Genomic DNA, 70,812 nt, shown 5'->3' with positions numbered 1-70,812 from the left:
CATGTACTTACTACAGACATCAGTTTAGCTTTTATAGGACATTCTCATTACACATGACCTTGTAAAATTGCAAGTGACATGCAAGATTTACAGGGCACTAAGAGTTAGAATTAGCATTATGTGCATAGCAACTAGTGTAATTTTCAGTTCACATGTCACCCTTATGTCACTTGTAAAATGTTTCTTTTATAGTTATCTTTAGGGCACAGGAACAAAGTCCATGTTTATACGCTCTACTACATGTACCAAGGTAGGTTCTGACAATACAGTAGGACTCAACCTGGCTATGGTGGATTTGATGAACAGACATTTACCATGTTAGACCAAGAGAGACCAAAAAAGTAAAGAAAGAGGGCTAAAAAAAGAGACGAGTGGAATAGGGGCAAACCTTCAGCCGTGTTAAGGCAACTTTAGCTTCAGCCAGGGCTTTTACTGAGAACGGCAGGAGACCCATAGACATCCGCATTGAGTTAAACACAGCAATGATGGTGTATGCCTACAGAGTCAAAAACAGAGGTCTATATGTAGTACAATATATATAGTAGTGTGCAAGATCTATCTATCTATCTATCTATCTATCTATCTATCTATCTATCTATCTATCTATCTATCTATCTATCTATCTATCTATCTATCTATCTATCTATCTATCTATCTATCTATCTATCTATCTATCTATCTATCTATAAAGTAAATGTCAAAGAAAGGTTTACAATAAACAAAGCAATGGATTACCTGGGCCCATACAACAACACAGAAAACATGTGCTAAGCAATCTTCCCTGTACTCAGTTTTTGCCACATTGCAATGCTGCTACAGCTCTGACTATGTTTGTGTTTGATGTTTAGGAGCAGTCTGAAAGTGTGGCAACCCACTACTCCTAATGAAAAAGTATTGCATCACACAAGCGCTATTCCAGGACTGGTCATGCATTGTTTAGGAAGGCTTTCATAAGTCATGATGCAGAAAACAGCACAGAACTACACCCACTCACCACAGACGGCTCCAGAGGGAGTCGGAGGGCAGTATGGGCGATGAAGGTGAAGATGGTGGCCAGAGTGGGAACTATCGCCGTCAAAGACGAGTTCACACTCTGAACATATCCTGCTTTCTCCAAAAGTGACTTCTCACTTTTCCTAATGTCTAAAAAGAGAGATGGGGGGGGTGGGGGTATAATTTCTTTGTTTGTACCGTGTGCATTCATAGTTCATATGCATCTGATTTTATCCTACACAGAAAGTGCTGGAAGGGAGATTTCCAGATTAAATCTATTTCATGATCCACAACTGCATGTGCTGGGCTGGGAGCTCATTCTGGAACAGCACTCATACTGTCAGATGCTTCAGAAATATTAATAGATTCAGATGTTGCACTATGTAAAGACAAAGGTGGTCTGTGTGAACACAAGCACATGACATGAGATCTTATGAGATCTTACTCCATTAATGCAAAGTGTGAGATGTGTAAGATGCAGTCTGACAGTTTACACTACAGACAAATGTTTAACTGCATCCTTCAGTAATGGCAAAGAGGAATAGTGACATTGTCTTTAACTCTGCATATCCTACACATATGGGTATAAATATATATTCACAATTTGACTAATCTAATTCATGGCACATACAAGTCATTCATTTGATGTGCTGAGAACAGTTGTTCCAGATACAACTGCACTCTATTAGTTATTAGTTAATATAAATTAAGCAATCATTACTCACTGAATATAAAGTGTAAATAATTAAGCTGTGTAAATTAGCATTGTTGATTAACATGTCTATAACATAAATGGATACCTGTAATTTTCTTCTCAAAAGACTCCTCCCATGCGTACATCTTAATGAGTTTGATGCAGGTCAGAACCTCGTTCATGGTACGAACACGCTTGTCTGTCACTGAGACAGCACGCCTACGCAGTATGTTGATTAACCTGGCAATGAAGAACTACAGCAACACACACACCCGCACACACACACGCACACACACACAAATAAGTTTCCAGCAAAAAAGGGAAGAAAAAAACCCACTTTCAAAATCTTCATATTGTAACAATCATGAAAAATACAAGTGAAAATATTATACACATATACTAATAGTTTGAGTGCACCCCTATATTGTTCCATCAGCAGATGATACACGAGAGCTTACCAGCTCACCTGTACGGGTATAAAGACCAGGTAGGTGAGGACTCCTAGGAGTGCTGTGTAGCCCAGGATGTAGCAGGCGTAAGTAATACACACGATCAGGAGCACAGGAATACAGAGCAGAAACGTACCAAAGATCACCGCCTCAAACATGCGGTAGCTGTCACTCGTTAACACGTTGATCATCTGACGAAGAGAAGGATGCAAAAGATGGAATTAAACATAGTAACATGTAGTGACATTTAAGTGTCATAAAGTAACATATATTGACATATAAGTGTCAACAATCGACTAAACTGCAACTTTGTCATTTGAGTTCTGTTGGATTCATGTTCTACAGCACTAAACAGAGAGTTCATGCTTCTACTACTTTGTTTTAAAATGCTTTATTAAGGTTTTGTGGAGGCAATGTGATTACTATACTATTACAAATAAGAGCCAAAAGAACAACAAAAATAATCCCAAATAATAATCCTTTCTTTCAAAGAGGCTAAAGAGCAGAACTAGAAAGGTCTGACATAACACCTCCACATAAGCCAATCATTTAGTCAATCAAGCAATTGATTATGGGCTACCTCTCCCACGGTGACGCTGCCGAACGTGCGAAGGGATATGATCTTGTGGAAGGCGAGCATGCTGAATGCCGATTTCAATCGGATAGCTGTGCGCATGTTCATGGCCCACATGAGTGAGGCGAAGAAGGCCTTGGAGAACTCCGAGACGAACAGCGCCGCACACAGTCCCACGCCGTGCACGAGTGTGGATGCCTCGGGCTGATCCGCGTATTTCAGGATCTCATACATCACGATGGACTGGAGGAAACAAAGATGGAGGTTGCAGAGACAGGCGTTGGGAAGACACGAGCAGTTTGCAAGTTTGCTGTTAGGCGTAGCACAGATGTTTGGTTTTCACTCTGAGCGGGAAGCCCTGGTCTTAAATTGTGGTTGCAAGAAGCACTGCACAGAGGAAACGGGGCATACCGGCCCAATGAACACGCCGAATGTGAACAGGACGGAGACAAAGAAAGACACAATCATGCGCGTCCTCTGGAAACGCATCACAACTGAGACAAGAGAGGCTTTCTCTGTGCCAACACGTTCCACCTCCTCATCCCACAGCCTCTGCAACCTACACACACACACACACACCACACACACACACACACACACACACACACACACACACACACACACACACACCACACACGTACGCACGCATTACACACACACACACACACACCACACACACACACACACACACACCACACACACACACACACACACACACACACACACACACACACACACACCACACACGTACGCACGCATTACACACACACACACACACACACACACACACACACACACACACACACATACACGCACACACACACACACACCACACACACCACACACACACACACACACACCACACACACACACACACACACACACACACACACACACACACACACCACACACGTACGCACGCATTACACACACACACACACACACCACACATGTACGCATGCATTACACACACACACACACACACACACACACACACACATACATGCGCACACACACACACACACACACACACACACACACACACACACACACATACACACACACACACACCACACACGTACGCACGCATTACACACACACACACACACACACACCACACACGTACGCATGCATTACACACACACACACACACACACACACACCACACACGTACGCATGCATTACACACACACACACACACACACACACACACACTTTTAATCATACAGAACAATTATACATGCCAATATATACTAGATTAATATAATAATACAGTTATGTAAAGTGGTTTAAATGAAAAGACAACCTGTACTTTTTTATATTTTATATTGTTCACCTAATTTAGTAGGACAGTTTTTACCTAACTGTACAAGTTACACAAATCACCTTCTTAGCGCTACCATAACTTTGCCTAATCATTCTGTTTTGTGCCATGCCTTTCTACCCTATTCCTCCAAGTGAGACCATTCTAGCCTCCACGTGGCATTTCACGCAATCTACCTCTCCCCATTCATGTGAGCTCCATCGCGGGGAGACAGGCTGAGAGAATTTCTGTCCAGATTGTTCCTGAACAGTTTCCACATCATGGGGGTCATCCATGTGAACGTGGCGAAGGAGAAGAACCCTGCGTCGTCAATGGGGCTGGACCTGCAAAGGGGATGTAGGTAATACAACGACGAGGCTTAGGTCCAGACAAACACTAGCCAATGGGCCAAATTCATAGTTCATGTTGCCAGATTTCTCCATTCATAAGTGCGGATTGCCTTATTGTTTGTGTGATATATGGTGCTATTGCATGTTGTCCTCATTTGCATAGGTGATTAGCAATTCATAATAGAACACTGATTTAGCTTTAACATGAATGCATCATTTACATGTCTATTTTGATTTGTTTTCACAATGAGCACCGGCAAATTTTTGCTGTTGACACCTGTTCTCTATTTACCACCACGGTGACTTTATAAACAGGAACTAAACATTGTGGCATACAATTTGCTTGGCATAGTGTGGCTACCTTCATTTATTGTGGCCCAGTCACGCTTACATTCCTTACAGCCCAAAACACAGTAAACTGCTTTATGAGGACGAATTTGAAGAAAATGACTTGACTCCTTGGGGTAGTTTTACTTTATTTGTGTATGTGGGTCTTTTTTTTATTGCAACCCATAAAGCTTAATTAGAAACAGGTACCATAAAAAAGCAAAGGGAAAGTGTTCTCCAGGTTTTATAGAGCATGAATCAGCAAACCATGGCCTGGTTCAGTTCTCAAGAAGATGGAAGTAATGCTCTGTTCATGGAACCCCTGATGATCTACTCACTCACAAAGTTGGAACATGGCATGATATCTAAGAGTGTGGATATGTTCCTTACCTGGAGCTGAAACGGACAGGAATCAGGGTCTTCATGCTGGTCTTGTACTTGCTCTCATGTTTGAGGGGAGGTTCTGTTTCCCTGTAGTCTGGAACCGCTGAGCCCTCAGGAAAAGAGTTCATGGTCACAGATGACCCCTTCCAGTGACGATAACTCTCCCTCTGTCTCTGTAGAAGGACAACAGAAGGTTAACTGAGTAAGGTAAGAGGAGAGAGGAGTGGAGAAGAGAGGAGAAGAGAACTCTAAGTTATCACTGTCCACTCCAGCTAGCCTACAGGTTTTACCCAAAAAACACGGCCCATCCCCCAACCCCTCCACTCCCTTCAACCAAATTATCTCTTCAGCGACTCCAGCATCATCAGTGACCCTGTCCTTCGTCACCCTGGCAACACAGAGCAAAGTAAGTCCAGTTAGCCTCATTATACTACTGACAACAAGTTACAGAACACTGTCTCGTGAATATCACTACATGGAGATAATATGGTCCAAATGTTCCAGTTCAGTGGTATTGTTTATGAAATAATAGAAACAAACTGAAAAACCTTCCTGCAGCTGAATACAGATTAAAAAAAACAAACATTATTGTATTGGAAAATAAAGAACAAAGATGTAGGCTTGCTTATCGTCTCTAGGGCTCTCAAATCAAATGAACTGGTTCGCAACCTAGGGATTCTAATGGACTCTGATCTCAGTTTTAGCAGTCATGTCAAAGCAATTGCTTAGTTGGCATTGGTATCATCTCAAAAATATTACCAAAGAGACTTCTTGTCAAAATAGGACTTTAAGACTCATGCATGCTTTTTATTTTCAGCAAGACTGATCTACTTACCTTCCTTATCTTCCTAAAGAGACAGTCAGACAAATTCAGCTTGTTCAAAACACAGATAACAGAGTTCTTATTAGAGCCAAAAGAATGGAACACATCTGGCTCGCAGTATGTTACAGAATTGAATTTAAGGGACTATTCGTCATTTATAAATCACTAAATGGTTCAGGGCCTATGCATCTATCTGACATCCTCAACGCTGTCCTAACGGCCTCTTATATCACTAGGAGCTCATTAGTTAAACATGCTAGGTCAACATTAAGGTCAGCACTAAGAACGGAGAAGTAGAATTTAGCTTTTATGTAGATGGAATTAACACAGAACCTCAACCTCACAACATCTTCAAATCGAGACTGAAAACATATTTGATCTATTCAGTCTAACTTTGCCGTCTCAAACTCCTATTGAAAGAATGCTCTGTGAAACCAAAATAGAGCTTCTTTGTTTAAAGGTTTGGTGAAAACCTAACACACTCTAGCCCATGCCATTATATATGTTAGCATGAGTACATCGTCCTACTGTCCACTATGTAAACATTCCAAATCCTTTACTCCAAGATAAACACAATCCTTAGATCCCTAGTGAAGACTATCCATGCACACATGTGTACTGGTGAGTTGAATAAGTTAGGGAAGCACTCTAATTGTTGGGTATAGGTAATCTCATTAACCAAAAACCATTTAGGGTCATTTTATGATAGTGATTGTATATATTATTTATTCATTTCCAATAAGATGATTAGCTAGCTAGCTAGTTACATTGTGTGACGCTATGGAAATGATAGTTACATTGTGTCATAACTATGGAAACAATGCAGTCAGTATCTGATCAGCTTTAATGGATACATTCACATTATTATAAATGTTACAACTGAAAGTCTTAAAATATTTTGTAAATCTTTTTAGCATATTTATTAGTAGTTCTACTTTGTAGTACCAAGTGGATGGCTGTGAATGGCTCACTTGGATACTTTCTGAACAGTTGTGTACAGGCTGAGTTGTTTATTGTTGTTGATTTGAATGAGTTGCATTTGCACTGGATTGCCCTACTACTGTCTCTGAAGTACATCATCCCCTCCACACTGCTTATTTCAATGATCAGCTCATTCTAACAATGCGCCTTTAACCTTCAGTGACCGATCATCCTGCACACCAGAATGGACATTATGGACAATGTGAAGGAGTATATTGAATTTTGATAATCACCAGAAGTAATACTTTATTCTTTGAGAGGTATTTTAGATTTCTTTCCCTTCATAACTGTGGGGGCTTTGGGTTGGTATTTTTATTTTTATTTTTTTGTTTGGCACAATAAAACCAATCCAGGTTGTTTTTGTATTATTTGTGATTTTAGATATTCTTGCTACTATTATTTTTCACAAATATAATAGCTATTAGACATCAACAATAAGACTTCATTATTAGACATCACTAATATTTTTACTGTTCTACAAAGACCTATTGATATATTGTATGAATTGTGTTCTAGTAAATTTGATTAAATTTATTAAGCTGATATCAGATCATTACGTTAGATATTAGTTAATTACACTCAAATCAAATACACAGCTATCAAATTTACAAGCAAATTGTCCTGAGTCTTCCTTGGGGTGAAAAGGGTATATTTTGTGTCAGCTAGTCTCTTTAGATTTGTTCTCTATATTTAGCTTTACCCTGTGCTTGTATTAGTTAGGAGAATGCGGTTACCAGTGCTCTCCAGCATAAGATCTGCATCTGATAATTACTGTCACTGAAAGCAAGAGTTAATGTGTTTTTCAGACAAGGAGACTGAATGTTGGACAATTTTTAAATATAATTTTAAATAAATAAACGTAAAAACTGTTTAGTATCCCATGAACAACAGAGCCCACTTTTTTATGCTAAGTCATTGATCAGTTAAACAACATTTAATTCTCTATACTAAAGTGTACTATGGACCCAGTGTAAACAATCTAACTGTGAAAGTTATTTCCAGTTTCATACATAGCCTGTGTAACAGTCCGAACACTGGATTCAACCGTGAGCTTTCTATAAAAATGTGTTGCACAGACTCTGGCCTTAAACAAAATAGCCAAACAGACAAACTGGAAACAGACTATACATTTCATATAAACGGTCATGCACCTTTTAAACCAATAGCTCTCGATCTATAACTCTCTCATGCACAACAATCAGCAACTTTCATGCCTGCAAAACTGCGGCACGGAAATCTGAAAGTCCTGTCGATTCCCTCCGTACTCATGCAGAAGAGCTGGTTTTCCAGCCCCGTACCACTAGCTCGTCTCAGTATTGCAAATGCTGCCCCGCGCTAAGATTTCTTGTGGAAACACAAGACTTGGCAGCCTTGAATCAGAATCCAACCACAGAGATTTTCACCACAGATAAGATTAGTGAGGGGTCCTTCTCACACTGTGATGTCATGTCATATGAGGTGACGCATAAATTGTTGCTGAACAGTTTGTCCAGGCTTGAACAGATAGTCCTCTAATTTTCCTTCGCAGTAAGCTTATAGAAGTTCTATTACCAACACACATAAATGACCGGACAGCAGGCAGGTCTTCTGTCACCCACTTCCAAAATGTCCTAAGACCCCCTCCCACCAAAGTAAGACAAGAGGTCATAGTACAGAGATTCAACATACTTCAGAAAATTCCCAACCTTTAACAGTGATGGACAGTTTAAGGGAAAGACTAAAAAAGGAGCAATAAATGGATGGAGAGGTGGAAAAGGATGCATGAAGAGAGAAGAAAGATGGAAGGAAGACAGGCCCTGGTTCACCTACAAAAGATATTCCTTCCACGTTAGCTTTCTCTGTGGAATGTCGCGACAAGCCCTTCATTTTAATTGGTTTCTGTAGGATAAAAACAGTGTATCACATAAGAAAATAAATATAACATTTATACTTGTTACCAATATTAAACAATGTTTTAGTACAAATTAAAAACAAATTATTAGAAGCTGTAAAAAAATTAATACAGTTTAAATCAGAGAAATAGAATAAGTGTTGGACAATTTAAATAAATGAACTTCCAGCTATGTAAACCTAATATAAGGCTTTGTCAGATCACAATGTGAAACGCTATTGCACATAGAAGCATCTTCTCATCTTCTACATATCCATCAATAGCTTGGGGAAAAAAAACAAAAAAAAACAAACTGACATTATCTAAATGTCTTAATACATTGTACAGGGAGAAATCAGAGAACTACCTGTGGAAGTCTCAAGCAGGGCAGAGAAGGGTTCGGTGCTGTAGCCAGATCGATCCTGAAAGCTTTTATTCTCTTGCAGTGATGTGCTTCACAGTCTCCGTACCTGAATTACATCACAAACTTTACAAGTCTCAAAGGTCAATTAGAGCAGAGGTCTCTCTCAGAGCCCAGTGGCCCTGTCCTTGTGTATATCTATTCTAACTGCCCACCCCATCAGCCCCCATGCCCCTCGCTCAGACACAAGGACAACACTGTTATCTGTCATTTAAAGATATTGATGAGTCCAAAAATGTGTTGAGCCTTGAGAATTTGGTTCTTTTGTGTGTTCTGAGGATTTCTGGAGGGAAATTGGAGCACAGGTGGGGCAGGGGCTTCCTTACTTGGTTTGTTTGCATTGTTTTCACATGCTCATAGTGACAAAAGAATTTCCTGGCCTGGCCTAATCTCACTTGGCAGAGGATTAGTTCAAAATATATTTAAAAGGAAGCTGAGACTGAGTGAAAGGCAAATGTTTGTGGCAGGCTTTTTTAACAGCTAGCATAATGTTGTTATGTAACTATGTAACTATCATAACCATGTGATCAAGTTTTAATGTGGCACATCTTGTGCTGCAAACAGCCAAAAACATTCAATTTTTGAGCCGAACATTCATATAAAAATTCAACTGATATGTGTGTGTTTATTAACTCATGAATAAACTGTAAAGCAACTAATCATATTTTGACACTTGAAAACATTTTTTTCCATTTTTTGGAAAAGGTGATTCATGGGGTTAATATGATCCAGAAATTACATAAATTAAACCTTTATGAGTTAGAAAGATGGGAACATTATTCAAGTTAATCCTAGTAGAACGAGTTAATAATTTACAAATGGCTAACATGGTAGTTTTCTGAGGACACAGTTAAATATTAGCATAGCTAACAGTATCATAGAGGTGTTACCAAAGCAGTACAGGTTAGGGGTCGCAACTGACCTTATAGATAAAACAATGAACAAACATTGTTTCATTAACTGTGAACTTCTTGAATGCAAGACAACCGTATCAAACATTTCACTGATTAGTCACCGATTACACTGATTAGTCATGTTTAGATAACTATAATGTAATAATGCAATAACTATAAATTGATAATGCATTAATTTTTCTACCTAGGTATCTATTGGCTATTGTCTGCATGTAGCTAGCTATCTAAGATTAATCTATTAGCTGGCAGCTACTGTTGGCAATAATAAACTCAACTGTTGAAACATGATGTAGCTAGTAGCCAGTTTAAATAAGTAACATTATTTTTAGCTAACCAAAACATAAGTAGCTAGCTAGTTAGCATGCTATCTATAGTTAAAATGGAGAAATGTAGGAGTAGCTAGATAGTTAGCCAGCAGCGTTAGTTTTTACCTTGTTTAACTTCAAATGATGATCTAGTTCATTTCAGTGGACTTGCCTAGGCACTCAACTAGGCACTCAACTTGATTTTTAAACATTTTAACTAATTATACAACTATTAACTTTCTTTCATAGTGAATTATTAAGCAATCTACAGGATATCTTCTACTGATATGAAAGTTCCTCTATCTATCTATCTATCTATCTATCTATCTATCTATCTATCTATCTATCTATCTATCTATCTATCTATCTATCTATCTATCTATCTATCTATCTATCTATCTATCTATCTATCTATCTATCTATCATAACATTCATAACAAGTCATAACATTCACAACAATGTTTCTATCATATGTGCTAAGTGTGAACCTGCTCCCACTGGCATAGAGAACGGGATGCCAACGGCAGACCTGTCAATTCTGGTGTTGCTTGGCAAATGCCCATCAAGATGCATGGTGCTGAGCTGTGAGCACGGGTCTCACTGGAGGACATTGGTCCCTCATGCCACCCTCATAGAGTCGGTTTCTGACAGTTTGGTCAGAAACATGCACTCCATTAGCCTACTAAAGTTCATTTTGTACTCTGGCATTGCTCCTCCTGTTCCTCCTCATACATAGCAGATACCAGTCCTGTTGCTGGGCTAATGCTTTGTCCAGCTTTCCTTGTGTAATGGCCCATGTCCTGGTATCTCCTCCATGCTCTTGGATGTGCCTCCCCAGAGGAACTGGACTAGCTGTGCAACCTGAATGAGCTGCAGGCACTGCCTGATGTCACCAGAGAAGGACACTAGCAAAACATAAAGGGAGGAATCAGAGAAGAATCAAAGAAGAGAAGAATCAGTCAGGAAGGATAAGATTAGCCATTACCATTTTGTCTTAGCATGGTCATTCTCCATCACCTTTGAGGGTCTATGCCTGTATGCTCTTCATGTATGCTCTGCATGCTAGCATTTTGCGTCCTGCTGAATGTCTCAGGGGCATCTCTGCACAGCCTACATCTGAGGTCCTGCCTAGTGTGGTAGATCCCAGACTCTGTAGATCTCATATTCCTGTGCTGTCATGATTAGTGCCTCTGATGATAGGCTCAGCCTATCATCTGAGCAGCTGTGTCAAAGAGGAAGAGTTGTGGCATCCTGGTTGGGGGGGGGGGCTTGTTTCATTTTTGTCTTCGGTCTATTTAAAAAAAAAAATTTGGTGGCTTAATTATTTTCTTTTTTGTTTTGTGTTTGGCCTTTTAGCTATTTCTGGTTTTATGTTTAACTGTTTATTTTATTTTGGATTCTTCCTATTTAATTCCCTCTATATAGTTCACAAGAATTACAAACTCTGAGACAGGTATGACTGCATGCTCCCCATTGGAATAATGCTCTGCTGAGATGACTGGAGGGTTGGATCAAACCTTCTCCCAGTTCTTTATGTGTGTTAGCTGTTCTGAGGGATTTGGGAAGAGTGGTTGATTTGTTTGTGGGTTTTTTGTTCTGTTTAATGTGTTTTTGTTTTAAGCACTGAGTGCTTTGTATGGGTGAGGCTTGTTTCTGAGTGGCTTCTTCACTAGTTACTGTGGTGATAATACCCTTTCCTCCTCTTTTTGAAGTGGCAGAGACAGTTGAGGTTTATTTTATGTACACTTGTGCATGTTATTGTAGTGACAAAGGCAAGGTTTGTGTCCCCACTGTAAGATTCAGCACCTTTTTGAAGCTGGTACTCTTTCTCGATGTGAATCATCTAGCGTGCCTCTAAAGTCAGCTGTTTCATTATTTTGAGTCTGTGAAATTAGTTTGTATCCTGTTAATTGTTGTTTTTAAAGAAAGTATGGACGCACACTGCCATAACAATCACTTCCTTTTAGTACAAAGTGGTGCTGTACTGTACAAGTTGGCATGAAACACCACACTTTTTGCACATAATTGTGTTGGAATTTTTGAGCGTTTGCTCAAACATGCCGTCATATAGCAACTACGTCATGAGGGTAAACTTTTATGATAACTTGGAATAGGTGCCATCAATGCCAAGCATCCATAGCCATTGCAAGCCTCCAGAGAGCAGTAAATTATTTGTAAAACCATAACATACCATTTTACGTTTAATACATAAACTCGTGAGGTCCTGCAGCTATACTGTATACTTTACATGGCTAATCCAGCCATGCTTCTAGGTGACAAACTGCTTTACTAACATGCAATATGTAACATAGATGGCTAAATAACTATATAACTTAATAACAATAGTAATAACTTAAATGTGAGTGCTAAATTGAATGTAAATGAAATTTTAAAAAGTAGTTTTCACGCACCCAGGCACACACCTGGGTCTTTAAGGTACCATAATTTACACTGCTTTGGGACAAAAATCAAGTTAAGGAAGTGTTCAGGGAACTGCCTGTGGATCAGACATAGATCAGGGAAAGGATATAAAGTGATATCTAAGGCTTTAAGTGGTCCTTTGAATGGAAGAAACCTGGCGCAACCGTAATCCTTCATAGGGCTGGCCGTCTGGCCAAATTCCAATGACGGAGTGAAAGGAAAATACAGAATTTTTCAGAATGTAACGTGGATGTTCTTTATGTTTGGTGGTCTCAGCAGTGGCCTCACATATAAAATCAAGTTTGAGTGCCAGCATGTAGCTGCAGCAGTTAGCAGTGTTAGTTCCACAAGCACACTGTTAGCAGACGTGGAAAAAGCAAAATGAAAAAAAAAAGAAATTAAAAAGCTGATGTAAAGAACGACTTGCTTTCCAAAGGCAAAGTGCTTCTGCGACCAGTGGAGGCAAGCTTAGGCTCGAGGAAACATTTTTTCTGCTGTAACAATCTCCCACCTGATGCATCTAGACAACACCTGAACACATCAGGTTAAACATTATTTAAGTCTTGAATGCTTTTCATGAATAAGTAGCCTATATGCATGTATGTGTATCTGTATGTGTATGTGACAACGATTTGCATTGTTCTGTAATTCTCTTCTTTATGCAAGAGTCGAAGCTTACATATATATTCCCAATGTCCCCCTATGTATTTAATTATAAATTCCTGTTTCTGTGCCAGAGGTTCCATAAGCACAATTCAGACCCTTTTTTTCATAAATGATGCCCCTGGAAGAAATAGAGCTAAATGATATTAGCTCACAGGTGAATATAGATAACTAACGCAACAGAAAACTAAAGGTTGTGAGTTATCATAACCTTTACCCCAGTCAACAGGACAGAACAAATTACAGTATGATATTTGGTGCCTATAATGCCCTAACAACAAGATATTTGTGCCTTTTCCACTGAAAGCCTATTCAGACGCTTGATCTTTATGAAACACTACCACCCAGAGGTGGTTAGAGTAGCCAAAATCTGTACTAAAGTAAAGTAAGAAATATATATTTGTAAGAGTTAGCACCAGCACCAGAGTTAACCACACTACTAATCAGGCTTGATGCCCAACAGCTGGGTTAAACCTTATATAAGCCCAGTGACCCAGACACTCACTGCTGGGTCTTTGCTAAAGTTTTGAGCCAAGCTCCTAGCTGGTAAGTTCAGGTATTGGGGTCTGTGAGCCCTTGTGCTACACCTCATTACTTCACTGCGAGGGTGTCGGTATTTTTACACCTCCTCTCTCCAGTCTTCCTCTCTAGAGTCTGTCTATCTCCCGAGGCTTCCCTTAGCTATTCAAGTTCCTCCACCTTTTTTTCCCCTCCATGTGTTCTGGTTTAGTTTGGGAAGTTTTAGTTTGGTTTTCCCCAGTGCATCAGGGTTGTCATTCTTCCCGTGGTGTCCTTTGTTCTCCATTTTTTCCATGCTCAGTGTGGTGTTTATTTTTCCTTTTGTTTTACCTGAGCCAAGATCTAACTGTTCTGCACACAAGCCTACCATCATTAGAGCGTGGTTACCCAGAGCGTGGCTACCCAGTAGGCTGTTGGTGTCATCACCTAGCTAACCTGGGTTTGGGCCCACCTTACAGAAAGACCCAGCCATGGACCCAGCTCAACAGTTAGATCTGGAACAGGTAAAGGTGGCTCTGACTAATCAGGGGGTGACTGTTGGTTGACATGAACAGGCCCTGCAACAGATCACCTCTCAGTTGCAGGTCCTGACAGACCCCCTGACACGAACATGAGTGCCTCCGGCTGCCCCTAGTTAGGAGGCAGCTGGGGCTGTGGCAGCGGCAGCAGCAGAACCAGCCCAAATCCTGCCTACCTCGCATTCAGAGCCATTGCTCCCTGCCCCTGAGCAGCTATGCTGGTGAGGTGGGAGGTTGTAGGGGGTTTCCCCTTCAATGCCATCTTGGTTCCACACAGGGTGAGCAAAGGTGGCGTATATCTCCTTTCTGACTGGGTGCACTCTGGCATGGGCCACCCTGGTCTGGGTCTGCAGCAGAGTTGAATTGAATTCTGCACCGTGGCCACTGAGAGTGGATGGAAGCCCACAGTGCTGATGGCTGTTTTCCACCAGGGCCTCAGTGAGGAGCTTAAAGATGAATTGGTCCACTGTGATACTCCTGCCTCTCTTGACAACCTGATCGATCTGGTATTGGGTATTGACAATTGCGTGTTGAATCAAGAGAGTTCCACTTTATTGAGGAAAGCAAAGAGTATATATGTGTTCTAAATCTACAGGATGATGGGGGGGCGGGGGGGGGGGGGTGAGGCATGTTCTAAGGGTCTACGTAGAAAGGAAAGAGACAAGGTTAGTAAAGATTAGATGTTCTCTGCATGAACGAGCCATGAGCTGTTCCTGTGCCCACCATGAGCCACTCCTGTGCTTAGAGAGAGACGGAGAGAGAGAAAGGGAGGGATAAAGGAGACAAGAAAAGGGAACAGATGACCTCGGGCGACCAGCTCGCGGTCAAGCTGCCATGCCATGGCTGATAGGCAGAGACCTTGTATTGGGTGCCTGAAGACAAAAAGGCTCCAGTATCTAACACCTCCCCCTTTGATTCCAAAGGAATCACATATCAGTATATAGACCTTTCTCATACGCAGGCACCAAGGCAACATTAGCATGATTAATCACAGAGGTAGAAATGTGAGTTATGAAAGAAGACAACAGTGACAATAAGCAGGGTCCACAAACAAGAATCAACACAATAATCAGGAGTATGGGAAAACATATGTTTATGAGCCAAGAACCCCAAGGGCCAACAAGGTCAGTTAACCAATTAAACCAAGAATCATCGGCAGGTGGAGGCTCAGCAATAGTGGTCTTCATGTGCGAAATGATGTCAGTAATGTTGTTATAGTAACTAGGGATGTCAAAGCAACACGTTTCATTAATGACCTTGCAGACGCCTCCCTCCTTTGCCAAGAGGAGATTTAGAGCTAGGCGGTTCTGCAAGACAGGGGTACGGATCTTATCTACCTCATCATTGAGCAATGCCAAGACGTTTTCAGTCCTATTGGCTAAATTAAGTTTGTGCCATGCCAAACCATTAATTTTATTAAGGGCTGCAGTAGTTCCTCCTCCCAGGAACAAACTCCAACCCACGTTCACTCCAGGGTTAGTCCATGGGTTGGCCAGTACATACCCACCATACCTATTAGGGGTGCCAGTAATTACAGACCTTTTATCCCTGTTAGATGTCGACTGCGAACGTGTATATATGACCAGAGATGGGATAGTTAATGCTGGGGTACAAAATCCATCAAAGGGAACTTGATGACAGGTATGACTAACAATCAAAGTGGGTAGGCTGGAGGATTCCATCCTACTGCATACCCACATGATAGCTGCAGATGCTCCAGGGCCCAGGATCGCAGGGCAAAGAGACGGTGTGCCTGTTATATTATTTATTGTGCATCTGCCCAGTCCCGCGCCTAATGCCCATACCTCATTTTTCCACAGCTTGTGGCCTAAAAATGGACCATCAGGTAAGCCTTCAGAACATAAACAGGTGGTACCTGTCACAGGTAATACTGCTAGGGTCATATTTCTGAATTTGGGGTAATACCATTTACTAATGCCAGTGTCGCTGTCTGTCCTGTGGTCCGGCCATGAGCCACCATCCAAGGCCCATGCGGGGAGATTACCCCTGGCAGCTACTGCCTTAGATACATTTAGCATAAACCCTACTCCCATATTGATTTGACAGTCTGATGTATTATGATTAAGTGCTGTTGCCATAACAACATCTACTGGGACCGGTACCCAGGGTGTATGGAATGCTTGACATTCCAGACAGTCCTTCCCTGGCTCCACCTCTCCTGCTGCTACCAGGGAGACCACACAAGCTAAATTACCATTACACTGTTGTTGATGACTCTGAAAGCCCACTATCCCGCCTTTTGTACCTTTTGAGACTGAAAATAATGCCAATATTATCACACGAATGGGGCCCATTATTCCTATAGTAAGGTTTTGCATGAACTTTTCAGGAAAACAAGGACCAAAGAGTCTGCAAAAGGATGTTAATAGGCAGATAGGATATCTATCAAGTTATAATACCAATGCTAAAGTGTATTGACATACAGGGCCAAGGAGTACTTCCTTGGTGTGTGGTGCAGCCGAGGGCCAGTCCCTCAGCATGAAATCATATAACAAATTTTGTACTATATGTGAATGTGTTTAGGTGCATTTTGCTTGTCGGACGCGTCAGCTACTGGTGATTTCTTCAGCCGGCTGGCGTGTAGCCACTGATCCTGATATTAGCACAACGTTTTGGGTCACTGCGATCACAGTTGTTGGAGGTCCGTACGCAGCTTCACCAACTTTCCGAGGGTTCAATGATTTGACCAAAACAGTGTCACCTGGAATAAATGGATGAGTAGGCTTGTCTGCGGGAAGAGGGAGAGCGCAAGAGACATTACCATGCATGCTGTTAAATTTCTCAATCAACATTTGGTGTTGATTGAGAATCACGTCCATGTCACTTGAATGAGAAACACCTAGGTTACCTCTGACCCATTGGATGGTAAATGGTCTACCAAAAATGACCTCGGATGGTGACAATTTGTTGGTGACACTGGGCGTCATTCTGATCTCACACAACTCCGCTGGCAGTACATCTACCCCCTTCTTTCCTGTTTCCATCATAGCCTTTGTTAACCTTTCTTTCATGGTACGATTCATTCTCTCAACAATGCCAGACAACTGAGGATGATAAGGGATGTGAAACTTCCAGTCAATAGTTAGGTAGGTGCATAGTTTCTGAGTTACCTTGGAAATGAAACAGGATCCCTGATCTGAATCCGTTACCTGAGGCACACTGTACCTCAGTATTATCTCCTTGGCTAGGATTTTAACCACAGTGCGGGCATCTTCCTTAGAACAAGAAAATTCCTCAGTCCACTTGGAAAACCTGTCTACAATCACCAGCAGGTTCAACTGACCACAAGGTGGCATGTGAGTAAAGTCTATCTGTAGACACTGAAAAGGATATTCAGGAGCCGGCAAGGCATCATGTTTGGCTTATGTTTTACCCTGCTTACTTCTAGCACAGGTTAAGCAGCTATCTAGGAGGAGTTTTACAGTTTTACATGTTTCCGGTAAACAAAACTGTTTTTGAATGTTAGCCGTCACCCCCCTTTGTGCGACATGTGAAATCCCAAGAAAATGACGCACAAGAAATGGCAAAAAAGATTTAGGAAGGGCGATACGCCCCTCCGGGTCACAGATCAGACCATCTTAATCAGGCCTACATCCTTGATCAGCCCAGTGAGAGCAGTCCTATCGTGTGCCCTGAGCTTGTAAGAAAAGCAGATCGATATCAGTCGGTACCAAACAATGAGAAAACATGGAGACAGCTTCACATGTCGATGATACAGCGTATGGGCATGAGGGGGCATTAACAGCTGCCCAACATGCAACCTCGTCAGCTAAGGCATTGCCAGATGCCGTGTCAGATCCAGAGGCTGTGTCATGACCCCTGACCTTTACGACAGCCAGCCGAGCTAGTAGTGTACATGCAGACAAATGTGCAGACACTAGTCATGAATTAGCAATGGGCTTACCGTCTGAGGTGCGGAACCCCCTGGAGTGCCAAATCTTACCGAAGTCATGAGCAACTCCAAACGCATAACAGGAATCAGTATAGATGGTTGCAACCTGATCCTGGAATAGATGACAGGCCCTGGTCAACACCATCAGTTCAGCTACTTGAGCAGACCTGTACGGGAGAGAGTAACCTACCAAATGAGGTTGGGCAGAAAGCAGACAGAATAACCACAGGAAAATTTGGAGTCAGATGGTTTAAGACATGAGCCATCTGCAAAAATGTGATAGCCACCTTCAAGCGGTATGCTAGAGAGATCAGAGCGCATGCTCGAGGACTCAAGGATAGCCTCCATGCAGTCGTGGGGCACAGAGTCATCAGAATGATCTAGCGATGTCAAAAGCGATCGCAACAGATTAGCAGGTGAACTCGTCATATGTGATTTAATGGCAGAGGATGGCCTCATAGCCCGAACGCCGCTGTGCCATGTGCTGTGTTTGAATGTTATTCATAATATTAATAACTTGATGTGAAGTGGGATGAGACGGTGCCAATTTCTCTGCATCAGTGACCAGCAGGGCTGAGGCAGCCAGAGCGCATAAGCAGGCTGGCATGCCTTGAACGACTGAATCAAAAGTTTTGGAAAGGTAGGCCACAGAGCGATTACTGCCACCGTGCTCCTGGGCCAGGACGCCCACGGCTGTGGAGCCGTTTTCAGAAACGTAAAGGTGGAAGGGCAGATTATTGTTTGGTAGGCCAAGTGCTGGAGCAGAGCACAAGGCTGATTTCAGAGTCCTAAATGAGTGATACATGGCCTCAGTCCAGACCAACGTATCAGGACAGTCTTTTCCACAACCCTGCCTGTGGACTTTATCATGAAAGGAACAATCAGGCACCCATTGGCAGCAGTAGTTAATCAGACCCAGGAAACTCAGCATGGCTTGTTTTGTGCTGGGCAGAGGGATGTCACGTATGACTGCCCGATGGTCACCTGAGAAGCGGCGTTCACCACCGGACAGCAGGAACCCCAGATACATGACAGCTTGCACCACTGGAGCTTAGATGGTGAAACCTTAAACCCACATAATGCCGGATGTTTCAGTAGTGAGCGGGACCCCATCACACAGTGCTCCTGCATTGTTGATGACAAGAGGATGTCATCTACGTAACTGATAACAACACATTCCTCTGGAGGGACACAGGACACCAACGTGTCTCTTACAACAGCGGAGAACACAGCCAGTGAGTCCAGGAAGCCCAGCGCCACGTGTATTGCCTACCCTGAAATGTAAATGCGAAAAGTGGTCGGCTGTCCGGGTGGTACAGAGAAAAAGGCAGAGCAAAAATCCACAACTGTAAAATAGTGATGGTGTGCAGGAATAGCGGTTAGAATGGAAGACATATCAGGCACCAGCGGGGCTATAGGAGCTACTATGTCAATAATGCGCCTGAGACGTAAATCTCCATCCCTTGCCACCCGGTTTCCACACCGGGTTTACAGGTGTGTTGTAGAGTGAGAAGTGGGAATGATTTGGCCTTGGGCGAGCAGTGAGTCAATGATAGGTGACAGACCTGCTGCTTTTTCAGGAGATAGTGGATACTGTTTACAGTAAACAGAGGTACCGTGCTCGAGTCGAGCCTTATAGGGAGGACAATCTATAAACCCCACATCGTTATTATGGGTGGCCCACAGTGATATAGGGATGTCTTCTAGCTCAGGAAGTATAGAGTGGTCTGCTGGCACTTAAACCTGCAAACTGGTTCGGATCAGTGTCCGTGAGGGTCTCAACCTGTGGGCACCCCTATTGATTAGATGGCGGTGGGAAAGCTGGGGCAACCTGCCAATTACCAGGATATTGAAATCTGTCCTTGGGCTGCTGACTCTTTCCATCATCATTCTTTGACTATGACTTATCCCACCGTTTCTTACGGCATTCATGAGCAAAATGACCCTTTTTTGGAAATAGTGGCACTCCAAGTTCTTCTTAAACTGGGTGCTAGCCACGGCACGGACTGGTTTCTGTATTGTAATGGGAAGGGCACCCGCAGCCTCTAATTCGCGCACCCTAGAAGCAAACTCAGTTACACCGCAGAGTTTTTGCATGTTGAGGATTCATATTTTGCAGACAAGTTGATACGAACAGGTTCCTGTCTGACTCCGAGGTTGATCCAAGGCCTGTCTGCTCAGTCCAGGCCCTAGTAAAACGGGAGACAAACACTGAGCACAGTTCATCAGGGCCATACCTGCAGTTGGTTGCCACATAAATGTTTCTCCGAGAGGCCTGTAGTTTAATTAGGAATTCCCTCTGTTCCTGATAAAAGGTGTCAACGTTAGTGTGCTGTGCCCAGTAATAAACATTGGCTCCATCGCATTTCGAATTTGGGAGGGTGTCGTTACTAAACAACAGTGACTTAATGCCATTAATCAGCTCCTCCTCAATAAACCTGTGCTTTAAACAATGCATCAGAATGGTCCTGAAATCAGGTCCTGTTAATTGAGCATATTTGGTGCATCCCTTTAAAGCATCCACAAATGCATGAACATTAGTTGGATCAGGTAAACTTAAAAAATATTTTTAATATCAGTCATGCTAGGAGGCATAACTTTACACAGTTTCTCAGCCAGCATCATGAATGGAGCAGAAACGTTCAGGGGGGCTGGAGCCATGCCCTGAAGTCTCACCCTGCTGTAGAGAGGCGAGGTTAGGATGGAGGGCGGGTGTGGGCTTACTGTCAGCTCCTCCTCCAGAAGCCCCCCTCTCAGCTTCCTGATTCAGCTCAGACATGTCTGTGGCATTTGGCACAGAAACATCTGCCTGAGCAGGAGCCTGTCTTATCAGTGCATGCTTCACAAGCAGAGGAGGGGATCCTTTCAGCTGTGTGGCAGCAAAAACAGCTATTTCAGACCCAGGCGTCTTATTGGGTTTTATCCCCTGCACCTTGTCCGACACCGGCTTGGCCTTACTCCAGTCCTGCCAAGAATTCTTCATATACTGAAAATCCCAGCTAGGGTCCCCATATCCCTCATAAACAAACATAGCACTGACCGCTATATACTCCCTTTCAAACGAGCCTTTACATGGATAGCGTCTAAACCCAGCACATTCAGTCCAACCAGCCAATCAATGAATGTACGGATCACAATGTGAGCCCAAACCACACCGAAACATCCAATACTTTGGGGTTTCCCCCTTTTTTGGGTTTTACATAACTAACACCGGAACATATGGGTCACCCAGCAAAATAACAACCAGTATACAACTATACAAAGAGCGCTCAAATAGGTACAGAGGAGGGAGGGTTCACCAATAAACAGTAAATTGCATTTCAATAAGTCTCAGGCAGGATAACAAATCTTTACACAGTGTACACAAAATTCAGCTCGTGCCAATAAATGAGTTTTCTTCCACCTTTTCAACAGGCAGGATAACAAATACAAAATTCAGCTCTTGCCAATAGATGAGACTTCTTCCACCTTTTCAACAGGCAGGATAACAAGTACAAAATTCCACATTCAGCTCGTACTAACGGACGAGACATCATCCACCTTATTTGAGACAAAAATACACCTAAACTAAATTTAAACTAAATTTAAGCACAGAGATACTGAGCAGAAAGAAGACACATTAAACACTAGGGTGTCACTTACCTGCGCAGTATCCCACTTCTGACCCAAACTGTTAGAAACTGGTTCAAAGTGATCAGTCGTTCAGGTTCGATCTCCAGAGATTATAGCACAGAGATTATATGTATCCTATATCTACTATCTAAATCTACAGGATGATTGGGGGGGTGAGGCATGTTCTAAGGGTCTACGTATAAAGGAAAGAGACAAGGTTAGTAAAGATTAGATGTTCTCTGCATGAACGAGCCATGAGCTGTTCCTGTTCCCACCATGAGCCACTCCTGTGCTTAGAGAGAGACGGAGAGAGAGAAAGGGAGGGATAAAGGAGACAAGAAGAGGGAACAGATGACCTCGGGCGACCAGCTCGCGGTCAAGCTGCCATGCCATGGCTGATGGGTGGATGAAGATAAATTCAGATAAAACAGAATTTCTACATATTGGCCTGAAGTCCAAAATTTCAAGTTTTAAACGGTTTGGACCTTGGTGCACTTTTTGACTCCTCACTCTCTTTTGAACTCCACATCAAGTCACTGGTCAAAAACACCCTTTTTCACCTCTGTAACATTGCTAGGCTTTGGCCCATGCTCTCCATACAAGACACTGAGACCCTGGTTCATGTCCTCGTCACCACCCATCTGTCATGGAACAATCTTCTCCCACGAGTCACGTGGTTTGGCCCGCCACGTGCAGTGGGAGGGTCTTGTTTGTTTGTTTATTGTATTTGTAACCACACCTGCACAAACCTGCACCTGGTTAGTGTTTTGTCTTTGTGTATTTACACTCCCTTCAGTGTGTGCAGCGCGGTCGGTCGTTGCCTTTATTCATGTCGTTTACGTGCTTGTTCAAGTTCACAGCGTTAATGTTAAACGTATTCGTGTCTGTTTTCACTGTCAGTGCCCGTGTTTGTGTTCATCGTTTACGTTATATATGAGAGCCTTTGTCTTCCGTCGACAGAGTCTGTGCGTCCTGCTCCTCGCCCTTGACTACTGAAAGTCACTCTTCGCTGGCATCCCAAACACAACCATCCGCTCACTTCAATATGTCCAAAACTCAGCGGCAAGAATCCTCCTTCGTATAAGGAAATCGGCCCACATCACCCCTAGTCTACATCAGTTACACTGGCTCACCATCCCTGAACGCATTCAGTTTAAAATAATAACATAAAACATAACTTCTCTTCCTATTCATATTTGTTAATTAATGTGTTGATTGTGTCAATTAATGTCTTTTTTTCTCTCCATATTTGTCATTGTAAAGTGACCTTGAGTCTATGAAAGGTGGCATATAAATTAAACTTTATTATTATTGTTATTATTTTTATTTTATTTTTAAAAATTTTATTATTATAAATGTAATGAAGTCCCACACTGGAAAATGTTCACGCAGGCTGTTCACGCTGGCTGTAGCAGGTTACTGCCCACCACTGCCACCACCAAATGGACATGTTATACCAGCAACGTGTCTGACTTTGGTAAAGGAGGTCGGCGGCTTAAATCCTGATCAGGGTGTGTCCAGTGTGGTCCCTTTGGCAGGCAATAAACCTGAGACCATGCATCAAGCTCAGCATTAGAGCTGGCAGAAAAGGGCTATAGAGATAGATGTGGCAAACCTGAGTCATAGCAACATCAGGAAAAAAGAACAAGAAACCCTTGAGAAATACCCAGTGTTGAAGGCCAGAAAAGGATGGGCCCTTGTTTCCTCTCAAGGTTTCATGCTCTAGAGAGTTTTTCCTTGCCGATGTCACACTTGGCTTGCTCACAGGGGGTCCAAGACATGTGTAAAGCTGCTTGTTTTTTTTTTTGTTTTTTTTACAGCTGTTGTATAAGGGCTATATAAATCAATTTGACTTTGATTTTGACTTTAAATAAAGATATAGAAAAAATGAAGGGTGAAGGCTGTAAACTGTGAACACAGGAACTGTGGTTCCTGTGCTAATTGGATCACTAGGGGCTGTAACCTCCCAAACTGGGAGAGTGGCTCCAACAGATGCCAGGAACACCATCCAGAAGAGTGCAGTCCTGAGAAGAGAAAAAGTGTACAAAGTACAAAGTACACTAGATGTGAGGTCATGCTGTCCTTCTCTTCAAAAAGAACACTAATAGTTGAAATTGTTTTTCTTCTTGCACACCAATTGTTTGTTTAACATAGACAGTTTCATTTCAACACTGCTCACACCACCCACATTATATTACGTATAACACAATATATCAATAGTGTGAGCAGGAATTATTGGGAGGGGGGGCATATACCCTGCCCTCGCCCTCGCCTCCACCCCACTCCATCCACCCAAAAACTACACACATGGACATGTATCTTACCCAGTGACACACTAATGTAAGTATGTCCCTAGTGGGAGTGTCTGGCCTATTGGAAGCCTTCTACTTACTGACATTGTACCATTAAATAGATAAATAATTTAGGTGTTAATTTAACACAGGGGATTTGTATGCAGGGCTGTGGATTGAATATTGACAAGTGTTCAAGGGTTAACTCCTCTTATACAGCACCAGCCGTTCTATCAAGCCGACAGTCTCTCTTCTGTCTTCAGACTCCTTTCACCAGCATGACTGCTCTCTTTTTAACTTCCACTCAGAAGTAAGTTTGTATGAATGTCTACAATACACAATGTTTCTTAGTTCAATTTTTAAATATTAGTTCAGTTTTTAAATACTAGTTGTGCCATTTGGATCAATTTCAAATATTATTTTACTAAAGTGACAGTGAAATGACTTTTGTACATTTACATTTATAGCATTTAACTGGCACTTTTTATCCATAGCGACTTACAATTATAAACAATTTGCTATGCAAATATATTTCTAAAGGTGCTATTGACATTAAATTGTCACCCATCCAATCCACACATGCAAAGAAATCAAACCACAGATGTCCATAAATTAAGTTATGTGTAATAATGAGAAATGACACGCTTGTTGAAATTGATTTAATAATAAATTAAAGCTTGTTGGTGATGACAGCTTCAAGACGCCTCCTGTATGGCATCCAAGGAGTTCAATTTTGGTCTCATCTGACCAGACTCTATTCTCCCAGTATTTCACATGCTTGTCTAAATGTTGTTGAGCAAACTTTAAACACGCTTCAACATGCTTTTTCTTCAGCAATGGAGTCTTGCGTGGTGAGCGTGCATACAGGCCATGGAGGTTGAGTGCATTACTTATTGTTTTCTTTGAAACAATTGTACCTGCTGATTCCAGGTCTTTCTGTAGCTCTCCAGAGGTGGTCCTTTGCTCTTGGACAACTCTTCTGGTAATTCTTTTCACTCCTCTGTCTGAAATCTTGCGGGGAGCCCCTGGTCGTGGCCAGATTATGGTGAAATGATATTCTTTCCTAGAGAAGAGGGGGAGGAAACCGTTGATCCTGAATAAGCTGTTTGGATCAATTTCATATATTATTTTACTAAAGTGACAGTGAAATGAGGTAGTGTGCAGCCTTGTTGCTTCCACAGCTATGTTCGCATATCTCCACGCACACATTGATTCTCTGATGGATGCTCTCCTGAAGAGCTTTGCCTTTTGTACAGTAGCTGCATTCAGGGCTGTCCAGTGCACTGTAATATCTGTGGTGTGCTGATCAGTTTGTTTTCTTGTCCCTTGTAGAAGTATCATGGACCTGAAGGACTACTTTAGAAGGATTGGGTTCAGTGGCCGGTATGAGAAACCTGACCTGGCCACGCTCTCCACCGTACACAAGCTGCATGTGCTGAGCATTCCCTTCGAAAATCTCAGCATCCACTGTGGAGAGAAGATCACTATGGACCTGCAGGTCATCTATGACAAAATTGTTCGCAGCCACCGTGGAGGATGGTGCTGTGAGAACAACTTCCTCTTCTCCTGGGTTCTGAGAGAGATGGGCTACAAATACACTACACTGAGCTCCAAGGTCTTCGATACATTTAACAATGACTTCGACGACATGGATTCACATTTCATCAACATGATCGAGATCGATGGCAAGCTGTACATCGCTGATGTGGGTTTTGGCACATGGGGTCAACTCTGGCACCCAATAGAAATGATCGCAGGCAAGGACCAACCTCAGCCTCCAGGGGTGTTCCGCCTACTTAACGACGATGAGCGGTGGACCCTGGAAAAAACGGGGAGGAAACCGCTGATCCTGAACGAGGCCTTCGCCAACTGCAGCCTTGCCAACCAACACCTGAAGAAGACCGTGTACAGCTTCACTTTAACGCCACGCAGCCATGACTATTTTCTGAAGAAAGCCGAACACCTACAGACCAGTCCTGAGTCTTTGTACACCAAAAAATCCATCTGTTCCTTACAGCTTGCCACAGGCTTCAGAGCTTTGATTGGTTGGACCTACATTGAGGTCAAATTCAACTCTGAAGATGATGTGGACCTCACTGATATAAAGGACATACCAGATAGTGAGGTAGAGATTGTACTAAGGGAAAAGTTTAATGTTACTTTGCTAAATAAACTAACACCTAAAAACAAGAAAATATAGGAAATGATTAGGGCATGTATTGTGTGTTGTGCTTATTTTTTAAAAATCAAATATTCCTAAACATTCTAAAATTACCGATCCACATTTAACTAATTTATATATTGTACTTGATTGCATATTAAGAGGATAATGCACAATTGCATATTATTTTATTTTCTTGGCTATTTGAAGTGTCTTCGTCTAACCATAGCAAAGAGTATGATTTATATTTTACTAAAAAGAGAAAAATAGAGTACTTTGTTAATTTGAATCTTCCTAATCTGTACAAATAAAGCTTCACAATGGTGTTGAAGACCTTGCATGTCAGTTGTTTGCAATTGATTTGATTCTGCCATGACAGAATCATGCCACACAGCTGAACAGCCCTGGTTCAGACTACATTCATTCAATTAACCATAATTTATATATATATATATATATATATATATATATATATATATATATATATATATATATATATATACTCAAACAAATCTCCTGTGTTAAATTAAGGACAACATTAAATGCTTTATTCTCCAGTGTTGACTTGCAGTATGTAATTCTGGCATGGTGTACAAAAGTCATGAAGACAAGTCATCCTGTCCTCTTCAAAAGGACCACTAAAGTTGTTCTTCATTTTGGTATTTCCACATCATTGTAAACTTCCTAACTGACTAATATTTAGAGTGCAGACAAACTGACAGAAAGGGTATGAGGAAATATTTTCTGCCAATAAAATACAAGGTATGTTTAACAAGCACAGTGACCTAGGTTTCATTTCAGCTTGGGGGCGGGGGGCGGGGGGTGGGGGGTGGGCATTTTTGGGAGAAGGAATTTGGGGGGGGGGGCAAACTAGTGAACTAAGGCACACTGCTGTTCCTCACTAGTGATACATATGATCCATTCAGCGTTTTCTACAACGGCTGGTTATGTTTAATTGAATATCCGTGCAGAACTGCGTCAACTCTTCGCTTGGCGCCCATTACTTTCCTAGAATCGCTTCATGTATAAAACATTTGCGCTACACAAGATGTGTTTCTTGCGTGTTTGCGCTGATGCACCAAAGACTTGACTTAATATGGACTGTTAATGTGTGAGGACGGTGATTTGCGCCTTTTTCTATAATTCTCTAATTTACCGCAGGGTGTCGTCAATTCACGCTCTTTAATAAATGTTACGTATGGGACTACGCATGGATCGATTCCACCGTACATATACGCCCAATTTTCCGCCAAGAATTTCTTAATAAGTATTAGTTTATATGCCGGAGGTTCACAATTTTTTTGTTGTTGTTATAAATGAGGCCCAAATAGAGCTAAATGACATTAGCCCACAGGCGAACATAGATTACTAAAGCAGTAGAAAACTAATATTTCTGAGTTACCGTAACATTCAACGCAGGCAACAGTACAGACGTAATTACAATATGATAAACTGGGCCTATAATTCCTTAATAACAAGGCGTCTGTGCGTGTACCACAGCAGAAAGCCTATTCAGATATTTGATCTCTACCAAACACCACCACCCAGAGGTGGGTAGAGTAGCCTAAAACCACTCAAGTAAAAGTACTGTTGCTTTTGTGATATAACCTGGGTATTACGATGGTATTACCACAGGAAGAGGGACAGGTTTTTTTTAATTTACCCCATTATATTCGTCAGCGTTCCTTCCAATATGTGTTAAAATAATGTTTACATTTTGTACATTTTGCCACAACCTGTCAAGTGTGAGAGGGTTGGTGAAATCCTTAAAGATGATCACCAAGTGCCGACACTTTGTTTCAGTAAATTAGACAACTGGAGCGTAACCGACACAATGAACATGCACATTTTCCTGAGCGGGACTCAAATGACATTTATGAAAAGTAGGTTGCAATATATCATTTTCTTTAAGGCTCACCTATCTCCTTATTTGAGTCCCATCTTGATCCTGCCCCTCAGCCTAAGACCCTGACCCCCAAGGTGGAGGCGTCCATGTATTTTTTTTTGGGGGGGGGGGGGGGGGGGTGGCTCTATGTACCCACTTTGGGCCCTCAAGGCCCAGTAGTCCTGCCCCATGGAACATGTGGGGAGGACTAGGGGCCTGAAGGACTACACAGGGGCTTCACTTTCTCAGTGTTCCCCTATGCTACAGGCTCCAAGCCCTGGCAGGGAACACAACAGCCCGTTTCCAGGCCTCGGTACGCTCGGGGACATACACACCGCGTCCAGTGTGCTTGGTGACACACACACATCGCGTCCAGTGTGCTCGAGGACATACACATCGTGTCCAGCGTGCTCGGGGATGCACAGACCGTGTCCGGCGTGCTCGGGGAAGCACAGACCGTGTCCGGCGTACTCGGGGACACTCAGGCCGCGTCTGATGTGCTGCAGGACACACCATCAGCAGCAGCCACACCCCCAGACCTGATGCTGATTGATGCTGTGTCCCTAGACCCATCACCTGCCACAGCTATGCATCCGGACCCCGCGTGGAACATCTTCTGGACCTCCCGTACCCACTGTAGTGGAAGGAAGCATTTCGAGCTCAAACAAGCTGGTAGACTGGGTATGAGGCGATCTGTTAAACCAATGAAATACAAGGTATTTGTTTTACATGTACAGTGACCTAGGCCACGTCCCCTCATTCCCCCCCAAAAACTGGCCTATTGGAAGCCTTCTACTTACTGACGTTGCACCATCAAATAAATAAATATATGAATAAATAAAAAATACATTTATATATATACATATATATATATATATATATATATATATATATATATATATATATATATTGAATGGGTTTAGTTTTATTTGGGTTTAGTTTTATTTGGGGGATTTGCATGCAGGGCTGTGGATTGTACATTAACGATTGCTAAGTGTTCAAGAATTAACTCCTCTAATACCGCACCAGCCATTCAGTCCCATCTGTCATGGAACGCTCCCGCTAGCCACGTGGTTTGGCCAGCCACGTGTAGTGGGAGGAGCTGTTTGTGGCCACACCTGCACTGTGTATGTTTAAATGTATTTAAACCCGTGTCAAAGTGTTGGTCATTGTGGATGTAACGTGTTAATGTAAGATTAATGGTATTTCAGTCATTATTAAACGTGTGCGTGTTCATCGTGTTTGTTTAATGTCAACCATGTTCATATTCTGCGTTTGTAATACGTGTGACTGCCGTTATGGTTTTGCGTAAATAAATGTTCGTCCACGTCACTGAAGTCTGCGCCTCCTGCCCGCCCCCCCGCCCTTCGCCACTCGGGCCACCAAAAGTTACACCGCCCACATTCTTACTTAAACAGCATGACTGCTCTCTCTCTAACTTTCTCTCAAAAGTAAGTTTGTGTGAATGTCTAAAATACGATGTGTTTCTTAGTTCACTACTTATGCTGTTTGGATCAATTTCATATATTATTTTACTAAAGTGACAGTGAAATGAGGTAGTGTGCAGCCTTGTTGCTTCCACAGCTATGTTTGCATATCTCCACGCACACATTGATTCTCTGATGGATGCTCTTCTGAAGAGCTTTGCCTTTTGTACAGTAGCTGCATTCAGGGCTGTCCAATACACTGTAATATCTGTGGTGTGCTGATCAGTTTGTTTTCTTGTCCCTTGTAGAAGTATCATGGATCTGAAGGACTACTTTAGAAGGATTGGGTTCAGTGGCCGGTATGAGAAACCTGACCTGGCCACGCTCTCCACCGTACACAAGCTGCATGTGCTGAGCATTCCCTTTGAAAATCTCAGCATCCACTGTGGAGAGAAGATCACTATGGACCTGCAGGTCATTTATGACAAAATTGTTCGCAGCCACCGTGGAGGATGGTGCTGTGAGAACAACTTCCTCTTCTCCTGGGTTCTGAGAGAGATGGGCTACAAATACACTACACTGAGCTCCAAGGTCTTCGATACATTTAACAATGACTTCGACGACATGGATTCACATTTCATCAACATGATCGAGATCGATGGCAAGCTGTACATCGCTGATGTGGGTTTTGGCACGTGGGGTCAACTCTGGCACCCGATAGAAATGATCGCAGGCAAGGACCAACCTCAGCCTCCAGGGGTGTTCCGCCTACTTAACGACGATGAGCGGTGGACCCTGGAAAAAACGGGGAGGAAACCGCTGATCCTGAACGAGGCCTTCGCCAACTGCAGCCTTGCCAACCAACACCTGAAGAAGACCGTGTACAGCTTCACTTTAACGCCACGCAGCCATGACTATTTTCTGAAGAAAGCCGACCACCTACAGACCAGTCCTGAGTCTTTGTACACCAAAAAATCCATCTGTTCCTTACAGCTTGCCACAGGCTTCAGAGCTTTGATTGGTTGGACCTACATTGAGGTCAAATTCAACTCTGAAGATGATGTGGACATCACTGATATAAAGGACATACCAGATGGTGAGGTAGAGATTGTACTAAGGGAAAAGTTTAATGTTACTTTGCTAAATAAATTAACACCTAAAAACAAGAAAATATAGGAAATGATTAGGGCATGTATTGTGTGTTGTGCTTATTTTTTAAAAATCAAATATTCCTAAACAGTCTAAAATTAACAATCCACATTTAACTAATTTATGTATTGTACTTGATTGCATATTAAGAGGATAATGCACAATTGCATATTATTTTATTTTCTTGGCTATTTGAAGTGTCTTCGTCTAACCATAGCAAAGAGTATGATTTATATTTTACTAAAAAGAGAAAAATAGAGTACTTTGTTAATTTGTTGAATCTTCCTAATCTGTACAAATAAAGGTTCACAATGGTGTTGAAGACCTTGCATGTCAGTTGTTTGTATTTGATTTGATTCTGTCATGACAGAATCATGCCACACAGCTGAACTCTGAGGTTAGCCCTCACTCCTCCTGTGAAGGGTGATGGGGAGAACAAACTGGTTCCTTGGACCGATAGCCCTGGTTCAGACAAGGTGAACATTACATTCATTCAATTAACCATAATATATATATATATATATATATATATATATATATATATATATATATATATATATATATATATATATATATATACTCAATTAAGGACAACATTAAATGCTTTATTCTCCAGTGTTGACTTGCAGTATGTAATTCTGGCATGGTGTACAAAAGTCATGAAGACAAGTCATCCTGTCCTCTTCAAAAGGACCACTAAAGTTGTTCTTCATTTTGGTATTTCCACATCATTTCAAATTTCCTAACTGCCTAATATTTAGAGTGCAGACAAACTGACAGAAGGAGTATAAGGAAATCTTTTGTACCAATAAAATACAAGGTATGTGTTTAACAAGTACAGTGACCTAGGTTTCATTTCAGCTTTGGGGGGCATTACTCACACCACTCAGCCTAACATATATGAGTATTGTGAGCAATGGTTGGAACACTGTTCACATCACACAACACATTATATGAGTTGTGTGAGAAGGAATTTTTTTTGGGGGGGGGGGGCACGTTCCCTTACACCCCCCCCCCCCCAAAAAAAACCCCAAAAACAAACAAACAAAAAAAGCCATACACATATGGACATGCATGTTACCCAGTGACATGCTGTAGCAATATTCATCTGAGAAAAGCAACTCCCAGTTGACTCCAGGGGGATGAATGGGTGTCTGTCCAGGTGTTCTGGTGGACGGAGCACACGGAGATTAAAGAACTGGCCTGTTGGAAGCCTTCTACTTACTGACATTGTACCATCAAATAAATAAATAACTCAATAAATGAAGCCTATAGTACTGAATGTGTTTAGTTTTATTTGGGTCCAGCTCAAATAAGCCTGATAGGATATCATTTAACATGGGGGATTTGTATGCAGGGCTGTGGATTGAATATTAACGACTGCTAGGTGTTCAAAGGTTAACTCCTCTAATACCGCAGCATGTCATGGAGCGCTCCCGCGAGTCACGTGAAACGGCCACCCCCTCCGTAAGCACACGCACCTGCATGGGGTTAATCGTTACGTGTTTTGTCTATTTAAACCCCAGTTAATGTGGTCCTCAGTGTGGGACATTGTAGCGGTAGTAAGCGGTGTAATGTCTTGTAGAATTACTGTTGCTTAGCGTTTAGCATCGTTATTAATGCAATACTGGTCACCGTTAATGTTTTGTGTGAGTGCCATCGTTGTCTTGTGTGTTTTGTCATTAAACGTCTCAACGTCGAGGGGATGTGAGCGTCCTGTTCCTGTCCACACTCTGGCGGACGGATAACGGCCCTTCAGTCCCGCCCACATTTTTACTTCCGTTTTCAGACTCCTTTCAACAGCATGACTGCGCTCTCTCTCTAACTTCCTCTCAAAAGTAAGTTTGTGTGAATGTCTACAATACGATGTGTTTCTTAGTTCCATTTTTAAATACTACTTATGCTGTTTGGATCAATTTCATATATTATTTTACTAAAGTGACAGTGAAATGAGGTAGTGTGCAGCCTTGTTGCTTCCACAGCTATGTTCGCATATCTCCACGCACACATTGATTCTCTGATGGATGCTCTTCTGAAGAGCTTTGCCTTTTGTACAGTAGCTGCATTCAGGGCTGTCCAGTGCACTGTAATATCTGTGGTGTGCTGATCAGTTTATCTTGTCCCTTGTAGAAGTATTATGGATCTAAAGGACTACTTTAGAAGGATTGGGTTCAGTGGCCTGTATGAGAAACCTGACCTGGCCACGCTCTCCACCGTACACAAGCTGCATGTGCTGAGCATTCCCTTCGAAAATCTCAGCATCCACTGTGGAGAGAGGATCACTATGGACCTGCAGGTCATCTATGACAAAATTGTTCGCAGCCACCGTGGAGGATGGTGCAGTGAGAACAACTTCCTCTTCTCCTGGGTTCTGAGAGAGATGGGCTACAAATACACTACACTGAGCTCCAAGGTCTTCAACTTGCTTAAGAATGAATTCAACCCAATAGACTCACATCTCATCAATCTGGTTGAGATTGACGGCAAGCCTTACATTTCTGATGTGAGTTTTGGTGTGTGGGGCCAACTCTGGCACCCAATAGAAATGATCGCAGGCAAAGACCAACCGCAGCCTCCAGGGGTGTTCCGCCTACTGAATGACGGTGAGAGGTGGACCCTGGAGAAGACGGGGAGGAATCCGCTGATCCTGAACGAGGCCTTCACCAACTGCAGCCTTGTCAACAAGTGCCTGACGAAGACCATGTACAGCTTCACGTTAACGCCGCGCAGGCATGACTATTTTCTGGAGACAGTTGAATACCTGCAGACCAATCCTGAGTCTATGTTCACCAAGAAATCCATCTGTTCCTTACAGTGTCCCACAGGCTTCAGAGCTTTGATTGGTTGGACCTACTGTGAGGTCACATTCAAGCCTGAAGATGATGTGGACCTCATTGATATGAAGGACATACCAGATGGTGAGGTGGAGATTGTACTAAGGGAAAAGTTTAATATTACTTTACTAAATAAACTGACACCTAAAAACCAGATAGCTGCCTACAATATATAGGAAATAAGAGTGGGTTACATATGCTGGTGATATGAAGGACATACCAGATGGTGAGATTAAAGGAAAGGTTTAACACTACTTTGGAAATTAATGGGGTTTATATGTGGTGTTGTGCTTATTTTTTTTAATCAGCTATTTCTAGCTAATCTAAACTGGAAGTTTAGTCAATTGTACTTAATTTGTATTAACTGCATAATATGCAACTACATTTTCTTTTCTTTGCGATGCATTTTTCAGTCTAACCATTACAGTTTTGTCAAGTACATAGTCATACATGGTAGAGCTCGTGCTCTGTCTGAGCTGAGGGGATACAGTACATGTATAATATAAATATGTATATACAAAATGTACAGTTACCAGTTGTTTTACTTTTTAACACACAGAAAAAAATGGGCTGCTTTGGTAATTTGTCTATTGAATCTCCATAATCCGTACAAACAAAATGTTACAATGGTGTTGGAAAAAAAACGCATTTTGTATTTGACTTTATGAAACAGGATCGCCCTCTCGTGGTGCCTTTTTAAGGTTGCCTGTATAATGAAAACAGGAAATGCGAACATAAAACTGCTACAAACTGCTGCTATGTTTGTAAATGTAAAGGCGACTTCGACTTTGACGTTTTGGCTCCTGCAATAAACACTAAACTGCTCTGCTTTGGTAGATTGGAAACATTATTATATATTTAGTGTTTAAACTATGTCACCATTATAATGCAGCATAAAATGAAGTTATTGGCGGGAAATTGGGCCTATATGTACGGTGGATTCGATCCATGCATAGTCCCATATGTAACATTTATTAACGAGCGTGAATTGACACCCTGCGGTAAAATAGAGAATTATAGAAAAAGGCGCAAATCACCGTCCTCACACATTAACAGTCCATATTAAGTCAAGTCTTTGGTGCATCAGCGCAAACACGCAAGAAACACATCTTGTGTAGCGCAAATGTTTTATACATGAAGCAATTCTAGGAAAGTAATGGGCGTCAAGCGAAGAGTTGACGCAGTTCTGCACGGATATTCAATTAAACATAACCAGCCGTTGTAGAAAACGCCGACTCTATTATATCTATGACTGGTGAGGAACAGCGGAAACTGGTGACACTGGCATGTTACTGGTCTAAATGGAGGCAAATGTGTTTGCAGGTTGCCTTAATAAATACCAGTTTATATGCCGGAGGTTCACAATTTTATTGTTGTTGTTATAAATGAGGCCCAAATAGAGCTAAATGTTATTAGCCCACAGGGGAACATAGATTACTAAAGCAGTAGAAAACTAACGTTTCTGAGTTATCATAACATTTAACGCAGTCATCAGTACAGAAGTAATTACAATATGATATACTGGGCCTATAATTCCTTAACAACAAGGTGTCTGTGCGTGTACCTCCTCCGGACCGCCCGTACCCACTTTAGTGGAAGGAAGCATTTAGAGCTCAAACAAGCTGGTAGATTGGGTATGAGACGATCTGTTAAACCAATGAAATACTATGTATTTGTTTAACATGTACAGTGACGTAGGTTTCATTTCAGCTTTGGGGGGGGGGGGGGCGGCATTCCTCATACCACGCAGAATAACATATATGAGTAGTGTGTGCAGGAACTTTTGGGCAGGGGGCCACGTCCCCTCATCCCTCCAAAAAACTGGCCTATTGGAAGCCTTCTACTTACTGACATTGCACCATCAAATAAAAAATAAAAAATAAAAAATAATAATAATATATATATATATATATATATATATATATATATATATATATATATATATATATATATATACATATATATATATATACATACAGCCTATAGTATTGAATGTGTTTAGCTTTATTTGGGTCCAGCTGAAATAAGCACGATAGGTGATCATTTAACACTGGGGATTTGTATGCAGGGCTGTGGATTGAACATTAACGACTAACGACTGCTAGGTGTTCAAGGGTTAACCTCTTATACAGCACCAGCCATTCAAACCCGCCCACATTCTTACTTCCGTCTTCAGACCCCTTTCAATAGCATGACTGCTCTCTCTCTAACTTCCTCTCAAAAGTAAGTTTGTGCAAATGTCTAAAATACGATGTGTTTCTTAGTTCCATTTTTAAATACTACTTATGCTGTTTGGATCAATTTCAGATGTAATTTTACTAAAGTGACAGTGAAATGAGGTAGTGTGCAGCCTTGTTGCTTCCACAGCTATGTTCGCATATCTCCACGCACACATTGATTCTCTGATGGATGCTCTTCTGAAGAGCTTTGCCTTTTGTACAGTAGCTGCATTCAGGGCTGTCCAGTGCACTGTAATATCTGTGGTGTGCTGATCAGTTTATCTTGTCCCTTGTAGAAGTATTATGGATCTAAAGGACTACTTTAGAAGGATTGGGTTCAGTGGCCTGTATGAGAAACCTGACCTGGCCACGCTCTCCACCGTACACAAGCTGCATGTGCTGAGCATTCCCTTCGAAAATCTCAGCATCCACTGTGGAGAGAGGATCACTATGGACCTGCAGGTCATCTATGACAAAATTGTTCGCAGCCACCGTGGAGGATGGTGCAGTGAGAACAACTTCCTCTTCTCCTGGGTTCTGAGAGAGATGGGCTACAAATACACTACACTGAGCTCCAAGGTCTTCAACTTGCTTAAGAATGAATTCAACCCAATAGACTCACATCTCATCAATCTGGTTGAGATTGACGGCAAGCCTTACATTTCTGATGTGAGTTTTGGTGTGTGGGGCCAACTCTGGCACCCAATAGAAATGATCGCAGGCAAAGACCAACCGCAGCCTCCAGGGGTGTTCCGCCTACTGAATGACGGTGAGAGGTGGACCCTGGAGAAGACGGGGAGGAATCCGCTGATCCTGAACGAGGCCTTCACCAACTGCAGCCTTGTCAACAAGTGCCTGACGAAGACCATGTACAGCTTCACGTTAACGCCGCGCAGGCATGACTATTTTCTGGAGACAGTTGAATACCTGCAGACCAATCCTGAGTCTATGTTCACCAAGAAATCCATCTGTTCCTTACAGTGTCCCACAGGCTTCAGAGCTTTGATTGGTTGGACCTACTGTGAGGTCACATTCAAGCCTGAAGATGATGTGGACCTCATTGATATGAAGGACATACCAGATGGTGAGGTGGAGATTGTACTAAGGGAAAAGTTTAATATTACTTTACTAAATAAACTGACACCTAAAAACCAGATAGCTGCCTACAATATATAGGAAATAAGAGTGGGTTACATATGCTGGTGATATGAAGGACATACCAGATGGTGAGATTAAAGGAAAGGTTTAACACTACTTTGGAAATTAATGGGGTTTATATGTGGTGTTGTGCTTATTTTTTTTAATCAGCTATTTCTAGCTAATCTAAACTGGAAGTTTAGTCAATTGTACTTAATTTGTATTAACTGCATAATATGCAACTACATTTTCTTTTCTTTGCGATGCATTTTTCAGTCTAACCATTACAGTTTTGTCAAGTACATAGTCATACATGGTAGAGCTCGTGCTCTGTCTGAGCTGAGGGGATACAGTACATGTATAATATAAATATGTATATACAAAATGTACAGTTACCAGTTGTTTTACTTTTTAACACACAGAAAAAAATGGGCTGCTTTGGTAATTTGTCTATTGAATCTCCATAATCCGTACAAACAAAATGTTACAATGGTGTTGGAAAAAAAACGCATTTTGTATTTGACTTTATGAAACAGGATCGCCCTCTCGTGGTGCCTTTTTAAGGTTGCCTGTATAATGAAAACAGGAAATGCGAACATAAAACTGCTACAAACTGCTGCTATGTTTGTAAATGTAAAGGCGACTTCGACTTTGACGTTTTGGCTCCTGCAATAAACACTAAACTGCTCTGCTTTGGTAGATTGGAAACATTATTATATATTTAGTGTTTAAACTATGTCACCATTATAATGCAGCATAAAATGAAGTTATTGGCGGGAAATTGGGCCTATATGTACGGTGGATTCGATCCATGCATAGTCCCATATGTAACATTTATTAACGAGCGTGAATTGACACCCTGCGGTAAAATAGAGAATTATAGAAAAAGGCGCAAATCACCGTCCTCACACATTAACAGTCCATATTAAGTCAAGTCTTTGGTGCATCAGCGCAAACACGCAAGAAACACATCTTGTGTAGCGCAAATGTTTTATACATGAAGCAATTCTAGGAAAGTAATGGGCGTCAAGCGAAGAGTTGACGCAGTTCTGCACGGATATTCAATTAAACATAACCAGCCGTTGTAGAAAACGCCGACTCTATTATATCTATGACTGGTGAGGAACAGCGGAAACTGGTGACACTGGCATGTTACTGGTCTAAATGGAGGCAAATGTGTTTGCAGGTTGCCTTAATAAATACCAGTTTATATGCCGGAGGTTCACAATTTTATTGTTGTTGTTATAAATGAGGCCCAAATAGAGCTAAATGTTATTAGCCCACAGGGGAACATAGATTACTAAAGCAGTAGAAAACTAACGTTTCTGAGTTATCATAACATTTAACGCAGTCATCAGTACAGAAGTAATTACAATATGATATACTGGGCCTATAATTCCTTAACAACAAGGTGTCTGTGCGTGTACCTCCTCCGGACCGCCCGTACCCACTTTAGTGGAAGGAAGCATTTAGAGCTCAAACAAGCTGGTAGATTGGGTATGAGACGATCTGTTAAACCAATGAAATACTATGTATTTGTTAACATGTACAGTGACGTAGGTTCATTTCAGCTTTGGGGGGGGGGGGGGGGGGGGGGCGGCATTCCTCATACCACGCAGAATAACATATATGAGTAGTGTGTGCAGGAACTTTTGGGCAGGGGGCCACGTCCCCTCATCCCTCCAAAAAACTGGCCTATTGGAAGCCTTCTACTTACTGACATTGCACCATCAAATAAAAAATAAAAAATAAAAAATAATAATAATATATATATATATATATATATATATATATATATATATATATATATATATATATACATATATATATATATACATACAGCCTATAGTATTGAATGTGTTTAGCTTTATTTGGGTCCAGCTGAAATAAGCACGATAGGTGATCATTTAACACTGGGGATTTGTATGCAGGGCTGTGGATTGAACATTAACGACTAACGACTGCTAGGTGTTCAAGGGTTAACCTCTTATACAGCACCAGCCATTCAAACCCGCCCACATTCTTACTTCCGTCTTCAGACCCCTTTCAATAGCATGACTGCTCTCTCTCTAACTTCCTCTCAAAAGTAAGTTTGTGCAAATGTCTAAAATACGATGTGTTTCTTAGTTCCATTTTTAAATACTACTTATGCTGTTTGGATCAATTTCAGATGTAATTTTACTAAAGTGACAGTGAAATGAGGTAGTGTGCAGCCTTGTTGCTTCCACAGCTATGTTCGCATATCTCCACGCACACATTGATTCTCTGATGGATGTTCTTCTGAAGAGCTTTGCCTTTTGTACAGTAGCTGCATTTAGGGCTGTCCAGTATACTGTAATATCTGTGGTGTTCTGATCAGTTTGTTTTCTTGTCCCTTGTAGAAGTATCATGGATCTGAAGGACTACTTTAGAAGGATTGGGTTCAGTGGCCGGTATGAGAAACCTGACCTGGCCACGCTCTCCACCGTGCACAAGCTGCATGTGCTGAGCATTCCCTTTGAAAATCTCAGCATCCACTGTGGAGAGAAGATCACTATGGACCTGCAAGTCATATATGACAAAATTGTTCACAGCCACCGTGGAGGATGGTGCTGTGAGAACAACTTCCTCTTCTCCTGGGTTCTGAGAGAGATGGGCTACAAATACACTACACTGAGCTCCAAGGTCTTCAACTTGGTTAAGAACGAATTCAATCCCAAGGACACACATCTCATCAACCTGGTCGAGATTGACGGCAAGCCTTACATTTCTGATGTGAGTTTTGGCGTGTGGGGCCAACTCTGGCACCCAATAGAAATGATCGCAGGCAAGGACCAACCGCAGCCTGCAGGGGTGTTCTGCCTACTGAATGACGGTGAGAGGTGGACCCTGGAGAAGACGGGGAGGAAACCGCTGGTCCTGAACGAGGCTTTTGCCAACTGCAGCCTTGTCAACAAGTGCCTGACGAAGACCATGTACAGCTTCACGTTAACGCCACGCAGGCATGACTATTTTCTGGAGACAGTTGAATACCTGCAGACCAGTCCTGAGTCTTTGTTCACCAAGAAATCCATCTGTTCTTTACAGTGTCCCACAGGCTTCAGAGCTTTGATTGGTTGGACCTACTGTGAGGTCACATTCAAGCCAGAAGATGATGTGGACATCATTGATATGAAGGACATACCAGATGGTGAGGTGGAGATTGTACTAAGGGAAAAGTTTAATATTACTTTACTAAATAATCTGACACCTAAAAACCAGATAGCTGCCTACAATATATAGGAAATAAGAGTGGGTTACATATGCTGGTGATATGAAGGACATACCAGATGGTGAAATTAAAGGAAAGGTTTAACACTACTTTGGTAACTAAACCATCACCCAAACAACCAAATATAGGAAATGAATGGGGTTTATATGTAGTGTTGTGCTTATTTTTTTAATCAGATATTTCTAGCTAATCTAAACTGGACATTTAATTAATTAGTGTATTGTACTTTATTTTGTATTAACTGCATAATATGCAATTACATTTTGTTTTCTTTTCTTGGCGATGAGGTTTTCAGTCTAACCATTACAAAGTTACAAAGTTTTATTTGTCACGTACATAGTCATACATGGTAGAGCTTGTGACTGCTCTGTCTGAGCTGAGGGGATACAGTATATGCATAATATAATATGAGTATGTGTGTATATATATATATATATATATATACAGACACACACACACAAAATGTACAATTATCAGTTGTTTTACACACTGTTATACACACAGTTGTTTTACACACAGTGTTACAGGACATACAGGACATTACACACAGTGTTTTACTTTTTATTAACACAGAGGAAAAATAGGCTGCTTTGTTAATTTGTCTATTGAATCTCCATAATCCGTACAAACTAAACGTTACAATGATGTTGAAAAAATTTCGTTTATTTGTATTTGATTTTATGAAACACGATCGCCCTCTCGTGGTGCCTTTTTAAGGTTGCCTGTATAATAAAAACAAGAAATGCGAACATAACAAAACTGCTACAAACTGCTGCTATGTTTGTAAATGTAAAGAAGACTTTGACGTTTTTTGTTCCTGCAATAAACACTAAACTGCTCTGCTTTGGTAGTTTGAAAGCATCATTACATATAATTAGTTTAAACTATGTCACCATTATAATGCAGCATAAGATTAAGGCAACCTGCAAACACATTTGCCTCCATTTAGCCCAGTAACATGCCAGTGTCACAAGTTTCTGCTGTTCCTCACCAGTCATACATATTATAATAGAGTCAGCGTTTTCTACAACGGCTGGTTATGTTTAATTGAATATCCGCTTAGCACCCATTACTTTCCTAGAATCGCTTCATGTATAAAACATTGCGCTACAGAGGATGCCGTGGTTTCTCGCATGTTTGTGCAGATGCACTGTGCACTCGCGGCCCTTTAAAACGTGACGCAATTCACTTTGGGCCAATGAAAACAGCTTCCGCGCCGCCACGTGACCTGCAAGGCCTTGGCGGCGGAAACAGAAGCTCTTGGAGAAACGCGATGAACTCTCTAGAACAAGCGGAAGGTATTTGTTTGTTTATTACCGCTCGTACTGAGATGCGTATTTTAAAATAGCACCGTGCATTTCTGCTGTCACCGTTTGTTCAAAGTAGCAAACCACATTTTGCGATGACACTTGACACCTAGCCAGGAGAATTCTCACAGCAGCTGGCCTGGCTCACAGTTACAGCGCTTTAGCTGGTGATGTCCCTCTGCGTCTAAAATGGAGCTGCGTGGGGTCGGCGAGCGCGTTTCTGCTTTCTGCTTGTAAAACGCCGTGCATTTTCCTGTTGTCATTCGCTGTCTTGCGTTAAGAATAGCAACTAACGTTAACGCTGCCTGTTTATCACACAGTGGGTTGTCCTTGCTTCGCGTACAACGGTGTAACAACAGTCACACCGGATAAAAAAATCACAAGTGTATGAAGTAGTCCGAGGACTCAGAAAACTATAACATGGAGGCATACAATGATGTATTCACGTACGGGTTTATCAGACAGCTGTGCTTGGAAAACATGTCTAATGGGGATCATATAACGTGCCACTGATTTCTATGATTCGGTCCAAGACTTCCTTTAAACGAGGTTGAGTCATGATTGCTTACAAAAGTCTAATCATGTCGTACAGTCCCTTGTAAGGTATTTAGCCCCCTTAAAACTCATCAGACTTTTTTCCCACTGTCAAAATTTATTATTTGTTGGCAGCTCTTAATAAATAAACAAATAGGTTGGATAAATACCCAATCCTTTCAGTGTAGTATTTGGTTGAGTTAAATAATGCTTGTGCACTGCAACTTCCAAATAGTGCCACAGATGATCTATTAGAGTTAGACTTTGACTTGGCCAATGTGGAACATTCACCTTTGTTGTTCATCTGCTTCTATGTTACTTTGGTCTCGTGCTTGGGATACTGATAAGCTTTAGTATTTTAGTAGACTGAAGCATGTAATCTACCTGTATCTCTGCATATTTTGCAAGATGTGTAACCTGTGGTCTCAAAGGTCACAAAAATTATTATTTGCATTTTAGGCAGCATATCTAACCAGATGTTTCAATACCAGTATGGACAAGTTTATGCTATTATATACACTCATTTAGACAGTCTAACCTAACACATTATATGAGTAGTGTGTGCAGGAATTGTTGGTTAGGACACCGTTCGCACCACCCATCTTAACACAATATATGAGTAGTGAGAGAGAATTTTCCGGCAGGGGGCCACGTCCCCTCATCCCCCCAATAACTGGACTATTCGAAGCCTTCTGCTTACTGACATTGCTATTATATTTGCCCATTTATACAGTCTCATTAACATAATGTCTGATGTTTTAAAAAATCCATCACATATGAGAAACAAGATGCGACATTTCTACTCTCTAAATTTATCATGCAAAAAGGTCTTTGAGCAACATTGCTCTCTTATTCTGTAGATCTGAAGGCTTTTGAAAGGAGATTGACTGAGTATGTGTCCTGTCTGCAGCCAGCCACTGGCCGGTGGCGAAGTAAGTCATATTCTAGATTCTTTTTTTTTTTTCCAGTCAGTAACTAGAGAGCAATTTTGGATTCAAAGTTGTCTTTTAAATCTTGATGTTGCTTACCACCGTTAATGTCAGTGTGGTGAGTGTTGATTATTGGTGGAATGACAGATATGCATCTAATTTAGTCTATCTTACCTGGAAGAATGCAGATGGAGTCTACTAACCTCACACTGTGCTCATTGTCGTTTTGTTCTAAACAGTGATTTTGATTGTGGTGTCAGTATGTACAGCAACCGGAGCATGGAACTGGTTAATAGACCCAGATACACAGAAGGTGAGAGACAAGTTGCTTCATGATGTTGAGATATCGTATGTGTGCTCTCTTCCCTGATCCTGGCAGAGATGAGCATTTTATATCTTCTACACAGGTGTCCTTCTTCTCATCTTTATGGAATCATCCGTTTTTCACCATCAGCTGCGTCACTCTCATTGGCCTGTTCTTTGCTGGAATACACAAGCGCGTTGTTGCGCCATCAATGTATCCTTATTCATGTGACATAAGCTAGTAATATTTCATGTAACCATTTGAGCTAGTTTTTGGTCTAAAAAGACCTAGAAGATAGCCACAATATTATGATGTTTAGCTTTATTTTTACATAGTAACCATCATGCATTCATAAGATTGCCAAAGGGCTGAGCTGAGGTTTGTACTCAGGTTAAGGATAACAGTTGCATCAAAAGTAAAACTTTGTATCCGAGTATCTTTTTAAAGTATTTCAGTCTTATGAGTTCTATTCCGCCATGGCTCTTCCCAGCCTTGACTCCGTTTCAGTATTGCTGCACGGTGCCGGACTGTGCTCGCAGAATACAACATGTCCTGTGATGATGTAAGTGGGGGAATCTTTAAACTGCTTGCCATTATTAATGATGAAAATAAGGTACTAGTGTACTGACAGCAGCTTCTCTGTGCTTTGTTTTAGACAGGGAAGCTTATTCTAAAGCCACGGCCTCACATCCAGTAGCAACTCGTAGACAACAGGGAATATCGTATTGACCACCATGTGGATCACTTCAGTATCAAGACCCTTGCAGCCTGAGAGGAGATTACCAGGAAAAAATCAAGATCCAGAACCGAAAAACAGTCTCTTGAACAGGACCTGTATTTCACCACTGTGACAGGTGAATGAAGAGCCAGAGCTGAATAAGAAACATTTGGGAGAAAATCACAGTTGGTGCCATTTTAGAAGCTGCCCCTGTATATGCATACTCCCTGGTAGGTAGGAGTTTTACTTTGTCAAAGAGAGTTTGCTGTCTTTATTTCTAATGCCATTCTCTTATTTTAGACATCAATGTGCAATGTTGTACTTTTTATGCAAACTGTTGAACACACAATAAATACTAAAACACAGATGCCTTTGTTTGAAGAACTTGACACATCTGAATGAGAAATCTTTTTTGGAAGATAAATGGGTGTTATACCATACATATGATGTGCTAAACTAAAACATCTTTAGAGATACAGAAATGCAGGTGCTTAGTTGGAGATACATTTGCCTGAGGTTGATTTTACGCATGAATGCGTAATTTGAAATCGTAGACTTGAAACATGATTTGCTGCTTTTCCGCATACAAATAGTTTTTGGTCAGTACTTTGTTAGTATTCCAAAATGAATTTCATCGTGATGTGGTCCTGTATGATTGACGCCTTTCGAATGGAATAGTCATTGTGATGATGTGATGTACACCAGGTCCAAATTGAACACACCTTCTCCCATAATGTTAACTAATCTACATTTCATGGCAGTTAACATGCATATTCTATGTATGATCACACAGCCACAAAGACAAAACATAGTCACTTTCATTTATTTTAGATATATTAATTAAATAGAGGTAAATTATGTTGGTGTCTGCCGATAGATTAATTAAATTAGATTAGGCTTATTAGTTTGTTAGTGGGAGTTACAGTCCTTGGCTTTAAAAGAATTACAGCAGCTCAACTATTTTTGGTAATGCTAGCAGTAGAAGTCTCACAGTATCAAAGCTACAAACTGCATTTCATAAAATGTGTATGTTTACCCCCCCCCCCCCACTGTTAGTGAATTCAAAGCTACACTGCAAATATGTTTGCCATTTGAGATTGTTATTTCATCAGATATTTGATTCTGATCAATGAATAATGAAGAATGTTCCAGTTTATGGTAACAACTAATAGCCAAGTTAATGACGACAAAAACTAGTAACACTTGTGATGTCATAAGCCAACACACAGTCTCAGGATTGGGTCATTTGGATATTTTTACTTATTTTCCAACACTGTAATAAATAACATTGTTATATATAAATTAAATATGACACTACAACTATTTATTCTTTATTATTTTTCACATGGCTTAGACAGTGTTATGAGATGAAGTAGCATTAAGTGAAGAACATCATTAAGTAAAAGGCTATCCAAGGTTATGCAGTGTGTTTCTTTACTGGATCTTGTATCCTTTGTCCCTTCTTTCTGTTTGTATTTCTAGCCTCAAAATGATTGTTTTTTTTTTAACTTTCTTAATAAATGAAAATATGTTACAATTGTTATCTTTCGTTGTGTTGATAAGGATGTCTCCTACTGTGAGATGTAGAGATGGAACAACCCAAGCAGGTGGGAAAGAAATCATGCAGTTCCCCTGAGTATTTTTTTAGCTGGTCAATATGCACATATCCTACAAAAACAAAGCCAAACAGAATCAGTTGCAATCTAATAATCTTAGGCCTAGACGTTAAATTCAAGATCAGGTCAGTTTTGTAATGCCCATTACAGCTACAAATACACCCAAGATAGGTAAAAGGCATTATTGCTCTGGATTACTTAGTCCAGGTAAGAAAAGCATATCCATGTATGTTAGATTATGTTTTGATTACAACTGTGCAGGATGTGATGTCTCCAAACTGGATTGTCCCCTCCAGTGGAAAATGTGCACTTTTACTATTATTAAAGTGTTTTTACTATATTATTATATTTCTCTAAATTATGTTCCAAATAAACATTGTGATTAAACAAGTGTTAAATAGATACCTGAATCCATGTTGTTTACAGGATAGAGCTGAACCTCACAACAGCCTGACTCTTCTCTTGGTGGTGATATTTTCATGCAGTTCTCCTGGCTAAGAGACACATTTACATGTTGTAATTTAGTTGATATCTCCGATACAAAGTGACTTTTAAAAGCACAATGCAATGCCTCTGTCAAATTCAGATCATGGAAGACCACAGCCCTGTAGAATTTAGTGTTTACCCTTCTGTGACACACCATAATTAACTCAAGGCCTTGTTAATTATCTGATAAGATTAAGGTTTAGTCAATCTGAGAAAACACTAAACCATGGGTTTTCAACTGGTTGTGGGGCCCCACGGCTCTGCAGAGTTTCAAGCATGCTACAGCAAGGGAAATGTAAAACTCCAGGGCAGTGGGGCCTCTGCACCCTTGCATTAAAGTGGGCTGCTGTTTCCTTCCAGGACTGGAGTGGGGCATGGCTGTATTGGGCCTTTCTCGAGGACCTAATGGTAGTAGCCACATGCTAGTGTCGTTCCTAGATCTTCCTAAATTCAAGACTGTTTATTCAATACACACTAAATAGAAATAAAGATGCAGACTCTAGAATTAATTGAAGAGAAAAGCTGGTCCCATCTTTATACTGAGCGCAATGTTACAAACAAGGCATTATCTCACAGTCTCAGGTGGGCATACCTTTTATAGGTTTTAATTTTTTCATAAAAACTTGGCCAGGTTCCACTATTGTTCTCCAAACCATACATTATTCAATGTATGCAAATTGATATTCAGTACTTATATTCAATTGATATTCAATACCAACCGGTTCTTGGTACTATTAAGTTCATCCTGAACTACTTCTATTTATTTTTTTAAAGGCAATCATATTCTATATCACAGGCTGCCCATATTGGTTCTTCTGGTGATGTCCACATTATTTCTTCCAGTACTTGGCAGGGCTGTTCCGCTGAACCAAGGCTATCCCTTCAACTGAGGCCCCTAGAGGCCTGTCAGAAGCCTCCTGAGGATTTACGCTGAAGCCTACAGAGACCTTTCCTGCATGAAACCAGTTTATTCTGGACCATCCCTATTTTTCTGCTTACAATATAATTTTATTACCTCACTAGGATGAACCTCCTGACTAGGATGAACCTCCTGGCATGTAGAGGTATGCTCTCTTTACCAATAGCTACCACCATCAATGAAGAAAGTGACTTGTGGGCAGTGGTAGCTCAGTGGTTAAGGTACTTGACTTGATTTGTAATTGGAAGGTTGCTGGTTCAAGCCTTGTTACTGCCAAGTTGCCACTGTTGGGCCCCTGAGCAAGACCCTTAACCCTCAATTGCTCAAGTTGTACTCAGTCATAATTGTAAGTCACTTTGGATAAAAGTGTCAGTTAAATGCTATAAATGTATTTTGGACATCAAGATATGTCAAAGAGCCATGCAATAAAGACTTGCAATGCAATAAATACCTTATCTTTCCCTTGTTCATTAGACTTTGTCTATCAGTAGGTTGAAAGTTCCACAACTGCTGATCGCTTCCATTTCCATGTGGCATCTGTAAATCATTAAAGGAAACACATTTTAAATAAAAATCTAAAAACATGAAATAGACTAAATAAAAGTAATGAAAATGAATATACAGAAGTATACTCACAGCCTCTCTTGATAGCTCATTCTGCTCCCAAATGAATCTTCCAATCATAGATTTTATCTCTAAACAGAAGTCACCATCAGTTCAAACGTTATCGGGTTAAACATAAGACATGATGCTCGCAAATCTGAAATGCCCCACAGTAAAGGTGCATCGCAGGTTACCTCTCTGAATAGATAGTGGAGGCAGCAGATAGTGACCAAGTGGCACTGATCTTGCGCTCCCTCGTAGTTTACATGTCGTGAGGTAGGCGCTGTGGAACACTGTGGCTCTGTCCATCGCATAGTCCTCGCTAGTGTGTATCCTAAAACAAGCATACTTATAATAAACAATAAAACATACTTCTGATCACTTTCATAAATTCTGAAGATGATTAAGATGTTAATAAATACACCAACGTTACCTTTCTGTGTCAGGACAGGAGGCGTCGTCACTGAAGAGGTAATCGGCTGCCCTCCAGCTGGAGATACCACCACCATGAGACACTGAAAGTTTTAGTTGTTTTGAAATGTAGCGTTAGCTAATTCACAATACAACATGATATCTGAGCCTTACTAAGAAATTACGTATTTACGAATGTGTTTAAAATTACAATTCTACAATCTAACTTATTTGCTGGATAGTTCAGCTATGTAGCTAACGCTAACCCTAGCTGTCTGACTCCAATGATAGTAACTTACCCCAAAAAGTGGAAATATCTGTCCTTACACTAATTGAGAACCAAGCTGTTTTGTTTTTAAACATACTTGTTAGGAATGGATCTACATCTGTTATCAAGTCCTATTGTGTTGGCTTTCAACAGTTCATTTCGTCAAGGGATTCATTTTCCGATCGCCATGCTAGCAAAGATAGCGTTAGCTAGGATACTAAACTATACCAACAAAAAAATCAAATAGGATGTATTAGAGCTGGATTTACTTCAAACCACAGCAAGTTGATTATTTTTAAAATATTACAGGAGAGAAACACGTCGCTCTCGCTAGTTAGCGGCTAAAAGAGGAAAATCTGGTGGAACAGTTGACTAGATTATAAACTCGCGCCACCCAGCGTCCCCTCAGAGACAGGACTAGCACATGAGGCTAATGCTGTCTTTATTTATTATCTTTATTTCAGTTTTTAAAGTCTTTATTTATGTAGAGGCACCTTTTACACTAACGACTCAGTTGTAGACGGTTGAGACGAGATGTTTCAACAAATCGTCTTTTCTTGAGATGTTGCGCTGGCCTTCACTGTCGGAGCAGGATTACTGATCCTTTCAGACTGCAGTTTAACGTTGGGGCTAACGCTGTTGGGTCCCCAAAACAGGATCTAGCCCCTGATTGGGGATATTAAAGTGTTAAAGTAGTGTCCATGTCAAATTGGGAATAGGAGTATTAAAATGTTAAAGTAGTGTCCACGTCAAATCGGATTAAATCGTCATATCGTAAAATTCTCAACTACAGCCCCAGTGTGGTAGTGTGGTAGATTGCTGTAATACACACTGAAGTCCTTTAGATGGCGCTAACGTCGTGTTTAAATTAAAATAAGAGATGGTTTTGAGTTCTGGGCGCTTGAGACTTACCTCGCCAGTAATGAGTTACGAGTGCTTCAAGCTGATACTGGAAAATCCATTTTAATTATTCAGCAGAGACTCAGATAAAGATATTACAGTTTGAATTTGTAAAGTGGTCATCATGAAGAATTGTCATTTGTAACCAATAAATGTTCCAAAAGGATCATAGTGGCTATTACTGGTACAGCCATAGTTATTACTCCTGGTAATTGCAATTCCCTCACTACTCAGGGAAAAATAGAAGTTGGTTATACAGTACAGTATTCCTATTTAGCTGTGTCTTGGTTCAGAATAATTGAGGCACTACAAAGGCCCCATATCTTCACAATACACTAGTACTTCTCGACAGCTGCACATTGCATATCAAAGCATATCAAAGTGGCTCAGAATTCTGCATTGATGTCTTGACAGTGTCATGCCAATTTAAGTAATTTTTACAGATTTTGTGATTACAAGATATAAAAACTCCCCTATATTGATATTCAACTCAGATGCTGTAACCTACTATTAAGAGATACAGGGACCAATTTGTAAACAAAGTAATAAAACTGATTTGGATGCACTGTACTAACCATACACCGATTTGTGCATTCCATTATTAATTGTGCCTGTAGTTATTCTTTAACACTTTGAGTTCATAACTTTGTGAATCAAACCATAAGAGGGTTCAACGAATCAACAAATGTGGCCCACTTGCATAAGAAGATGAGAAAACAGACTGGGAGAGTGATGTCAAGTGAGAGCAATGTTACATGCCAGTGATGTCTCATGACAGCTTGGGTTTTGCAATGCACAGAAGTATCCATTTGCATGCAAACGACCAAGTGAATTCGCACCTTCAGTGGCGGTGCACGGTACTCCACCGAACCCGGACTATATGTACATCACCAAGGGCTTTGGGCCACAGCAGAGCGTGAAGCGTAACAAAGCACTTCATTACCTCTGATCCACGGGAGACGTGCCGACACAGACGGCTTCGCTTAGTGCTGGTTGCCGTGGGCACAGCACCAGCACTGAATCGCCTCCTAGTTCTAGAGAGACGAGAGCAGCAGTTTCATGCAGCTCTGTTGTTTATATCCAGGTAGGGCCATTTAAAAACCCATGACTGCTGGGCAGAGGGACAGCAAGATGCATGCTGGGTGCTTGAGTGGCCATGCTTTGCTGAGCAATCTGCATTATGAAGAGTCCAAGTAGAACTTTAATATCCAGGACATGTTCTTCTATCACAGAGCTAACATTAACCTTAAAACGTTTAACAGTATAAACAGTCTCAGATTACTTTAAAAAGAACATCTTTTAATAAAATGTATGAAACAGTAATAGCATAAGGGAAATCTGGCTTAATTATTCAGCTGCAAATGTACTGTCGGTACTATATTACCCTGGGAGTTATTTCATTAATGGATTCATCAGGAAAATATCTGTTCTGCTTAAATGATAGAGACAATCAATAAAAGGCACAACCACTCTTGTGAGTGCTCTCGCACTTAGAAGATCAGAGATCTTGATACTGTCTGTATTCTGAATAATTGAAATTCATGTTCCTACGCAATGTTAACAAAAATCCTTAAAATGAATGACATGCAGATTTCCAGCCTTTTCCTCCGGTGTGAAGGTGCAGTGGCATATCAGAACCAGTGTCTTCGGCACAAACCGCAGTCTCACCAGAGAGACATCATGATTGTTTTAAGTGGATTCTCGATATGCATGCTCTTAAGCATTTTTCTGCCAAAGTGAAATTTAAAGAGACTAGGCCTGTTCATAACAAATGACATTTTAAACTACTTATTTTTGTTCTTGTGAGAGAGAGAGGGAGTGAGAGTGTGTGTGTGGGCTTCCATGTGTGGTCATGTTATGAGGAGGGGATGAGATTTTTTTCTCGTTAGACATTTTTTATCACCTTAGAAAATATATATTTTTATTCCTTGTGCTCCTGCTGTTGTGCCATAACCTGATTGTTTTAGATCAGTGGACCATATCTGCCTTTGAACTCACACAAACCAAGTCTTACAGTGACTCTACAGAATATCAAAAATATATACAACATAGACAGGCAGAGAGTTATAAGTACTGTTACTCTAAACAGAATTTGGCTTTCAGAATATGGCAGCCAACATACACCCACATGCACGTCATGTTCTCTGCGTGTCCTTGTAAGATTCCTCAAGGGCAAATATATATTATTATGGGATTGTTTCAGAACTCTCACACATAATAGATCATTTCATCATTGTGCTATTCTGTATTTGGCTGTATATGTTCCTGGCTCTCTGTAAAACTAAACGGCCTGAAAGATGTCCTGGTGTGTGCGCTTGGGGCTGCGGACGATGACAGCTGAGAGATTAAGGTCGGGTCATAGGAAGAAATTATTTTCCATATTCTGTGGCATGCTTCTTCACAGCTCAGGCAGTTGTCGGACCAGAAGGAAGAGCAGCTGACTGTTAGTAGAACAGGCAGTCTCTTGAAGCCTGCTACCAGAACATGAGGTTGCAGCTGTGAGTTTTTCGGGTGGCCGGTACTCGGATTAGTGACACCAGAGCCTCCTGTGCTCAACTTTTTGAGCACCTTTTGGAGTCTATTACTGTCTCTTTCTTAACTTAGTGAAACATGATATAGCATAGACAGAAATGGACTAAGAACTCAAGCTCTTCACTTTATTAGAATGATTTATTCATTTGAAACATCTGCATGTCTGTGATTAGAAACTGACCACCGATTAACAGGCTGGAAGATAACAAGAAAGACTGCAGGATAAACAATGGGTTACAAATTGTTGTAACTCTATAGCTACAAGAAGCTTATATACATTAGATGTACCAAATAAAGATAATTTACGGTTATACATTTTTAGGATATTTCTGAGGCAGATTTATCCTGCCTCCGTCTTTGTATTTGATTTCCTGGCTGTGGGAGTCCAGGTTTTACAAAATCATTTAGTATATGCTAAACTGTTTTGCTGAAGGAAATGGGGTTGATGTGATTGGCTGACAAACCTCAGACCAAATCACTGTTAGCATGGATGTTTCATTCCTGATAATGGCACAGGTTATGAGGGCAGAACAAAACTTTAAAGCGGGTCAGTAACTCACAATGAAACTAAAACAACTACAAGGGTTCAGACAAACAATGCTTGACACAGAAACCCAGTGAGGCACACAAGACCTTGCAGTTTGAAATCAACGTTGCTGTCTAAATAAGTTCATGAAGCAGAACAGGTGTATGTGGTGCTGATGAGGCAGAGCTGGGCGAGGAGGCGGGGCTGGGGCAGGAAAGCTGACGGTTAGTTGGTCGGTAAAGCCAAATGCTTACAGCCTGGTACAGAGGGGGGAGGATGCAGAGACGTGACAGTAGAGCTATTTTTGGGCCTGTGTTTGTCGTGATCTTACATCAGACGTCTTTTATATTGGAGCTGCTTTGGTCTCCTGGTTCCTCCTTGATTATCTTAGAGTCTAAATCTGCTAAGTGTAACTTCAGGCACCTGTCATGATCTAAATAAGAGCTCAGTGAAGCCTGTTAGGGTGAGCAGAGCCAGGGCTGTAGGATAGGTTAGTCATGCCACAGGAACCTGCAGTTACTCTCCATCCGAGCGCATGGGCTTACTGGGTTGACGGGGCAAACTGGCTCCATGTTTCAAATGGAAATGCAACGGCGGGTCTTTCTGGAGCGTCTGTCGGCGCCTGTCTCCGCTTAGCTCACCCAACAGCTTCAAAGCAGCCTCTTTCATTGCAGGTGTCTCTAAATTAATGCTACTGTGAGATTTCCCCCCCCCCCCCCATCACCTTTGAAGTGTCATCGTCTCTTTCACCTGCCTTCTTCTCTGCTGTAACTCAGCCCAGCTCAAACTCTCAGCTTTGGCAGAGCACCAAAGTAAATGTTCTATTTTAAATCGTGGGTGAGATTGTGTGGGAAAGTGAGGGTGATTCTAACACGTGTACAGCTCTCAGTAAGGTGCTAACATCTGTACTGCCATCACAAGCGGGACAAAGCAATTCAAGTGACAAGGAGGCATGACTGCAGCTTTCCAGAGATGTCTGTTCTCTTCAAGGAGACTATATTTTCACAACCAAGCTTGAAATCTACCCTAATGGGCCTGGTTACTAAATAATTCATTATTTAAACCACTTTTATTGTGAACATTTATTAAAAGATAACAGTTTATTGGTTAATGTGCCTGACATACTTTAGTCATTGATTATGAAGATGAAATAGTATTTCATTAAAACATCTGAACATGTATTTAAATATGCATTTGGTTTCTTATCCTTATCATTCATTGTAAACCTCTGCAAAGGAAATGGTAGTGAGTAACCTCAAAATGGATTTAAACACTTGCACTGTTTTAGCCGTAGTTGGCATCACATTTTAAAGATTTATTTAGGCCTAATGCATCTTAAATGTGTCTTCAATTTTGTAGCAAAATTCACTTTTAAGATCAGTCATGCGTAATGCAAAACTTGCTGTCTGTACTTGGAAAATGGAACTGGGCAGGCAGTTGCCCTGATATACTTAACAGCAGCTAGTGCAGTCTGTCTAGTCCTTGCGCTGTGGGGCTGGAGGTTCTTGTCAGGATGAGTGTGGATCGTGTGAGAGGCTCTGGCTGGTCGGAGCAGTTGGCCTGTGAGAGCAAGATTACAGGGTGCACTGGTGACCACTTTAGATGAGGTGGCAGAGGACGCAAAGTCACCCTTAGCCTGTGCCTAAAGCCGGCTGAAAAAGTGTGTGTGTGTGTGTGTGTGTGTCTGTCTGTCTGTCTGTCTGTCTGTCTGTCTATTCACGGATAGAGTGAGGCAGTTTGAGGACATCATCTCTCTGATGACTAGTATGGACTGAATATGGACATTGCGATGATTTGGGAAGAACTAACAAAGAATGCTTATTTAATCAATTTAAACTAACATAAGTCTAAAATATATATTTAAATTTTAATAATGAGAATAATTAAAGTATTAAGATATTATTTCAGTTATTTTAAACTAACACCAATCAGTCATTATTGCAATTATCAGACCATTTGAATGCCTTTGCTAGATCTAGATAAATGGATATTTCTCCTAACACAAAATATAAGTGTGTCGTGAGAATCAATTACTCAGCTCTGGCACAACCTAATGTCTCTTCCTGTCCCTAGCTAAGAGGTAGTCAATCAGTAACCCATACTGCATCTGCTTTCACTTGTGTAGGTCTGTGTCTGGGTGGGGGGGGGGGCTCCTTGTCCAAACACACATGCACCTGATCTTACTCCTCATAGTACTGTCATGTGTATCTAAGGCTTGGTCCAGCGAGGCTTCCTGGAACATGGACTGAATTAGCACTGCTTGTGTTTCCCATTACACAGGACAACAACATTTGCACTTTTATATGCTTCCCAAACTAAAATAGGTGGACCTTATATATACTTTGTTTTATGCTGAATTTTGATCTGTTTTTAGAATTTTTCTCTCCCATATTATTCTTAAGTGTGTAAGTTTTGCATAAATTCTAAATATAAATAAGGCTATTACTGCTATTATACTTAAATGTGTACTAATGTACTTCTAAAATGTACAGTATATAATTTTTTGCCAATAGTTGGGCTCAGGAGCATCTGCCTTCAGTGTCCAGCAGTTGTCTGACTACACAGAGGGGCTATACTTTCCTGGATACTGATTTTCCATACTGGACATTAATGACATATGAGTATAGTGAAAAAAACTATTGGTGATAGAGAAATTCTGAAAATATATTTGGATTCAGCATACAAAAATTCATAATAAACAGGATTTCCTTTGCAGGAAGCAACATCACTGTTGACTAGTGTTAAAAGCAAAACTGTTTTTACATCCCAATAGCTCATACCACAACACAAATCAGTGAAAGACTGTAGAGGTGGACAGTTCTGGTGGCTTCTCTATGCTAAATATTCAGCAGCTTTAAAACTTTAAAAGCAGTTTTAGCCTGATAGTATTCTTAACACTGACCTATATATCATCCCATGAGGATATGTGTCTGATTGTGTTTTGCAAAATCGCTCTGGACAAGGGAATCTGCCGAACACTGTAATGTAAATTTAAATGTGAAATGTAAAAACATTTCAACATGATCCTGGCATGGATCAGGGGGCAGGGCTCCTGTCACACCACCTACAAGCTAGGCACTATGCATCTGCCTTTAGATGGAGAGACTTCGCAGAAATGTAAACAAAGATCAAGGAAGTACAAGCCCAGCAGGATAGTAGGCAAGGGCCAATCAATACCACTGATTTTCTTTTCAGTCTGATACCAAGTAAGACCAAAGCTAGCTAGTCTCATCATATTTCTTGCACAGGAGTTATTGGTGTACATAATAGAAAAAAATCTCACTTTAAGTACGGGCAATTTTAAGAGTGTGTTCAGATGTTTAATTGTATTATTATTCTTTAAGACAAATTCTTCTCATCAAACATACTGATCATACACCCTCAAGTAAAATCCTAAATAACACTATTTGAGGAGCACATACAGTATATTTAACTTAACATTTTAAAACATCATTGACACACAACTCACAATACTGGTACATAATATTTGACAGAGTAAGTTAGCTCACATGATTCAGAGTAAAGCAACCCACATGTTTCACAGTAAGATAGCGCGCATGATTCAGAGTAAAGCAACTCACAGGAGATTCAGAGTAAAACAATTCACATGATTCAGAGTGAAGCAACTCACATGTTTCACAGTAAAGTAACACATGTTTCACAGTAAGGCAACTCACGTGTTTCAGAGTCAGGGATCCCACGTTTCACAGTAAAGCATCCCACGTGTTTCAGAGTAAGGCAGTCCACATGTTTCAGAGTAAGGCAGCGCACATGTTTCACAGTAAGGGAACCCACATGTTTCATAGTAAAGCAACCCACATGTTTCAGAGTAAGGCAGCCCACATGTTTCACAGTAAGGCCGCCCATGTTTCAGAGTCAGGCAGCCTACATGTTGCTGCCCAAGCACTCAAATGGTTCAACATGTACTAAATCACTTTGCATGCTCCTATCATTGTATTATGTGGACATTCCTTTGTGCAGTTATACACTTGCATGTCCTATTTCCGACCACAGTAGGCGCTAATGTGTACTTCCTTGTTCGTGTACTGTTAGACTATGCTGTACTGTAGTGTCACATTTGTACTTATACTGTTTCAATCTGAATACACCACACCGCTTCACCACCTTTGGCCACTTTATTTATTATGTTTACTATGTCAAACATGTTTACTTTGGATACTGTTTAATGTCCTGTGTAAACGCTTTTCAATAGTCACACCTACTGTATTTTATTGTTGCTGTGCTCTTTTGTCTTTGTCTATAGGAAAGGACAAGCAGGGGTGAGTCTCCTGGGGTTTTGTGCATATCACAGCAGAGCTATAGAATGGTAATACAGTGGAACAGAATAACAGAACAGAATGCTAATAGAAATGTAGGGTTGCAAGTGCTTGATGCTACTGTTTAATGTTAGTACACTGATAACAAGTTTAAAAAAGTTGTTCGAATAAAAAATAAGCAATCTTTATGGGCCTAATACTTAATGTAACGGCCCGAGTGCCGCAGGGCAAGGGGCTGGACGCACAGACTCCTACGTGGACAGACATTTATTAATATAAAACAAAAAAAACAACAACGGCACTCACACATGACATAAACGGTGAACATCTACATACTAGCGTGAACAAGGGCAACCATACACAGAGGCAAACATTTCAAAGACCGACAGCACTGCACTTCACAACATGGGTTTATATACACAAAACACTAACCTGGTGCAAGTGTGCACGTGTGGTCACAAAAAAAAAAACAGAGCTCCTCCCACGGCACGTGGTGGGCCAACCACGTGACTCGCGGGAGGCGCGCGTTCTATGACACTTAAGTAGACTGAAATTGTTCATTTTTGTTATTTTTAGGATTCTTTAGGAGTTTTACTAAAAACATTTGGGGAAGAAAAATGTAATAGTAATTTTAGCATGACATTTAAATGGAAGGCAAAAACATGTATTAGCTTAATGCTAATATCATATAACAGCATATAACATGGGAAACAGGTTTGATTCCGCTCTAGAGAGCACCAGCTAAATCTCTTATCTAGTTTATTTAAGGACATTCATGCAGTAATGCAGAATTTTGTTGAACCTTATGTAGTAGCTTAAATGACCTTACGAGATAACTTTCAGTATACACTGACACAACAAATCAGCCTTATAGTTGAGTATTTCACTGCGTCTGGATGTCAAAACTATGTTTCCTCTGTGTACAGTGACTAAAGCGGCTACAAAACTGTAAATAAGGAACTAGGCATAATGACACTACTGCCAATACCACTGTCAATATTGAATCCATTGAATAAATTTTACTTTTAAATATATTAGCAGGATATTGATAGGCATCTGAAATGTTAAATACTTTCGAATGGTTCAGATCAGTTGCATTCCAAGTGTAACGGAACGCTCGCCTCCCCCGGGTTACGTGGTTTGGCTCGCCACGTGCAGTAGGAGGGCTGTTTTGTCTGTAACCACACCTGCACCTCGTTCATTTAAATGTATATAAACCCGTGTCAAAGTGTAAAGAATGTTGGTTATTGTTGGCGTAATGTGTGAATGTAACGTGTCAATGTAAGGTGTATTCTTGTTTCTCGTGTCTGTTTAACGTTAACCGTTTCATGTTCCTTGTTTGTAGTAAGTGTGAGTGCCATTGTGTCCTTTATGTAAATAAATGTACATCCCAGTCGCTGGAGTCTGTGCGCCCTGCCCCTCACCCTGCGGCACTCGGGCCACCACACGTTCCACTAAACCAGTAGTGTGTTTGAGCAAGCTCAGAATTTGGTCTCTCAGAAGGCTCTTCTCTTATGGATTAGAGATTTACATCTCCCACTGAACACAGTAGAAGTAATCACTAATGGGAGCTTGTCCTTCTTTGCTTAATTCTTCTCAGCTTTCCTGAGCCTTTGATTGTGAGGAGTGTAAGTAGAGTGTCAATGGCTCCCGTGTGCCTGGGGTTGAGTCTTAGAGGCTTTTAATAAGCCACATTGATTTGACATAAAACAGCTGCTCACTCACTCACTCCTCCGCTTACAACCTGGCCTTGCCCTCGAGGGAGACGAAGTGTTATATCAGGGTACAGAGGTGATATAGCAGGGCACTGAGGTGTTTTATCAGGGCACTGAGGTGTTATAGAAGAGTACTGAGGTGTTATAGCAGGGTACTGAGGTGATATAGCAGGGCACTGAGGTGATATAGCAGGGCACTAAGGTGTTATATCATGGCACTGAGGTGTTATAGCGGGGTACTGAGGGGTTATAGCAGGGCACTGAGGTGTTATAGCAGGGTACTGAGGTGATATAGCAGGGCACTGAGGTGATATAGCAGGGCACTAAGGTGTTATATCAAGGCACTGAGGTGTTATAGAAGAGTACTGAGGTGTTATAGCAGGGTACTGAGGTGATATAGCAGGGTACTGAGGTGATATAGCAGGGCACTGAGGTGTTATATCAGGGTACTGAGGTGACAGCAGGGCAATGAGGTGTTATAGCAGAGTACTGAGGTGTTATAGCAGGGTACTGAGGTGATATAGCAGGGCACTGAGGTGATATAGCAGGGCACTAAGGTGTTATATCATGGCACTGAGGTGTTATAGAAGAGTACTGAGGTGTTATAGCAGGGTACTGAGGTGTTATAGCAGGGCACTGAGGTGATATAGCAGGGCACTAAGGTGTTATATCATGGCACTGAGGTGTTATAGAAGAGTACTGAGGTGTTATAGCAGGGTACTGAGGTGTTATAGCAGGGTACTGAGGTGATATAGCAGGGCACTAAGGTGTTATATCATGGCACTGAGGTGTTATAGAAGAGTACTGAGGTGTTATAGCAGGGTACTGAGGTGTTATAGCAGGGTACTGAGGTGTTATAGCAGGGCACTTAGGCAATGCTGAATCATGCTAGTGTAGTGGGCGTAATGCAGTCTTGGACGATTCGACTGGTTTGGGAGAAACCAAGCCTAGAGGTCCCCCACAGGTCTCTGACCCCATCCCCTGCCTTGATGCACTGCCCATACTGACCCATGCTGCGTCGCCTACCCACTTCTCTGACCAAAGGTTTTGATCCAGCATACGTTCCCTCAGATTCTGTATCAACATGTACAATATAGGATGGCAAGGCAAGTGCTGACCCTGGATCAGAAGCCAAGCACAGTTAGGTTTTATAAGGAGGTATGATTTTATAAAGTCCAGTTCTTTGGTTCTGATTCTCTGAGTTGGAGGATGACTAACACAAATTGTACATGGCAATACATTTGGTTTGAAGTATTTACTGTGCATATATAATAGGGTGTTTCTAAAAACATGTGGCTAATAAAGTGGAGACTTATTTGTGTATGCTTTGGTCATGTTGTGGTTTGGGACAGGTGTGGGTCTTTTTGTTAGTATATAGTATTTGTGCATGTGATGGTGTGTATGTCTGTGTGTAGATGTGCTTTGGGCCATGCTGAGTTGAAATGCAAACAGGCAGATTAGTGTGTGTGTGTGTGTGTGTGTGTGTGTGTGTGTGTGTGTGTGGTTTGTGCCATGCTGTGTTGTGATGCTGGTTCAGGTTTCGTCCTCCACAGGCTCTGGCTCATGCCTGATTGGCTGACCTTGACCGGGGCATGCAGAAGTGCCCGGTACAGCAGAAATTTACCCCTTTCATCTCACTCTTCTGACACACACACAATAGAAATACATTCAGTCCTTTCCGGTGCCCAAACTGGCACTAATTCATATCCAGCAGCAATGATGTATATTCATACACACAAATACACAAAAATAAATAAATTCACACACATACACACACACACACACACACACACACACACACACACACACAAACACACACACACACACACACACACACACTCGCACATACACACACACAGGTTCTTGATTCTTTTTAGACATCTTCTTTAGAGAGCATCTTCTTTATTATCTTCTTTATCAGTTAATACCAATTTAAAAATTTTAAATGTTCCATCAATCATGTTACTGATAAGTTTACTAAACGTCATCTATTAACACCCTTACCCAGTCTTTAGGATGTAGAGTTCAGTGTCCTAAAGGTGCCACGCTCGCTTGTGCCTGCCTGACACCATTTCCCCTTAGCCTGTTCCTTTTCAAGTGTATAAATAGACTGAGGATCTGTCTCCATTTCAGAGCCTGTGTTCTTACTGTATGCTACAGCCTATTTCACTCAAGCTTTGACACAACTAGAGTTGAGAGCAAGGTCTTTCTGTGTGTGTGTGTGTGTGTGTGTGTGTGTGTGTGTGTGTGTGTGTGTGTGTGTTTAGTGATTTAGTACTTATGGTTATGTAACAGTTGTCCCAATCTGGGCATCTCGAGAATTAGTGTGTAATACATCTTAAGAAAGCTGACAGATGATTATCTTGATTCTTTGATACAGTTCCTCACAGGCATGTGCTCTGATGTACTGCCTGAGGTGTCTCTGGTTTGATCCAGAGCGTAAATTTACTGGGCTTCACTTTTACACTACTGTGGCTTGACCCAGGGTAGACAAACTGTTACATCAATATGGACCACGAGTGTACGGTTCACTACAGTTCTGCTGCGAAGAGAAACTGGTACATGGTGTCTTCTCAGCACTGCGCGGGTGGCTGCTGTTGTGGGACGGCACTTGGTGATCATGTGCGGCAATTATTACTGTTTTTCTTGTACAGTGAGGGAGGGAAGGAAAGGCAGAGGAAGGAAGGAGAGAGACGGAGAACGAGGTAGGGGTTGAGGAGGAGAAGGGGAAGAAAACCAAAAGAGAGAAAGAGAAAGAGAGGGAGAAGGATTGCTCGTTTTGAGAGGTTCGTGTTGAGCCTTCAGCCTCACTGAAACGCCTGGGTGCGCACCATGTTCTGGTGCCATGGCAACAGCGGAACTCTTGACATCCTCCCAGATGGATATGCCTTCCATGCAATCACACTGAGTGACCACACAAATCTCCACCCCATCACTCACTCGATGACACAGAGTAACATGCCTGACCTCACAGCTACAAACACACACACACACACACACACACACCCTCCTGCAAGGAACTGCACCTAGGGACCAGGCAGGGCTCAGCTGAACCTGCCATGGGGAATTTCCATAACCCCACTGGAAAAGAAGAAAAACCCCTCTCCTGTCACCATGGAAACAGCATCAGCTTGGACCCTGTGTGGCTTGTGCATGTGAAGGTGCCACAGGAATGAATACAGGCTCATCCATACGAGAGGTGTTGGGAGACGGTTGATTTCCTCTCCTTTGCATTTCATAAACTCCAGTAGAGCTCCATTTCCTCTCAGATGTTTATGCACCAAAGGAACATTAGCTGCCAAGAAACCCAGAGCCTAAATATGACATTTTTCAGGGCATTCTCCATTAATTTTTAAAGCACCTTTGTTTCAGTTTTACTTCAGTTAACAGTTATTCCTATAATGTCCCCCCCCCCCCCAAAGGCAGTCTAGAGCGGCTTTCTCAGTCTCCCATGCTGTGGCTGACCCTCAACCAACACAGTAAATGAACATGCTGAACATTTATGAAGCTGCAGGAGATCTTGAAAAATAGTCATGAAAACCTTGGTGATTTCTAATTGAGTGCTCCACCATTAGATGAGTTTAATGATTTTCAGGTCACTGTGTCTCTTGGTGTCACTAGGAACACACCACCTATGGATGACTGGTAACATGCAGGAGTCAGAGATGCTATCATTCATAGCAGGGAATTCCTAGCAATCAATTTTACATGGGCAGAGAGTTTGTATTGAAAATTCTGTGGCTGAAAACCAGAATGCAGAACAGCAAAGGCAAATACCAACAAGTAACAAGCAGAAATGCTTTACACTCCAGAGACAACGAGGGGACTCTATATATATATATATATATATATATATATATATATATATATATATATATATATATATATGAGTCTATTAATTAGTATATAAACAAGAGCCAGGTGGAGGTAAACAGCAGGCAAGGGCAGAATGACCGACCATTCAAGAATGGAAGAGCTGATGAGGTGAATGCCAGGGGAGAAACTACGTTATAGGATTCCAGCACATGCTAATATGTTTTCATTTCTTGGTAAGTGGAAATAGGAAGAAGACTGACAGGAGTGGCGTGTGTGTGTATGTGTGTTTGTGTGTGTGTGTGTGTGTGTGTGTGTGTGTGTGTGAGTGTGTGTGTGTGTGTGTGTGTGTGAGTGTGTGTGTGAGTGAGCAAGCGTGTAATGGCGGGAGGGGGAGGTATTTAGAGATGTGCATATAAAAGTGACGAAGGGTCTAGATGACAACAGGAAGCTACACATTTACACATAACGGCATCAATGTTACATGCAAATGAAAATGCTGACAACTAAAATATTTTGTTTCATTTAAATTCTTGGTCACATTTATTGTGTGGTTTTTAGAATTGTGGAAGAGGTAGAGAGGGAGGGAGAGAGAGAGAGAGACCATCAGAGACACTAGAGATTCATATCAGTCCAAAATTAGCACTAAGATCCCCATATTCCCTAAACTGCCAGAAAAAAATGAGAATCTTACTAGCCTAGAAATCATAGCAGGACAGTTATGACTATCAGAATGTAAGAGGAATATTGTGACTCATCTTTCTTCACCTTATCCATGTTTTGATAGACCAACTCCTAAATGTGTTCATATGCTTTGTTACTTTTAAAGTTATTTAACTTATGCACAGTGTTTTCAGAGACAACTTTGACAACACGGACTTTACCTGTCATTCAAAAAACAAAAAAAATTGGGAAAAAAAGAGAGAAGGAAGCAGATGGGGGTGAGAGAGAGAGAAAGAGAGAGGGAAGGAGATGGGGGTGAGAGAGAGAGAGAAAGAGAGGGAAGGAGATGGGGGTGAGAGAGAGGAAGAGAGGGAAGGAGATGGGGGTGAGAGAGAGAGGAAGAGAGAAGGAAGGAGATGGGGTGAGAGAGAGAGGAAGAGAGAGGGAAGGAGGGAGAAGAAAAGTGAGAGTGAGAGGTAGAGCCACTGCGTGTTGACAGTGAGACTAGCTGTTTTGACCTCTAACCTCTTTGCCGCCTGCTGCCTCCACCTGTTCTGAATCACAGCAGCCCAGCGGCACATGGCTGTCTGGCACTCTGTCAGCAGCAGCTCCACACCTCCAACTTCTTTGCCTAGTCATTGCTGAAGAGCTCCCTCTCTCCCTATCTCTTCTGCTCTCTCTCTCTCTTTCATATTTCTGTTCTCTTTCTCTCTGTTCTCTCTCTTTCCCCTGCTTAACTCCCATCATTCCCTGGCAGAGAGACTGGCTGCTTCGACCTCCGACCTCTTTGCCCTGCTGACTCCACCTGTTCTGCAGTGCAGCAGCGCAGTGGCACATGGCGTCTGGTCTGGCACATTACTCAGGCTTCTTTGGCCTGGGTTTCCAGACTCTCAGTGTGGCCATACTGATGGATCTACTGCAGAAGGTCCTTATCAATGGTTTCCGGCAGTCTGTGACTGTGTGTATGTTTGCTCATATTTATGCTGTTGTGTTGGGGGATGTGCATGTGTTTCTGGCTCTCACCTCATGTGCAAACTGTTTATACGTTTATTTGCATGTGCCTGATTGAGCATTATGGGCCTTAGTCTGGATCCAACGGCAACGGGTCATGTGATTAATCCTGGTGGTGGGAGGCCTGTTGGTGTGATTTACAGCCAGGGATGATTGGTGTGCACGGGGCTTCAGGGCCCTCGCAGAAATTTCAATCCCTGGTCCATCAGGTGCTCCTCACCAGTGCGTGGGCTAAAGTGTGACGCTGGTTATCTCCACGGAAGCCTGAATTGCTGTGAGTCCTCTACACACTGCACCAAAGGTCGTTACCACAGAGCAGCAACTCTCTGTCGCCTGTGACCGCACAGTGTGAACTTTTAATGGGGAGAGCCTGCTGTGTATGGCTGTTTGTGGGTGTGTGTGTGTGTGTGTGTGTTTAAACAATGCCTTTCTTGATCTTGAGACTCCTCAGATGAATGTGGCAACAGCCCAGGTGATCTTTAATAAGACGACCCTTTTTCGGGATGTTCCACCCACTCTTTTGAACAGATCAAAAGCTGTTCTTGGGTGCCATGGTGACTTTAGTGAAGAGCCATCATTGACCCCCCCTCTAGACTGTGTTTACTTGTTTACTGTGGGGACTCTGAATTGGTTCTCACTGAATTATCCACTGCCAAGTATTTGTTAGTCATTCCTTAAGGCTTATAAGAGACTGTTAATAAATTAAAGTTAAAAGCAAAAGCAATTTTTTCATTGTGTTCTATTAGTTTGCCAGTTGGTGTGGACTAGAGCAGGATGGGTTCCCCTTCTGAGTCTCGGGTCCTCTCGAAGTTCCTTCCTCTTGCTCTCAGAGAGTTCTTCCTGGCTACTCTCATCTTGGTGTGCTCATTAGAGGCCTGGATGCTGTAAAGCTGCTTTGTGACAACAATATAATAATGTAAAGTTTTTCTTTACTGAGAGAGACTGTACGTGAGAAAGTGTTGAGGACTATTCATACCTCTATCAGTGGATTAAAGCCATATTTTAATGATAATGACTATAGGATTTTCATGACTTATCACCACATTCATTCTTTACTTCATATGAGACCAGCTAATAATTTGTACATGGGACTTTAGCGCTGACACTGTGTTCAGTGTTATTAAGTGCTTATGTGTTATTTATTACACAAAGGAAGTTGCCTGAATAAGAGGTTTATTCATTTTCATGCTGACTTCTGCTGACCTGCCTCTCTACTGTTAGGTAATGTTTATCGTAATGTAACATTATAATTACAGGGGATTAGTGAGATGTTAATGAAGATCACATTTTTCCTGCAACTCAGATTTCCATCAAGTTCCGCCCTGAACATGTCCTGGTGTGATGTTCCTTGTAGCTGCTACATCTGGGTATGTAAGATAACATAAACAAAGGGAATGACTTCAACAGAGTGCAGTCCGAACAGGCTGGAGAGACCAGCACTTGGTGGGCCTTGTAAAAGTGAATTTTACAGTGGCAGGAATACATAAACAGCAAGCCTCATATCTTAAATAGGAAGTACTGACAGAATAAAGGTGGAAGAGGTGACCTGTTTTCTTTTTTTAGATGTTGCACTCCTAAAGGTCACTGACTCTGCATTTTCAATTTGACCTTCAGACCTTAGGGTCTCCTCTTCACGAGGACATGCTGTTAGGAAACACACAGGCGTTTGCTAACCAGTTCAGTCTGTCATGCTTACATGTAGGAGAGTGCTTGAATTTTTTTCTTGGGAGGGAAAGGGTGATTTTTAATTTTTAAGTAAGTTATGTTGGTTCCAGTGCTGTTTTGCATTATTCCATGATCTAAGATGGTTGAAGACTGATCGTCCGTTAATACGTCCGCTGGAGTGTTTCCACCCTACATGCACCAGCAGGTGCTGCCAGGCTGGTGTTGCAGCACTGCTTATGATTGGGTAATGACTCAGCCAGCTCATTAGCACTCCCCAGATCTCCTGATGAAACTTCAGCCCAAGCCAAATTCTCCATTGGAAGCCCAGCATAGTCTCCCGCCCCATTAAAAAGGCTACTGCAGTATGGTCACCAAGCAACACAAATAAATGGCTGGCGTTCAATGGCGTGTCTGTCAAAGAGTGTTTCTAGCATGTTGGAATTTTTGGATCATGTTACATTGTTGCCACCAATTTTAGCTTTGTTCTACCAAATGTTTGTTCTTCCAAATTTTCTCTTTTTCATCCGTTCCCATTTTTTTAAATACTGTTTTACCAGCACTAGCAGGCCTACATATGACATCAATCTGTAAAATGTTTACTACCTCATGTTTTCTATCTCATGGGGGAAGAAATGTGATGAACAGGCTGTGCATTCTGTTATATGTTTGCATGGTGGTCTGAATGAAATGGCCTTGTGCGTGTTCCAGAACTCTTGAAGGTTAATGACCCATCCTTCGGCCTGGGACACTATAAATTAGTCCCTATGGACAGGTAGCATGCTGTCAAGAGAGAGGCAGCAGCTCACCAGTGTCTTTCTACTGATTGGAAGCTTCTCATTTAGTCATTAGAGGTAAAAGTCATGTGTTTTCCATTAAACTGGAGCAGAGCCAGGATTATTTAAAGCCACAGAGGCTCCATGACCTTTTAACCTCTTGACCTGTGATTGGGTAGGCTTGACCCCAAAGTAATGGGTGGCAGGGTGAAAGGTGACAGAGAGAGAGAGAGAGAGAGAGAGAGAAACTAAATATATTGCTATCCATGTAAATTTTATTAAGATGCACATATCAGAAAAGTCTAGTGACTGCAGCTGCATGACTGGTTTCTTTAGTTCATGTGAACTAAAGTTCATATTCCAGTTGAATCACAACAGAAATTAAATGGTTTAGCAAGATAAAGTGGAGACCACATAAACTGTGTCCCTACCCACAATCCACCTTGACTTTTCTAACCCGCCACAATCCTGACTTCAGTACGTCTTCCTATGTGATCTTTCCATTTTCTCTTTGCAAAAACACACAGTCACACATACACACACACAGAGAGACAAATGAATTTTCATCTTGAGACGTGTAATAATTTACATGTTCAACCTGTTGATCTGACATTTGCAGTCAAAAAGTCTGATAATTAGCACTAAGCCGCGCCACTGTAGTAATTAGGGCTTCCTCCATAATTATGCGGGCTCTTTGGCTAATAGCAGGCGGTCTGTCACCCTCTCCAAAATCAGATGGAGAGGCTTAAGCAGACTGACAGGAGGTCAGTGGGTGACTGCAGGTAATTGTATTGACTTTTGTGCAGGTTGGAATCGTGTGGTGTCTCCCAAGCACCTAGGAGATTCATGTAATGATGCTGTCGTCAGTGTGTGGTCAAGATTTGGTTGACTGTTACAGAGACAGATGTAGGTGTTCAGTAGCTCTTTTGTTTGCTGTTTTGTCAGTGATTTCGTTATGTAACCATGGGAGAGACTGACCTGTGATCTTAAGCATCATCCTCCACTGTATCTTTTTCTTTCTGTATCCCTCTTTCTCACTTTCTCTTCCTGGCTCTCACTCTCACACACATTTCCTTTCACCCTCCTTTCCAATTAGATCTGTTATAGCGGGGCATTCAGTCTATTTTCAGTCTTCTGATCGCAACAGATATGATGCAGACAGTTAATCTAACTGCTAAACACACACTTAGATCTTGTTATTCTCTGCCAGTCCATTTACAGTCCAGCCTTGGTTTTTTCTAACCATATGTGACTTACTCTCTCAAGCTTGCCCAAGTCTCTCTCTCTCTCTCGCTCTCTCTCTCTCTCTCGCTCTCGCTCTGTCTCTCTCTCTCTCTCTCTCTCTACTCACTCCCTCTTTTTGCCTCTTGCTGAGCACGTCTCCTCTCTGCTTCTCTCCTCTCCTCTCCTCTCTTTTCCTGGCGTGTGGACGCTCCAGTGCTCTTTGCCTGGCGACTGTCACTCTCTCTCCGCCGGTTTTTCCTCCACGCGGTTTTCCCCCACCTGATCTTTTCAGGCGGGAAAGTTCTTTTGCGCACTGGGACGAGCGAAAACAATGCCCTCCGCTCCTGACCACCACTGAACGGATTAACCGGCTGTTTGGAGCACTAATGAGATTTGCCTGGCCGTAGAAGACATGGAAGGCGGTACCCTGGTGCCTCTATTTCTCAGGGAGCAGGTTCCCGCTCTGTCCCCTGGAAACGGCACTCTGACAGCCAGCGAGGAGCGTGTGGTTAAACCCCATACCAGCGGCTAGAGGCGCTCACCTGTGTCAGGGGTTTGCCATTTGTTGATTGATTGATTTATTTATTTTTTATGTGTGCTTGGCAAGGATTCTCTTAGTGTTGAAATGAAGTACCAGAAATACATAACGGTGATGCAGATGGCCATGGGAGTGACTGCCTCCAACAAAGACAACTGCCTACCTCCAAAGAGACAGCTGTGGTGAGTGCGATCAGAGGCGCGTGAGACCTGGGTGAGTGAGCGAGTGAGACAGGGACGGGAGAGCTTGGCCGTGCCGAGAGAAACGGAGACAAAGAAAATATAAGAGAGGAAAATGGAGAGGGAGGCGGCAGGGCTTTTGCTTTGGGTGTTCAGTCTTGAGCAGGTGCACTTAGCACTGTTAGCCCACTTGTCAAGGCGAGTGCAAGCGCACTGAGCTTTTGTTGTGGTGCGCACTCTTTCTCTCTCTCTCTCTCTCTCTCTCTCTCTCTCTCTCTCTCTCTCTCTCTCTCTCTCCCTCTTCCTCTTCCTCTCCCTCTCTCTCTCTTTCTCTCTCCCTCTCTCCCTCTCTCTCTCTCTCTCTCTCCCTCTCTCTCTCCCTCTCCATCTCCCTCTCTCTCTCTCCCTCTCTCCCTCTCTCTCTCCCTCTCTCTCTCTCTCTCCTTCTCCCTCTCCCTCTCTCTCTCTCTCTCTCTTTTTATTTTGTGCCTGCCCTCTTTCCCTCCTGTTCACTTTTTCTCTCTCCCACTTTTTCTTTCTCATCTCATTCTCTCTGTCACCGTTTTCAAACCAGTTGCTCGGAAGAGAAGCAGCATCTGTTGTATTGTTTGTGTTTACCTCTTAGCAACTGCACCCCCCACCTCCCACATCCTGTGACTCCGACGATTGTTCGATCAAGTCGCTGGTAATCCGAGAACAAAGAATGAGACGTACTGGTAGCAGAAGCCCTGCATGATATCATAGTGGCCCCTTGAAATGACTAATTAAACCAGACCCTGTGTGTGTATGAGCCCTGACGGAGCCCCAAGTGAAATGTCTCTGGTCTTCTGTTCTCATTCTCATCATGGTGCGGGGCATGAGCCTTGACCCTCGCACACTGGTCCTCAAGCTCTGTCCACCTGTTGTGACTGACAACAAAATGTAACCAAAGACTAAAGCAGAAATGCAGCCAGTTGTGTTAATTTGCTTGCTTGGTTGTAGTGCTTAACTACACAGAGGAAGAGGAGTCACCTCCACACTACCACACCACCACACTACCACACAACCACACCACCACACATTCACACATCCACCCATCCACACTACCACACTACTACGCCTCCACACTACCACACCACCACAATACCACACATCCACACTACCACATATCCACACTACCTTACCTCCACAGTGCATGCCTCCACACTGCCACACCTCCACACCACCACACATCCACACAGCTATGCCTCTAGGCATCCACACTGCCACGCCTCCACACTAACACACCTCCACACTGCCACGCCTCCACACCTCTACAATGCCACACTTCCTCACTATCAGGCTTCCACACCTCCAAAGTGCCTCTCTGCCCACGCCTTCACACCACCACACCTGAATCAGAATCCTCAAGCTTCTGTGTCTACTGGCTTTACACATGTGCCATTTGATTTGATGCTGGGAGCTTTGAGCATGTCTGATATTGAGAATTTCCAGGGTGACACATAGATTGCTGAAGCTGTGTTTTGTTTTGTTTTTTGTTGTTTTTTTTTTTTGTTGTTCTCATAGTGTAAGACATGGTGACAAGGTGCCTCTGCTACACATCTGTACACAATCATAGCTGGAGTCTTCTAAAAAAATTTCTTCCTTCCGGCTGGTATAGAGGATTCATTGGGTGTTAAGAATCGAAATGGGAAAGGTTTTGATGTAACAGCGGTTGCTCTCATTAAACGCTTGCGTGACGTTCCTTCTCTGTGGCTCTCGTAAATGTCCGTCTTCTCTTTGACGCCTGGCTGGAGTGAGAACCTGGCAGCCTGGATACATTACGTTCCACCATGGCGTGGTTTTAATACCCAAGACTTTTTTTCCTCCTTGCGCTCATAGAAATAAGCCTGCTGCTTTCATTAATGGGCAAATCACAGAGAAAAGGAACAGGGTGTCTGGATTCATCTGCGTGCTCTGTGTCTGGTAAGAAGTACCCAGTGAGAACTGCGTGTTTTTCTTTCTTTCCTTAAGAGAGACACAGAGGTGGCTGTCAGTGCCCCCCCCCCCCCTCCACACACACACACACACACACACACACACATACACCAGAGTCACGTGTGGAACGGGGGATGGGATGTGTTTGCAGCCAGATGCACATTATAGACTTACACCGACTACACTGGAAGCAGGGCTAGCGGCGGTTGGCTGGCTGGCCGGCTGCTGTATGGAGACCGAAGGCTGTGATGAGACAGGAAAAACCATTACATGTCCAGCTCCTTGATGTTTGTCTGTCTCTCGGCATGCCCACCTGTATCTGTCCTGTTGTACCCCTCCATGTGACCTCCTATTGGTCACAATTTGCATAGTGGTGCATGAAACCCGCCTCCCTCCAAGGGCTCTAGCAAACATACACAGAGCACACAGTCATGCACACATATAGTGGTATACCAATAGACACACTTGGGCAAATAGATTCAGTATCTCTTCATGCCAACACTCATATCTGCATGACACACACACACACACACACACACACACACACATTCCCCAAAC

General features: G+C 41.9%; 8 protein-coding genes across 8 annotated transcripts in view; 6 read left to right on the top strand and 2 right to left on the bottom strand.

The window, feature by feature from the left end:
• Positions 1-9,288, bottom strand: part of abcc12 (ATP-binding cassette, sub-family C (CFTR/MRP), member 12) — a 26,599-nt gene extending 17,311 nt beyond the window's left edge. The window contains exons 1-10 of the mRNA XM_027032406.2: positions 9,116-9,288; positions 8,688-8,756; positions 5,081-5,247; positions 4,211-4,357; positions 3,122-3,269; positions 2,717-2,953; positions 2,154-2,327; positions 1,794-1,941; positions 995-1,143; positions 389-496 (exon numbers count right to left, since the gene is read on the bottom strand). Coding sequence (XP_026888207.2) covers positions 389-496; positions 995-1,143; positions 1,794-1,941; positions 2,154-2,327; positions 2,717-2,953; positions 3,122-3,269; positions 4,211-4,357; positions 5,081-5,247; positions 8,688-8,744 — 1,335 coding nt within the window. The 5' untranslated portion in view covers positions 8,745-8,756; positions 9,116-9,288. The remainder of the gene's footprint in view (positions 1-388; positions 497-994; positions 1,144-1,793; positions 1,942-2,153; positions 2,328-2,716; positions 2,954-3,121; positions 3,270-4,210; positions 4,358-5,080; positions 5,248-8,687; positions 8,757-9,115) is intronic.
• A 16,376-nt stretch (positions 9,289-25,664) lies between these two features.
• Positions 25,665-26,611, top strand: LOC118240456 (arylamine N-acetyltransferase, pineal gland isozyme NAT-10-like). Its single transcript, XM_035521064.1, has one exon. It carries the CDS (start codon positions 25,665-25,667, stop codon positions 26,523-26,525), a length of 861 nt encoding a protein of 286 aa, XP_035376957.1. The 3' UTR covers positions 26,526-26,611.
• Positions 26,612-29,851: 3,240 nt separating this feature from the next.
• LOC113576722 (arylamine N-acetyltransferase, pineal gland isozyme NAT-10-like) lies at positions 29,852-31,250 on the top strand. The gene is made up of 2 exons (XM_035520860.1): positions 29,852-29,927; positions 30,107-31,250. Exons 1-2 carry the CDS (start codon positions 29,923-29,925, stop codon positions 30,972-30,974), a joined length of 873 nt encoding a protein of 290 aa, XP_035376753.1. The 5' UTR covers positions 29,852-29,922; the 3' UTR covers positions 30,975-31,250.
• A 1,394-nt stretch (positions 31,251-32,644) lies between these two features.
• LOC113576721 (arylamine N-acetyltransferase, pineal gland isozyme NAT-10-like) lies at positions 32,645-34,601 on the top strand. The gene is made up of 2 exons (XM_027008965.2): positions 32,645-32,785; positions 33,078-34,601. Exon 2 carries the CDS (start codon positions 33,085-33,087, stop codon positions 33,955-33,957), a length of 873 nt encoding a protein of 290 aa, XP_026864766.2. The 5' UTR covers positions 32,645-32,785; positions 33,078-33,084; the 3' UTR covers positions 33,958-34,601.
• A 1,383-nt stretch (positions 34,602-35,984) lies between these two features.
• Positions 35,985-37,820, top strand: LOC118240439 (arylamine N-acetyltransferase, pineal gland isozyme NAT-10-like). Its single transcript, XM_035520861.1, has 2 exons — positions 35,985-36,004; positions 36,297-37,820. Exon 2 carries the CDS (start codon positions 36,304-36,306, stop codon positions 37,174-37,176), a length of 873 nt encoding a protein of 290 aa, XP_035376754.1. The 5' UTR covers positions 35,985-36,004; positions 36,297-36,303; the 3' UTR covers positions 37,177-37,820.
• Positions 37,821-39,177: 1,357 nt separating this feature from the next.
• On the top strand, positions 39,178-40,800 carry LOC113576704 (arylamine N-acetyltransferase, pineal gland isozyme NAT-10-like). Its single transcript, XM_035520859.1, has 2 exons — positions 39,178-39,223; positions 39,519-40,800. The coding sequence occupies exons 1-2, from the start codon at positions 39,192-39,194 to the stop codon at positions 40,396-40,398; spliced, it is 912 nt and encodes a 303-aa protein (XP_035376752.1). The 5' UTR covers positions 39,178-39,191; the 3' UTR covers positions 40,399-40,800.
• Positions 40,801-41,615: 815 nt separating this feature from the next.
• cnep1r1 (CTD nuclear envelope phosphatase 1 regulatory subunit 1) lies at positions 41,616-44,544 on the top strand. The gene is made up of 6 exons (XM_027008939.2): positions 41,616-41,685; positions 43,089-43,160; positions 43,397-43,470; positions 43,565-43,674; positions 43,969-44,023; positions 44,117-44,544. Exons 1-6 carry the CDS (start codon positions 41,661-41,663, stop codon positions 44,156-44,158), a joined length of 378 nt encoding a protein of 125 aa, XP_026864740.1. The 5' UTR covers positions 41,616-41,660; the 3' UTR covers positions 44,159-44,544.
• Positions 44,545-45,654: 1,110 nt separating this feature from the next.
• terb2 (telomere repeat binding bouquet formation protein 2) lies at positions 45,655-48,819 on the bottom strand. The gene is made up of 7 exons (XM_027008937.2): positions 48,514-48,819; positions 48,237-48,318; positions 47,998-48,137; positions 47,837-47,895; positions 47,652-47,737; positions 46,201-46,289; positions 45,655-45,847 (listed from the first exon to the last, which is right to left on the bottom strand). Exons 1-7 carry the CDS (start codon positions 48,575-48,577, stop codon positions 45,720-45,722), a joined length of 648 nt encoding a protein of 215 aa, XP_026864738.2. The 5' UTR covers positions 48,578-48,819; the 3' UTR covers positions 45,655-45,719.
• Positions 48,820-70,812: the final 21,993 nt, after the last annotated feature.

The sequence above is a fragment of the Electrophorus electricus genome, chromosome 21, assembly GCF_013358815.1.
Source record: "Electrophorus electricus isolate fEleEle1 chromosome 21, fEleEle1.pri, whole genome shotgun sequence".
Taxonomy (NCBI): domain Eukaryota; kingdom Metazoa; phylum Chordata; class Actinopteri; order Gymnotiformes; family Gymnotidae; genus Electrophorus; species Electrophorus electricus.
Note: the sequence above shows the minus strand (reverse complement) of the source record. Positions and strands in the feature narration are given on the sequence as shown.

What these genes read in the sequence shown, in the direction of transcription:
- LOC118240456 (XM_035521064.1), top strand. Translation starts at nt 25,665, where the DNA reads ATGGACCTGAAGGACTACTTTAGAAGGATTGGGTTCAGTGGCCGGTAT.
- LOC113576721 (XM_027008965.2), top strand. Translation starts at nt 33,085, where the DNA reads ATGGATCTAAAGGACTACTTTAGAAGGATTGGGTTCAGTGGCCTGTAT.
- LOC118240439 (XM_035520861.1), top strand. Translation starts at nt 36,304, where the DNA reads ATGGATCTAAAGGACTACTTTAGAAGGATTGGGTTCAGTGGCCTGTAT.
- LOC113576704 (XM_035520859.1), top strand. Translation starts at nt 39,192, where the DNA reads ATGACTGCTCTCTCTCTAACTTCCTCTCAAAA. An exon ending in TCTCTAACTTCCTCTCAAAA is followed by an intron (nt 39,224 to 39,518) that starts GTAAGTTTGTGC and finishes TGTCCCTTGTAG; the next exon opens with AAGTATCATGGATCTGAAGG.
- cnep1r1 (XM_027008939.2), top strand. Translation starts at nt 41,661, where the DNA reads ATGAACTCTCTAGAACAAGCGGAAG. An exon ending in AGCCACTGGCCGGTGGCGAA is followed by an intron (nt 43,161 to 43,396) that starts GTAAGTCATATT and finishes TGTTCTAAACAG; the next exon opens with TGATTTTGATTGTGGTGTCA. An exon ending in TAGACCCAGATACACAGAAG is followed by an intron (nt 43,471 to 43,564) that starts GTGAGAGACAAG and finishes TCTTCTACACAG; the next exon opens with GTGTCCTTCTTCTCATCTTT.
- terb2 (XM_027008937.2), bottom strand. Translation starts at nt 48,577, where the DNA reads ATGTTTAAAAACAAAACAGCTTGGTTCTCAATTAGTGTAAGGACAGAT. An exon ending in TCCTGTCCTGACACAGAAAG is followed by an intron (nt 48,138 to 48,236) that starts GTAACGTTGGTG and finishes TGCTTGTTTTAG; the next exon opens with GATACACACTAGCGAGGACT. An exon ending in TCCACTATCTATTCAGAGAG is followed by an intron (nt 47,896 to 47,997) that starts GTAACCTGCGAT and finishes ACTTCTGTTTAG; the next exon opens with AGATAAAATCTATGATTGGA.